This window comes from Phoenix dactylifera, chromosome 2 (assembly GCF_009389715.1).
Source record: "Phoenix dactylifera cultivar Barhee BC4 chromosome 2, palm_55x_up_171113_PBpolish2nd_filt_p, whole genome shotgun sequence".
Lineage (NCBI taxonomy): Eukaryota > Viridiplantae > Streptophyta > Magnoliopsida > Arecales > Arecaceae > Phoenix > Phoenix dactylifera.
The window spans coordinates 27794102-27866190 of NC_052393.1; the positions used below are offsets into that span (position 1 = coordinate 27794102).

The following is a 72089-nucleotide window of genomic DNA, read 5'->3' on the forward strand; positions in this document are numbered from 1 at the left end:
CTGGGATCTCACTTAAAAAGACTAGCCAGAAGATATTATTTGGATTCTTTGATTCTGTATAAGTAGCCAAAATCTGCCAATGTGTCCTTCTATACTTCCTCCGTTTAAGTCCTAGTATTCTTTTCAGACTGAGGGTCCAAATCTATTTAAATCCAAGTATAAGTACCACAAATCCAATATAGACATGTGTTGTGGTGTCCCCTAGTCTATATAAGTCATAGTCCAGATCCGCTTTGATATCATTTATTGCAACCCAAGATGTCGTCTAAAATGGCTGGCTGAATGATATTATGTGGGTTCCTTAGTCTTGTATGAGTATCCAAGATCTAACTAGTGCATAGCGAATATCGGACTAAAACATACGTCTGCATGAATCCTTACATATTAAAGTTGAAATAGTTATAAAGCATTATTGATTGTTATAATGGTTAGAAATATTGTTTGTGTATCCTAACCCATGTAATTTAAATTTGTTTTGTATTCACTAAATAAAAATTTATTTTTTGAGTGATATATATTTTGTTGAAAAATATTGGTTAATGAACTTGAACTTTGAAAAGTGCAATTTTATTTAGAGATCAATGCAAAATAATGGTAATTATCTTCTTATATATTGGTCAATGTAATGCGATAGTTATCAAATAACTATTGTTACACATTGTTAATATATTTAATATAACAAACTTCTCTAAAATTATTGTGATGGCTATAGTAAAGTCACAAAGGCCGTCGTTTTAAAATCATGGTTCTCGCTACTCACATGGCACTTGCAAATGTCCTCATTTGAAGTGTGGATCCTATCCAAATCAAGATTAAATTAGAGATATCCCATTACAAATTATCAACCTTCGACATAATGTTAAGATAGCTAGTTATTAAGTCCGAGCCACGAGCTATACAGCCTATGTTATTCCTATCCCATCCAATCATCAATTATTTTGTAATGGATAGAAGATTGGCCGATGATGACTACATCTTTCTAATTCAAACATAAACTTGAGAAGATTCAAAATACTTGATTTGACCACCACCCTTGTGATTTGCAGGTAAAAGAGTGGTGGTTTATATGATCTATACAATTTTGATTGAGAATGTTATTTTAATCTCATAAAACACCTCAAACTTTTTTTCTCTTTTAAAGGGAGGAGTAGAGGTGGCGGAGGGGGTGAGCAGCATCAAAATGGCACTCATGTGGCATGATATGGTTTGGCCATCTTCTCATGAATTGAACTAGCTATTATAAAGCAAACCTATCCAATCATCATTCTACACTGCATTAGTCAAGGAAGACTGAAGCATTGTAGTGTCACTCTTGTTGATGAACTATTAAAGAGAAATAGATATTTAAGCAATATGCAGATCATTTAGACAAGTTTAGATCCTCTCCAAATCGGGATTGAATTAGAGAGGTTTAATTTTCCTATCACAACCATCTTTACATTAATGAAGGTCTTGATTCACCCTGTTGCAACCAAATTTCGACCTGAGGTCAGTCATTGTCCGAGGTCGATTGAGGTCAGACGATACCGAAGTGAAGAGCTGGTTGGTCTAGAATTGATGCGAGACTTGGGTAGGTTGAAGGGCTATTGAGGCCACTCTGGAGGGCGAAGCCCCAGCAGAGCATGGTCAAGTTAGATTTTTTGGTGGTCCGAGTTTCTTCTACCTACAATGCAATCTTGAGTCGGCCTGGTTCAAATGGCTTCCGAGTTGTGATGTTGATCTACCATCTATTAATAAGATTCCCCACGATAAATAGGATCGGCAAAGTTCGAGGTGACCAAATGTTAGCTTGGAGATGCTACATGGCCACACTCAAAGGAAAAAAGCCTATGGAGATGCTGCTAATTGAAGGATTAGATGCAAGAGACAAACTGAAGGAACAACGAGGTGAGACGGCCGAAGAACTTATTCATATTCCACTGAAGAAAGAGAAATCTAACTAAGTAGTTCAAATCGGTTTGCAATCAGATGAGGAGAATTGAGAAAGCTCATCGACTTTCTTCTAGCTAACGCAAATGTTTTCGCCTAGTTGGCTTCTGATATGTTGGAAATAAGCCCCGAAGTGATTGCCTACAAGCTTAATGTAAATCTCACATACCAACCTCTACGGTAAAAAAGGAGAAGCTTCGCATGAGAGAGAACAAATCATAGATCAAGACAAGCTTTTGGAAGTTGGTTTGTTTGAAGGTGAATTATCGAGACTGGCTGACCAGAGTTGTCTTAGTAAAAAAAGCTAATGAAAAATGGCATGTTTGCATTTACTATACCAACCTGAATAAAGCCTGCTTGAAAGATAATTTTTCTCTCCCAAGGATCAATGAGCTCGTGCATGCGACCTCGGGACATCAATCGTTGACCTTCATGGATGCTTTCACCAGATATAACCAGAATCAAATAGCCACCGAGGACGAGGAGAAAATCAACTTTCTCATTGACAAAGTTCTTTAGTGTTATAGGGTTACACCCTTTGGATTGAAGAATGCAAGGGTAACCTACCAGCGGCTCATCAATAAAATTTTTAAAAAATAGATTAGCTAGAACATGAAGGTTGATGGGGAGAATATTAGCCATCATTACCTCGGGCTACCCCAAAGTCCCTAACCTCAGTTTTGTCCAAGGTAAGTGACAAGGTATTGGCCGAGATGATATTCTAATCAGACCAATCGCAGAATAATGCCAAGAATCATTAAAGAAACTATAGTTATGATTTTGCCGGCGGTTATGCTAGCTCAACCATGAACGCACGACCTTTGCAATTATCGCCATGTGCACCTTGTGGGGAGCCATTACCAGGCGGTTAGTGCACGATTATCCATTCCAGTATGGTTATTGCATCTTTCGATAATTAAGGTAACAGATACTAACCCAATTCTATATATAGAGAAAATAGGAGGCCCTCAGGTAAGCTCTCAGAAAAATCTACTATTGTCTTCTCATTCTCACTCTGATTCTTCCTTGTTGTACTAGAATTCCATTAAGCATTGGAGGGTCCATGGCAGAAATCTTCTAGTAAGAGGACTTCTTTTAAGGTCAGACTTGCCCTCTAGAGTGATCTCGATAGCCCTTCAACCTACCAAAGTCTCTCACTAGCTCTAGATTAACATGCTCTTCATTTTGGTATCGGCCAATCATAATTGACCTTGAACAACGACCGACCTCATCTCGAATTCTAGTTGCAATAGATTAGTTCTAGAGAAAGAGTCAGTTGACCCATACTTGGGGAAATAGAGAGAGATTGAAGTACCCTGTTACTAATCATGAAGTCTCGGAGGAGTCGAGGTGCATCCGGTGCATCACAATAGCCGGTTCAACCCAAGTTCATATACCCCACCACTACAACTGATAGTGGATGTTACTCTCGAGCAATTCAATTTGCTCATATAGCAGGTGCAGGTTTAAACAATTGTTGCCTAGGGCCTACAATAGACCATAGCTAACCAAAAGTGGCTTGAAGAGTCAAATCTTGCTCCAACTCTTGCTCAACCAAGCCATCATTCCTAGCCACTAACTCATTATTCACACCCACCAAGTTGTCATCCTTTTCTGTGAAGTCTTAGGCGATCTCAACAAAGCCGACATACTCTACCGAGGAGCGTTGGTCAAAGTGAGAGGCGTGGAACACTTAGCCCTCACTCCAATAGGGACTCGACTCTAGAGCACTCTTCTCCCTGCCGAACCGAGCATATCTCAAGGCAGGAGCATGGCATTGATCGAAAGATCGACAACAGATATCGTCGAATTTAAGCATTAAGGGGGAAGGCTTCAAGGCCAGCTAATGATCATAGATTTACTTTGGATCCCTCCTCCCAAAAAATAATGGAGGAGACACTAATTCCACCTTAATTCAAGATGCCTCAGGTAGAACCTTATGATGGCATCTCAGATCACCTGAAGAGCTTCAAAGCTTATATATATGATGCTTCATGGTGCAACCGATGTTGTGCTATGCAAAGCTTTTCCTTCCACACTTTGCAAGGCAGCTCAATTTTGCTATCAAAGACTTCAGCCGAGTTTCATTCACTCTTTTGAGCAGCTCGATTGCTTGTTCACGGCACATTTCATCAGCAGTCAAAGGCAGCTCTAAGGCTATGATGTTTTGCTTCATATCAAGCAGAGGGAAGAAGAATCTTTCCATAATTTTGTCAACTTCTTCAATGCGGCGATCTTGGAGATGTGAGACCTCGATCAGTCGGTCGCTATGTTAGCTATGAAGGGAGGATTGAGATCATTCTATTTTTTCTTCTTCTTGGAGAAACGATTCTCTATAGATTTTGTAGAAATGTCGGCCCGAGCAAAAAAATATAACAACATAGAGGAAGCTATGGAAACTTGGTGAGAGTCAGCCGAGGATAGGCCCAAAAAAGGAAATAAAAGGAGAATAGACGAAAGATACGCACCAGGATGGGACTCTCATCGAGATGAAAGAAGTTCTCACTAGATGAAGAGCCCACCTCGAAAGCTTGAAAGGTACACTCCTCTTAATACACCAAAAATTCAAGTCCTTATGAAAATAGAGGGCCAAGAATATTTGTTGGCTCCTCAGAGAATGAAGGCTCCGGCTAATAAGAGATATAAAAAAAAAAATATTGTTGATTTCACTCGGACTACAGCCACGACATTGAGGAGTGCATCCAGCTAAAGGATGAGATCGAAGCTCTCATCCAATGAGGTTGGTTGGATTAGTATGCTGATAGTCAGTGAAGTCAGGAAGAACCTACTCTGAACCGATGTCCTTCCGAAGAGCCAAATGATAACAGACCAACAATAGGGGGTTATCAGCATTATCATAGGAGGCATTGTTAGTGGAACTCTTGGCTCATTCCAAGGTTGTGACCAAGAAGGTTGGGAGGAAGATGTGTTGCCAAAGAGATAAAGGATCGAAGATGTCATCTCCTTTTCAAATGCTGCCTAGAAGGAGTTCAGACTCCTCATAATGATGCCATTATAATTTCTCTTACAATTTCTAATTATGATGTATGAAGAATCCTTGTGGATAATGAAAGTTCGACCGACGTGTTATTTTATGATGCTTTCCAAAGGATGAAATTATATGCCGAATGGTTAAGGATAGTTAACTCTCCCCTTATTGTCTTCTTGGGAGATCCTGGGCTTCTTGAGAGATCTTGTTCCCATAGAAGGTGTTATTAATCTTCCCATTGCTGCAGGTTGGGAGCCTCAGGCAAAGCACAGTCAAGTTGTATTTTCTGGTGGTTCGAGTTTCTTCTACCTACAATGCAATCTTGGGTCGGCCTGGTTTAAACACCTTTCAAGTTGTGGTGTTGATCTACCATTTGTTAATGAGATTTTCCACTAGAAATGGAATCGGCGAAATTTGAGGTGACCAAATATTAGCTCGACAATGATATATGGCCACAATCAAAGGAAAGAAGCTCATGAAAACACTGCCAATTTAAGGATTAGATGAAAGAGATAAACTGAAAGAATAGTGAGGCAAATCTACCAAAAAACTTATTTATATTCCACTGAAAGAACAAGAACCTAACCAAATAATTTAGATTGGTTCGCAATTGGACAAGAAGAATCGAGAAAAGGTCATCGACTTCCTTCGGGCTAACACAGATGTTTTTGCCCAGTCAACTTCTAACATGCCAGGAATAAGCCCCAACGTGATTGTCCACAAGCTTAATGTAAACCCCACATACCAACCTGTGTGGCAAAAAAGGAAGAGCTTCACATTAGAGAGACAACAAATCTTAGATCAAGAGGTTGACCAGCTTTTGGAAGCTGGTTTCGCAAAAATTAAGACAATATATTTTTTGAATTTTGACATAAAAATATTTTGTTCTTCTTCTACTAGGTTACTCCTAAAAGTTTTTCTACTTGTTCTTCTTCCCCAAATTTACTGCTAAAATATACGTTTAAGTAATTTTATAAAAAAAATATATACATACATACATATATACATGCATACATACATACAATATATTGTGATATATTTTTTTATTTTTATATATTATGAATACATGCATGCAAATACTCTAGATGCATATCTATAATATATATATATATATATATATATATATATATATATATATATATATATATATATATATATATATATATATATATATATATATATATATATAGGCACGGCTTATGCTGAGCTCCCCATTTGCCATTCGCCACATAGATGCTTGTATTAACAATATTGTCTTAATTCAAAGTACACTATTTATGACTCTTAATCAGATTATGCATTTATCCCTGCTAACGAGGATTATGCATTGGCACCACTAATTATTCTAGAACTTATATTATACTAGACCACTCTACAAGGTATAAATGTGGTAGTATTGGCCCACTCTCCCATACCTATAACCACTCTACAAAGTATAAATGCAATTCAATAACCCTATTATAGAGTATAGATACGACCATAGTTTTATAGTCTAATACGTCAAACATGTTTTGCGAATTGATGGAATTGGGTCAAATGAATTTTTCAAAATAGAAAAGTTGTTTGCAAAAATCTATTTTGGTTAAATGTATAATATTTCCTTATGTGCTTAATTGTTCAAATCTTCTTTAACACTTTTTTAATCTAGCAAGATGAGGTAAATTAATTTTTACTATATTCTATCGAGCCCATATTTTGTTTTTCTCATTTACAGATCTAAAGGATTGGAAATCAACAGAGAACCATTATGGAAGTATGACTAGATGCAAAATTTTCAATGTAACCTAGAACTAATATTTATATTTAAATGGTTGTTGGAACTATGTTATAGATTTTCCTTCTTTGATTATATTTTTGAACATTGGAGAGATGTTAAATTAGATTGTTGTGAATTAAGTTTTTGGATTTTTTGCATGTATACCATCCTAAATATAGGAAATTGCATGAGTATCCTCATAAAATTATTATTTACATGTGTATCTTTCTTTTTTTCTAAATATGTACCCATACCATCTGATATTGTTAAAAAAATGTCTTAAAACTAAAATGACTGAAATACCCCTATGGGTAGATTAAGAAATAATTCAAAATTTGCAATGTTTCTCTTCACTCATAAGTCCTAATTCATATGTTGCCCTTACAAAACCCTTTTTAATAAATAAAATTATAAATTATATTTTTGCTCTCAATAAATGAGAGAAATAAAAAAGGGTAAAAGTCAAAAGTAGAGTGTTATTATTAAGTTACACAAAAAGAATTATAATAATACTATAATTATTACATATTCTAAATTTATAAATTATTTATTAATATATTGAATCTAGATAATATATTAAATATTTTTTATATTCATTTAACATATAATAATATTTTAATATCTTCTAATATAATATACTATATTTATTGTAGTATAATAATATTGATAATAATAATATAATATTATGATTATATTATATTTTATTGTTAGTATATTATATTATCAAAGATATTGTTATAAAATATTGTCAAGTTATAAATTATTTTTAATCTAAATAATATAATAAATAATAATTTTTTGTAGGATAATTGCTAGGTAACAAAGGATATTTTGTTTGTCATGGAGTCTCTCTTGCAGCACATAAGGGAATGATCGTGCTAAAGAACTGGATGGCACAGGTTGGGTGGCGATGTGTGTCAGAGCTTGCCATGTGCATTATATTAACCATAAAGATATTAATCGAAGGAAGGATATAGAGGAGCATAGATCAACATACATTGATTTTTAAGAACTTTAACCACTGTCGCACCACGGTTAAAAGAACATGAATTTGGATAGCGATAGAAGTGTAGCACTAAGGTATAGTAGTAAAAATTTTAAATTACATCGATTCTAAGGACAAAAACTATTAGTAGATTAAAAATTAAGATAAGATAAAATACATTAATTTGGATTGTTGAAGCATTCTTAATTCAGATTACAATTTAAAATTTATTAGTGTTTCCTCCTAATGGGTAAGATGGGTGTCACTACTCATGTCCTCACAACTATGTATCACATAGCTCACTATTGACCTACACGATAGGCAGTTAAACCATTTGTCTCATGCATGAATAATTGTAATTGTTGGCCAACCACCGTTCTCGAACTTTGCTCTACCAAGACTTCATCCTAGGCCGAGAACTCTTACTCTTTTAAGTATATACCATATTCACTCGGTCTGCATCCTTCTTGGTTTTTTGATCTACACCTCCCTTGGAGTATCAACCTTTCTATGGCAACTGATATGTGTGGTGTAAACAATATTATAATAGCAAACTAAATAGTTCTTAATCTAATAACAATGTAAATGGTTGACTTTATTCTATATTCTTTTCTTCTTATGGTTCACCAAATACTTAGGAGTAGATCCTCCTCTTTCTCATCATCATAGTGAAACTCAAAATTTTTAATTATATAACTATGACAATAAAAAGATATCAACTTAAATAATTACGATAATAAAAATATTTTAGAGTCTCTTTGACTAACCTAAAATATAACAACATCTTGACTTATCTTAAATAAATATTTTGTCCGAAAACTCTAAATTAAAGCTTTTCTTTAATAAACATTTTCCGGCTTTCAGAGAAGGTTGGAAGTTATTTTAAATTTTTTATGAAATATCTTAAAATCTTTCATCAAAAATATCTTAAAACCATCTAAAAAAGCTTCTATCCTTGTAAGAAATAATTTTTGGCTAAATTACTTCATAACTAAAACATAGAAAGTTATATCCCATCGGTTCTTTTCCAATGAAGTCCCCCATTCTTAATTAAAATAGTTTCTGTCTTCGGAATAAACACCAACTTCATTAATATCCTCTCTTATTTTTGTGTCTAATAATGGCCAAATACTATCAGCGGTCTTTTTTTGCACCCATTGCCACGTTCTGAGCCTTAAAATCTCCAACAAGACTTGAGCCAATTTTAAATGAAATCACTGCAGGTTGCACATGCTGCATGATTCAAGCTGAAGAGTATTAATGGCCACCTTGAGATGCGTGCTGGTTTCAAAAATAAAATACAAGTACTGCGACAGAAACCACCAGTACGCATCTCGATGCAAATCATTCAGGGGGTGGCCTGCGTTGATTGGCCTTTATCATCATTCAATGCATCCATGTGGGAAAAAAAAAACAAAAAAACAAACTCCATTGGAGCGTTTGGTACTGTCCTTTTTTTTTTTGTTTTTTTAACAGGAACATAGAATTCCAGCCCACAAAACAAGTTCGATCATTTTAATTTTTTTAAAAAATAATTTTTAATTATTTCTGAAAAATAAAAATAGAAAATTTTTTACTTTTCATTTTAATATACATAGGTTTTCAACTGCCCATTTCATCCCTATTTTTTTTTTCTTTTCTGCTTCCTCAGTTACCCCTAGACCTGGCATTGAGCTCTTCATTATTCTCATCATATTAACAAGCCCCATCACCTATAATTTTTTCTTTTATATGTATACTCTTCTAAAAATTTAAATTCACATAAATATTCTTTTAAAATTTATATTTATTTATTTCCATACTCTTATAAAATATTATTTTCGCACAAATGCTTTTAATACAATGATTTTTTTAATATTGTTAATAAAAACTATATTTATTTTAATTAAAAATAAAATAAAATTTTTTAAAAAAATTTCCTTCATCATGATCACTTTATAAATGTTTTTTTTTGCACATCTACTTATTAAGAATATTTTAGTCATTTCAATTTAAAATTGATAATTTTTTAATGGTATTAAATGGTGTAGATACATATGCAAAAATATGGATAAAAAAATAAAATAGCAAAACAAGTATTTTACAAGAGTATACATGTAAATATTAATTCTAAAAAATATTTATGTAAAATTTAATATTTGGAAAGATATTTATGATTTTTTTTCTTGCTACTTCCCACTTATCTCTAGAGAAAAAAAAAGAAACACATGTTTCCGGTGGGCAATAGATGTTACCAGCACGCATCCTGATGCATATACTTAGGTGGTGGCCTGCGTTTCTTTTTTTTTAAGGCGTGTGAATAATACATGACGAATACGGATACATCCAATAAAATTAAAAAACAAAATACCTCAGAGCGTCCGAGGAAATTTTTCATCTCCAAGCCACGTAATACTAACAGAGTAACTGGTTACATAAACAGCTATCCAGTCCGAAGTCCCATTAGCTTCACAAAAAATATTTTTGGCCTGAAAAGTTTTTTCAGTCTTTACTATTGTCTAGATATCTAGGATGCGCTTATCATCGTGCATTGCATCCATGTAGGCAAGGGAAAAAAAAAAAAAAAAAACCAAACCCCAATTTGTGCGCGTGTGTGTGTGTGTGTGAAAGGCGGGCCTGCCAAGCGGAGCGGCGCGGCGCGGCGCACACAACGCAGCACGATCAGCCGACACGGACGCGGACGCAGCGGCCATTCGGCCCGCCTCTCTCTCCTTTCTTTCTCTTTCCGCTTTTTTTTCGAATCCTGCCCCTACTTCTCTCTTTCTTTACCTTATTCCCTTTCTCACCACGTAAAACCCAACAGGTGTGCGTCGACCAGAACGTACGGCATATCTTGTCACATCCTGTACATGATCATGGTGAAATCAATGATTGGACGTGGGGTGGGATTAAACCTCTGTCTGCTGTCTGCTGTCTGCTTCCACCCCGTGAATCAGTTCACATGAAAAATTTCTCCTCCATAAAATATATATTTTTAAAAATACATATTTTAAATAATTTATATTTAATTATGTATTTATTTTTTAAAAGTTCTTATCTTATTTTATTTTTAAAAAAAATATTTTAATTTTTAATAGATAATATAAAAAATATAAAATATATAAATAAATTTTATTAGCTTAAGTTTGTGAGATAAGTGGTGATTTTAATATGTATCATAGCAGAAGTCTTTTAATCTTATTATTAAAAATTTATAAAAGAAGTATAAAAAATTATAAATAGATAAATATATATATTTCATCCTACCGGTTAAAGTTTTTGAAGCAAGCGATGATTTTAACCTGGTATCCGAGCAATTTTTGAAATAAATAATAGTTTTAATAGATAAAAATTAAATTATTTATATTGTTTATTTTTTTATAGATAATGTGAAACATATTTTTTTATTTTTTTACTGACCGTTCTGCAAAGCAAACTGTGTCCTATGAAGGTGGAGCAGGTCGTCGTCATCATTAATTCTCTCCTCTGCTGATGAGGCCATCTATTTTACCTTCTTACCTTTTTGTGTAAAAAGATTTGCACTATTTTTTTATTGTGGAGATAGTTATGGCACGGCCTCCCAACTTTTAACAACGATAGGTGATTGAAATGTTGACATTAGGTTAATGATGTAAGTGTTATTTATATTATCATCTGATGCAGCCCCTCCAGCTAAGTAAGATGACAATTAACAGTGACACCCAAACCAAATTCGACCACATCCAGATCCAATTAAACGCATGATAGATGAAAGTTCCATTAATTGGAATCTAAGATCGATAAAATAGCTCAAAAATTTTAATTTAAAACTACTCATTTTATTAAATAAATTATTTATTTTATTCTACAACAAATTGAAACAAATAAAATGGAGCTTGTTTGAGATGATTAAGAACTAAAAAACATGTAGATATAAAGACCAAGCTTGATAATGAAAGTTTCTAAGCCACATGGCACCAGGCAATTGGTGTGGCTTATGTGACATGTGCCAATAGAGGTTTCTTCTAGTGGGAGGATTTTTCATTGATATAATCAGAAACCATAGCAGTTATTTTATGTTCAAATTCCCATTCCTTTGTGACCGTTACTGTTGAAGACCACCTCAAACCAGTAGTTGATTAAAGATTAGCTTGGTATTAAAATACACTCTTCACCATAAGATACACCAAAAGAGTTAATTAAGCTCAGCTTTCTCTGAAAGCAATAGCTTATATGCTCCGTTGAGATCCATCTTCCTTTGAGAGACGATGAGAGACGATGAGATGTCAACCATTGGATCACACCCGGCATAGCTCTCAAAGCACTTCTATTTTTTTTCGTCCACTTATACCGATCTCGAAGCAATCGATCTACATCTTTGCTAGATTGGCTCTAGAGACGGATTGGATTCAGAAAAATATTGACAGACACAGACATCTAGATAGGCACCTTCTCTTGCGAAACATATGTGAAGTTGTAAGAGAACTTGCAGCTTTTCTAGCTACTCATGTTTATGAGGAAGCGAATAGTACGGCTGACTGGATTGCATTCCATGCGGCGCACTACACAGGAGAATGTTGTTGGAAGATATCAGGATCTGCTTCCTAATCCTTGCGTCGACTTTTTTTTTTTTTTGTACTCTTATAAGTGTACTTATGCACCTGAACCCGTATCGGTAGTCTACATCTCCGGGCTCAAATCCCATACTCCGTCAAAAACGCCCAAATACGTAGAAATCTAGACACCTCCTGCCCCTACGGAGCTTCAATTGACTCCCAGTCTCCTCCTCCATCTCTTTCTCTCTCTACGACAGCGCCCGATCCAGCGCACCGAGCACAACTCCTCCTCCATTTAATAGTCCATAAATTCTAACACCCTTTGTCTTCCCTTTCATATCTATCGAGAAAAGAAATAAAGTCGGGTCCTGAACTGCGGGTACCGTGTCCGTGTACACAAACTGCAAACACAGCAGTAGAGCAATAGATTAGATCGCCCTTTTTCTCCTCCCGCACGCCCAGCTGCAGACTCGGAATCCATACCTTTCCTTTCTCTCTTTTTCTGCCACCACTTCTCCTTCCCCCCCCAATCTATCAATCCATCAATTATATTGTTACTGCCATTAATCTTCTCCTCCTCAACCAATAATAATACGCAGCAAATATTGGTACGATAGATAGATATAGAGGACGGTATAGAGAGCGGAGGAAGAAGAAGGAATTTATAGGGAGGGAAAGCTTGGGGTAGAGATAGGGGTAGGGATGGGGTGCTGGTGGTCGTGTCTGCGGGCGGAGACGCACCTGGAGAAGCAGAACCACCAGAACCACCAGCAGCAGCGGCAGCAGCAGAACCAGAGGCCGTCGTTCTCGCTGCACCAGGCGGCGCCGGGGGGGGCGGCGGGGGCGGCGGAGGCCGGCGGAGGTGGCGGGGGGGAGGTGCCGGCGTTCTCGGAGTTCTCGCTGGTGGAGCTCAAGGCGGCGACCAACGGGTTCGGCTCCGGGAACATCGTGTCGGAGAGCGGGGAGAAGGCGCCCAACCTCGTCTACAAGGGCCGCCTCCAGAACCGCCGATGGATCGCTGTCAAGAAGTTCACCAAGACCGCCTGGCCCGATCCTAAGCAGTTCGCCGTGAGCCATCTTCTGATTCTTTTGTTAGCTTAGGTGAATTAATTCGTTCTTTTTTTTTTTTCCCTAAGAGAAGAGATGAAATTGATTGGGTTTATTGCAGGAGGAGGCATGGGGAGTGGGGAAGCTGAGGCACAGGAGGCTGGCGAACTTGATCGGGTACTGCTGCGACGGCGATGAGAGGCTTCTTGTCGCCGAGTATATGCCCAATGACACACTTGCAAAGCATCTGTTCCACTGTATGTGCCCCCTTAGCTATCCTAATTCTTGAATTGAATCTCTGCTATTACTCTGAACATTAGATGATCGTTTGGTTGGGGCTGTAATGTTTAGAGAGAAGGGAAATGGGCGTTACTTAACTGGAAATTCCCTCCTTGAGGACTGTAGTCTGGTTAACTGAAAGGCAGGCAGCATTTTGAGATTGGGAATTCCCTTTTTATGAACAAAGCTCTTCCCTTTTCTTTTTTTCTCTATACATACATCAAGTCCACGCATGATCTGGTTGTACCTTGTATGGCATTGTTGCCTCCCTTCACTTTGTTGGATGGCTAACTTGGCACTAACCGTGCTGATGACAAACAAGCCTTAGCTAAATGAGCTGTCCTTTGCCACTGGTTAGCCTGACCTTTTAACCTTAACCATTCTTAAGTAGCCAATATGTGTATGCTGTGATAAGCTAGAACTGGACATGATGCCCAATGAGCCTGATTAAGAAATGATGTGACTGGGTGTTCCATATTAGATATTTTTAGATTCGCACAACTGAGAAACATCATCAAAATTATTCCTCAATGGATCACAGAGGCTTGCGGAATGGATGTCTGGGTGTTGGGTGAATGTTAAACATAGCAGGTTTACCATCTGTCGTCACTAATGAGCTTAGAAAAATAAAAAGGGAGTAGATACATATAATTAGCAAGTTTAACTAGGATATTTATGCAGTGCTTTTGCTATTCAGTTCAGATTTGCATGTTTAGCAAGGAAACTACAACTGGTTTGGTGGCATATAGGGAAGATGAATTAATTACATTGTTCTAATGTTTTCATGCTGAGCTTCTTATTCTCATATTTATTTATGCATATGTAAAATCAATAGTCGAGCCTTCTTGCTTGTGTCTTCAATGTGGATTGTGGAATTGGCAAAATTCTTTTAGACTAATATTCTTAGTTCTTTTCATGCAAACACTTGTTTCTTTCTTCACCATGCGCTTATGTTCTCATTTGTTAATCATCTTTTAAGCCATCTTTTTTAAGATAAGAAGAAGTAGTCCATTTAGACCTTAATTTAATTAACTTCCATGTAAATATATTATATATATCCATCCATCCATCCATACATGCATACATACCTTCATATATATATATATTGATTGTTTATATGCTTGTCACTGAACTTGGACAGGGGAAGATCAAACTATTGAATGGGCTATGCGTTTGAGGGTTGCATTTTATATTGCTGAAGCTTTGGAATATTGTAGCAATGAAGGACGGCCTTTATATCATGACCTAAATGCATATAGAGTCCTTTTTGATGAGGTTAAATATCTGACTTTCTTTTGCTTAATGAAATGTTGGTTACTTTATGCAAAATCAATGAACTCTTATTATTTATTTAATTGCAGTTTATTAGTTGACACTACACTATTTTTCCGATTGTCAATATGGACTATAATTCTGAATAGTTGCAACATTTACTTGTATATGGCTACCCTTGAAACTCATTGATAAGTTGGAAAACAGTCTCTATTTGATTGCATGTGGGATTTCTTATGAGCAATTAGTGCATTAGAAATCCTTAAAAATTATATACATGATTATGCATTTTATAATCCATCACACATGGCAGAGGGCTTTTGGTGTAGAATAAAAAAATTTGCATGGTTTCTTTCATGATTTTTTGAGACTAAATTTGTTTGCAAATTATGAAGGAAAGAGAGCTGTTTTATGATTGAGTTTGGCAAGGTCCATCTAGTAAGAAATGGTCCAGCAGTAAGTTGTTTCTGCACCACTATATTTGCTTTAAGCCTTTTTGTTTCATGCCATACGTCGTCCACATTAAAAATGAGGTGTGAATCTTAACAAATTGGAGATAAATAATTAGTGTCGCCATCATTATCTTTTATTTATGAGCTAAATGGCTAATTAAACCAAGATCTGCTGAACCAATACTAGTGCTCATACTGGTTGGCGATTAGTTCGGTATGGTATGGGTCCGTACCATATCGTGCCGAAAAATAATGAACACGGGAATAGGGAGGTCATGACATCAGGATCGGCAGTGTCCAGCGAGATAACTCATAGAGAGGGCGAAGAGGGAGGAGGAGGAAGAGGGAGGGTGGGAGGGAGGGAAAGAGAGAGAGGGAGACACAAGGGGGCTTACCTGGGTGTGACGGAGAGGTGTTCGGTTAGAAGACTTAGGAGAGGAGCGATAGCATCGGTTGGCGAGGGCGAGATAAGCAGAAGCAGAATGAGAGGTGAAGAAACAAAGCCCTCAAAGCCGAATAGAGAGGTTTGGGGGAAGGGATTTTATGAACGAGGGATTGAACCAACCCGAGCGGCTAAACCATCTCGGGCTGGCGTCGGTATGACTCGGTACGAGCCGACTGTCTGGTTTGGTCAATTCATCAATCATTGAATTAAACAACAATTTGGTTGATTTGTATTAAGATATTTTGAAGCATTATTCGTCCATTTAATAAAATTTGGGAAGCTATTCTTTTGTGGTTCAATATGTATAAGAAGTAGAACATATAGTAGGCATTAAACTTTTTAAGCTTTGACAATTCACTCTGCCAAATTTCTTCAATATCCCCACTTAAAAATTCTATGAACAGTGCATGTCCTTTTTATATGATCGTCCATATGTGGGAATCACATGTCAGAAGATGCAATGATGCCATGCTTCCACTATGGCCAAGGGGCCATACCCCTTATGTAAAGTCTGGATTATATTGTATAATCTCATTTGCAATACTCAAGCTTGTGGTGTACATAGATGATTTCATGCATGACATGACTACATATGTTGGAAATAGTCATTGACCCAAAGAATGTCCATTCTCTGTCAAAGCATGTAATGTACAGGCCTAAGGTCTATATACAATCAAAAGGCAACCAAAATTTTCATCTTGAATACATAACGTAAATAAATGTTAAAACATTCTACCTGCCAAAAACATAGTCTATCACTTATTGAGTGTTTGCCGATCTGATACTTGGAGCCTGTCATGTCGTGTATCCCCAGGAAGAATTTCAGAATATATGAATTAAAGTTAAGCAAAAAGTGGCAAGTGGAATCTTAATCTTGATACGCTTCTACTTCTTGCGGAAGCTCTTTTTGTTGATTATGTGGATATAACATTATTTTTATCATAATACGGAACAGCAGTAGTTATAATGCTACATTCAGATTGCAGATAAGGTAACAAAGACACCAGTCTAAAATGTGGTGTAAACTTTCAGATACTAATTGGCTTATTCTTTAGTTTGATCTTTTTCTGGGACGACAATCCTTCCAGCTTCTCTTTCTCACACACAATCACACACCCAAATTTTGGTATAATTTGTTAGTAAACATTTCCCAGAAGACAAGGAAGCAATGCTGATATGTTTTAGATGTTTGAAATTGACGAATACCAAGCAAGAAAAATAATAGACAAACTTTGGTGTTGACTGCTCAATGACGATCTTTTGTGCTGGAGTGTAGCATTTTATTTTAACATTAGATAAATCTGTAAAATTTTGCTCATGTTATCTGTAACTAAAGCTGCCTATATTAAGTCTCACTATTCAAATCGATATAGGAGAAAGTGACAATAGGAGAAAGAGAGAATCGAGGAGGTTCATTGGATTACAATCCACAACGATCTAACGGATGGATGCAGCGTGTAATATGAGAGGGACAGATGTTGATTGATTATTTCTAAAAAATATGTTGTTTGGCAAACCATCTAGATTTTTGGGCTACAAGAATTTATTCCATCTAATCTTTTTAATTTTTTACTAAATATTGATATGATGATCTTTTATGTTTATCTATGCTGACCAGATAATATTGAAAATGTAATTTACATTCGATCTGTTATTTATTTGAACAACATTTTTTAATTTTTCTTCTTTCTTCACAGGATGGTGATCCAAGGCTTTCCTGTTTTGGTCTTATGAAAAATAGCAGGGATGGAAAAAGTTATAGCACAAACCTAGCTTACACACCACCAGAATATTTAAGAAATGGTATTTACTTATTGTGACTAAAAAGTGATTCATCACAATTTCTCTATTTCTCTGGTATTAAATCAATGGCATCAACTACAAGGCTACCCTGGCTTTATGTTGTGGAAGATCTTACTCTATTAGTGCCTTTTGCTTGCTGTTTTATTATTGTTGCTATTACTATTATTATTATTATTATTATCATTATAAAATCAATCATGGCTAGTTTAGAGTTAGCAAATGATTATTGTGCTAGATAATCATTTATTAGCATTTGGTATAGTTAGAAATTAGGACTGTATTGGCTGGGAACTTGAACTGCTTAAATTTTGTTTTTTGTGCCCATTTTCTTTTGTTGAGCCATGCAAGTATTCAATGAAACTTATTTTACTATCTTCAAATTTCTATTCTTTAATTAAAGTCTCTCTGCCAGTGGTTCCCCAACTTTATGGGAGGAATTAAGGATATATTCTTGAGCTTGTGGGAAGCCAAGAATTCACGAGCAAAAAAACTATCTTGTTGGGTGAAATTGATTGTATAGTTAACAACCATTCGTACCCTATCTCTTCTTAACCCATCCCAAAGGTCGACTTGTGTTCCCACTCAAGGTTGTGTGATTTTCAACAATGCAAGTCCATTAAGAGGGATATAGTTCTAAAATTTATCCAATTACTCTAGACTCTTTCTTCTTCTTCTTCTTCTTCTCATTTTTTGGTGATGGAGGGACCTGTAGGCAATGAGCTACCCAACAAGGGTTACCCTCCTCCAAATGCCCCTAAGCCCCCAACCCTTGGGAAGGTGGGATCCGGACCCAAGTCACTTGGTCTAACTGCCAAGGACTTCACTAGCTTGACAAGTTGGCACCTTCACTATGAACTATTGTTTTCGTGCATTAGGTGAGCACTATGGATTTAAACGAATGTATGGACTAGCAGGTAGGTTTTAAGTATTTTCTATGACCACTACTTATTATGGCATCCTGACTAGGATGCTTATATGAACCTCAATAGCTAGACCGACTCCACTACTATACTTTGACCAAATTACACAGACAATGATGACAAAAGTTGACAATAGCTACTAAACAAAAGCTGTAGGACTTAGGGTGTGCTTGAATAAGTAGTTGGATTTCCAAAACAAAGTATAAGCTAAAGCCTGCCATAGAAAAAGGGGCAATTAACTCATTATGTCTAGCAATTGAATCTAACCCATCAAAATCATAAAACAAGACTTGAATTAAAGTTTTAATTAACTTAAACAGGGTACAAAACATGTATGAATGAAATTTCCATATACATAAGATTTCTTTTCTATTCCAAGATTAGTATTGCTTTGTCTAGACACTAACAATGGTCCAGGCTCCTGGAAATACAAATCCAAAGACCATACATGAGAATGTTGTTTTATCTGGAATACCTCTCTTTGCTCTCTCTGGGATTTTAATAAATGTTAGGGCAGTTTTGAATCATTAATTTTTAATCATCAGTTTAACTTGGAAGCAAAAATATATCCATGCCCTAGTGATATAACTGTTGAATAACCTTTTCTTTTTACCAATGTAAGGTAGCTGGAGAAGTCATGTTGCGTTTTCTTATTTACGCTTAAAGAACTTGTTTACACTTGAAAGTTTTTTCTTTTCATTTCTTTTCTTTTTTTGATGCACTTTTTTGGTCCTTCATCCTATGCAAATATAGTTCTCTAGATTTACTTTTAAAATGTGATATATATATTGCTGATCAGAGACAAACATCTAGTAAATCTTAGCAAGAATTTTGTATCATGGTAGTAAAAATTGCCCCTTACTGCCACATGATTGAACTTTTTCACCTCAGTAGGTCGGAGCTCATGGTTTTCGTGGCCAACCCCTAGACTGAGCTCCACTTGGACTTGAACTCAGACCTGCCACTAGAAAAGGACCAAATTCCTTGCAAGAATTGGAGTGAGGCTGCAGTCTTCTCTCAACTATAAAAGCAAGGCATGGTTAGTTTTGAAACTAGGGAGTGAAGTGTATATATAACGTGTAGGCATGTGTGTATGCAACAACCCAGGACCTCACTCAAAAAGACTAGCCAAAAGATATTATTTGGGTTTCTTGATCCTGTATAAGTACTCAAGATCTATCCAGCGGATAACCAATGTGGGACTAAACAAACGTCTGTACGGGTCCTCACATACTCCCCCCATTTAAGCCCTGATATCCTCGTTAGGCTAAGGGTTCAAATCTATATAAATCTAATCACAAGCACCACGATCAGCCTGTGGTCAGCCCCAATGGATCCGTGCTATAGTGTCCCTTAGTTCATATAGCTTATGGGCTAGGTCCGCTCTGATATTATTTGTAACAACCCAGGACCTCACTCAAAAAGGCTAGATGAAAGGTATTATTTGGGTTTCTTGATCCTGTATAAGTATTCAAGATCTACCTAGCGAATAACTAATGTGGGACAAAACACATGTCCGTACGGGTCCTCCCAGTGTGGGTACTGGCATGAACATGCAGGTGCATGGGCATTGGCTTGTGGTTGTGGTAGGCAAGGGCATGCAAGGTGTGATGATGAGGCATGTAAGCATGGTGGACATAGAGCTGCAATGAGAGAAGAGAATGAAGAAAGAGAGGAAGAAAGGAAGAGTAAAGAAAAGTAAAGTGGAAGATATAAATATGAGAGGAAAGTTGAGGAGAGTGTTTGATCTTGTAATCTTGGTTTAGGCTTCGGGTTTCATTCTGGTGTGTCATAGATTTCTTTTTTTTGATTTTTTTTTAAGGATTGTGTGTGCGCTTCTCTTGGATTTAATCTCTCTCTCTTCGGCAGCTCTCAGCCAATTTTTCCTTGCGTAGTTCTCTCAGACAGCATGCCAAAGGTATAGCTGAACTTTGAGAAGGATTGTTTGTCAGTAATATTAAATCTAAAGCCATGTATTATTTGATATACTGGATATCTTTCGTTCCAATGGATGTAGCCTGTTTTGGGTGAACCACACAAAATTCGGTTCCTATTATGTTTTCCTTGTTATATTTGTGCCATTTAAGTGTGCATGGAACACATGCTTATTACATGGTCTGTAAGCAGAGGGATCTTAGCTGAAAGATGAGGGCTTTCTATGTTACTGGGAACCTTCATTTAGTCTAAAGTGCTCACATTTAACACTTAAACATGGAGATCTATGTGACTTGGGCACTGTTTTGTAAGAAGAAAATCATAAATATGGTAAGGATCTGCACTTAGACATGCACCTGCACCTGATACATGCTATCAAGTCCATGTGACATAGGGGGCCTGGCTAACACTGACAAAAAGAAACAAGTACAGCATTCATAGATGAACAGATCACAGATACTGAAATATATGGTACTACTTTACTTTGGAGCGGGCATTATATTCTGATCAATTTATCATATTCTTGAGCCAGTTTTCTGTGTGAACTGCTTACTGTTATATACCTTGGAAGTAGTTGGTAAAGGCCAGATCAGCATTAGTAACTGCTGCATTATACATTGACTAGGTCATCTGTCTTACTCTGATGATGTTAAGTATTCCTTGCATGAATCTTAGTCTAATTTATCCATCTGCTGCAATGAATCTAGCAGCTTTGAAGATTACCAAAAAGTCCATGCAATATTTACATTTATAGTAACTAATTGACTCTGATTTTATTCTCTAACATGTGGGACTATATATCTTTATGAAATTCCTGCTTCTAGTTTCAAAATTGAACTGGCTTTTGCTATCACCACTGGTCTGAATTCCAACTACTTGTTGGCTGACTAGCAATATCATATGTCTTATGTTTCCAGGTGACAGAGATAAAGGCTGTCATCTAGCATGTGTGGGCTTTATAGAAAGTAATTGCTATTGGTTACCGTTTGCCTTCCCTGTCCATTTATATGAAATATTTATTTACAACTCATTTGCTTCCATAGGCAAACATTTCAAATTTTTCTAGAACATGGTCTGTATTTTGTTCATGTATCACTACATGGATGTCTTTATCACATGTACAACTTAAAACTATCATAATTTTTTGCCGCCAAAAAGAACATGATCCAATGCTGAAGAAAAAGTAACAATAATGCCTGGAATCTTCATAATGTCACTTTTGCAGGGAGGGTCACTCCTGAAAGTGTGATATTTAGTTTCGGTACTGTCCTCTTGGATCTTCTTAGTGGAAAGCACATCCCTCCAACTCATGTAAGTATATCTATCTATCATGTATGTCATAATAGAAATATTTATTTAAAATATTCCCCTTTCCTTTTGAAACAAGGAGTAGGGGCCTACTCTTTGCTTTCCGTAGCATAGTTCTTTCAAAAATTGGTATAAAAGTAGAAGCGAGAAATTACCATTTCTTCTAAGTGTTTATCTGTATGTTGTTGTGGCATCATTAAGTTGGTCATATAGATAATTCCTTCGCAATATAATATATTGTGTGTTTTTCATTTTCTTTCACTTTTAGCCTTGTTTGTCTCTGTTAAGCTGCTATTGTGCATGTATTTCAGTGTTACTATAGCCATAATATCAAGGACTTGTTCCATCAATTTGGCAAAAGGATTGTAATTCAAAGTCATTAATCATTTATTATCAAGGGTTTGTCTCTGTAAGGTTTTCACATCTTTTTGTAACTTCTTCTTGTGTTAAAGCTTAGTTCTTTCTCCTTGTTTGGACCCTTCAACACAATTTTGAGCCCCTTTCCTCAGTAGTGCCTCCTTTGATTTTCATTTGACAGGCCAATACCATTTCAATCAGTTCTCTGTCACATTACACTTAATTGAACAGTTATGCCTGTTTCTAGCTCTATGCCTCCTAGTTTACCACACATCATTGCAAACAATGTAATTTCGATCTGTATAATATTTTTTTCGTATATTCTGCATTAAAGAGATGAGTAATGAAAACATGGAATAAATTATATCAAGCTGAATGAAATGGGAGGTGATTCCAGTGTCCTGCAATATTGACTTGCTTTCAAGACTTAAAATAAATGTTTGACACAACAATAAGACTTGCTAAGCTTTATGGTTTAGAATGTCTGGTGGAAATATGTTCTAAGCACATAAATTTATGCTTAAACAAAATAAATTATGAAATGAGTACTTTGGGGCAACATAGGAGCATGACCATTTGGGCATAAATTGATGGACTGTTAGTTAAAATCATATGGTGTTTTGCAAGGAAAAATCTTTGGGCTGCTAAAAATAAAGTTATATATATCATAATACGCAAGCATAAAATTTACAGGACATACAAATGAAGGGAACTTTAAAATTCACATGCTAGAAATGAATTTCTTTCCAATAGAATCTTCATTTCAATGCATTGGAGTGGAGTTACTAAGGAGATGCTGAGAACATTTAATACTGAGGTCGAAGTTCATTTTTCGTTTGATTTTTCCATGATGTCAGTTAAGTGCATATAAAATGACATATGTAAGACAAAACTCCTGGCATTTCTTTGTTGTTGAAGTGGTTCTGTAATGACATCTTCATGGATTAGTCTTTTCTTTTTTTTTTTTAGTCTTTGAGTTTTCATGCAATGCTTTCTTTCTAGAATATGCATTTTGGTCCTAATTGAGAAGACACATTATAGTTTCCTGTTGGTGGAGATGAGAGTTGACAAGTTCAGTGAGCAATTGACTTCTAATGATGTCATTTCAACCATTGTTGGACAAAGAAACTACTGATGTAGGACTATTTGAGGAGGACCTGCGAAAGCTTGAGAGGACCTAAGAATGACAGAAATCAGAGAATAATTCAATCTCTACTTTGCTTACCTATCACTGAAAACAGGACAGAAAAGGTGCTTTCTGATAATTGAGATGAAAACTAAAGGATAAAAAGCTCTGATTTCCAGTTTCAAGAATAGGTAATGACCCAAGCAAGGATTCCTTAGTGTTTGAGGTATAACAAGAAGGTGTTACTTGACTTATAACTAAACTCAGGTCAAAGAAAAGATTTCAACAGAGAAAAAAGAATAAATTCTACAATCCTAGCAATCTGTAGTATTAGATCTAAATTACACCTTAAATTGGATGCTTGAGATTGGGATTACAAGAACAATATGGTGGACTGTGGATCTATGATCAGATTAGTCCCAAAAGATAAATAAACAACAGGAAGTAAAGAAGAAACAACAGAAAGCCTGGACAGAGAATAAAAGAACAGAGTATATAAGAGGATAAGAATAAATGGAGATAAATAGAAGGAGAGGAAGGGCAGCCAAGCCTGGCTGTATCTTAATACTTTTTCTCTACAAAATAATTCATGATCAAATCCTCTAACCAGCCAATTAACTCTAGAAGCCCCCACCCTTTCTACTTTTAAGTCCAGCTACAATAATGGAATAAAAAGAAAACACCCCTGTCGTGCTACAGTATTCGCCATAGTAATGTGCTGTGGTACATGCTACAGTAAATATATAAAAGACTTTCCATCAGGTGCCAATTGCTTTCCTAACTGAATATAGTTCGGCTAATCAAGAGACCCTCTAAACAATTAAACTACAGAAAGTCAAAGCAGTGACCATTCTTAGCCATTGAATGAAGATTTGGAAGTATTCTGCTCTGATCTTGGTTCCAAAGCCTGGATAAGGTCCTAAATCCATTCTCGATCAATTGGCCTCACAGTCAAGTTCATCCATGGTCTAACACAGCAAGCTAAAGGTACCATTGGTTGGTTCTTTCATTCCCACAAGTGACCATAATGCACCTTAAAGTATTTTCTTTGCTCCTTACCACCATTGCACCTGCCTTCAGGTTTTAAAAACCTTTCCTCCACGGAAATTGCATTGCCTTCCTTTTGCACTTGTTTGACATACAAATTTGTGGTCATTGTCCTTTTGATAAACAAGGGCATCGACATATTTACTTTCCACCAGTGGTACCTTTTAACCCACTGAAACTATAACTAGAAATATAAACGACAATACAGCAAATTGACAACTAAACTTAAATCTAAGACAATCCCAAGTCATGTGGCCCACTGATGCATCATCAGATGATCTGGGACCTCTATCATGAATCCTTTCAGCTCATCTTCCCATGTTAGCCCTATCCATTTAAATCATCCACCATCTAGTTTTTTATGTCTATTTGAGTAATGGTGTCATTGAATACAGTGGAATAGTTAAAGGGGGTCTACTATCTATTCCATTGCTTGTTCTCTAGTTGGTAGGGCCTGACTGAAAAAGGGTGATGGATGATCTAACAGAACCTGGAGGAACTACTAGATGGAGTGGATCCTAACATGGGAGCCTCATGCATCTGGGCAAAATGGAATAGTGAAGAAGTTAGATATTCCTTCCTCCCCCCAAAACACCCACAAACACACACACACCCCCCAATCATGTGCCATATAAGAAAATAAATATATAAGATTTGAGCTTTAATCCTTTCGATCATGGCCCAGATTAACTCATATCTTTTATGATTTAACTTTACAAGCAACAAATGGACATGATATATGATAATATATTATCCAAAAGAAAAATATCATAAAGCCCATAAGAAGAGAGAAAATGTTAGAAGTAATGATGTCCACTTATTAATCTTCTTCTTGTTGGATAATAATTTGCATGCCTATCAAACTCTCATCTGTGTTAGTGAAAGTGTATTCAATAGTGTAATTGCCCAAATCTCACCTTAAAATAGAATTGCCGAATTTGAATGTTTACATTTTCGTCAAATAAAGAACTTTTCTGTTTTGTTTTGATTTTCATTTCTATACAAAATAAGTTAGCATGTGTTGGACTCCAAATTTGGGTTTTTCGGGCCAACTACAGTTGTTTGGCACAAGAGTAGTGCTTGAAGTATGCACATATGCATGAGAAGGGGGACAGAAAGATGCTAACAAAGTCTTTAGTAGTGTAACACCATTCCATGTGTTTGTAAGTGGGGGTGATGTGACAAGGGCGTGCTTTATTAGGATACAATAACGGAACATGGATATACAGGATATGTAAGGCATGAAGCGGAATATTATGATCTGTTTGACAGTTCTTAATAAATGTATGGCGTGGCCTCTTCTTTATTTTTCTTAGCATTTACGTGTTAAGATGGGATTTAGTTAAAATTAGGAAACTTATATATATGTATTGAAAAAGATATTAACTATATGATACTTTTTTAAGCATTGCTTGATGCAATCTAGTGGCTGTACGAAGGTAGGATGTTCTGTAAGTTTTAGTACTAATTATCCGACATGCGGACACCACTTTTCCTATTATTTAGCCTTTAGTAATAGGGTATTCTTTAATAACCTTTAAAGAATTAAGATTGGACTTGGATGTCGCATCACAAACCTAGGCAAATGGGTGATTTGATGAGCAGAATATATCTAGGTTACCTTGATGGGAGAATGTCCTAGTTTCCCATTCACCCGCCCGCAAATGAATCACATACTTTTAGATGATGAAAGAATAGTTTTTGAGATGAATATTGTATATTTTAGCTTTTTATATTGAGTGATGAAAATTAATGAGAGATTGTGTACCATCACAGTCACTTAAATTGGTGACTTAAAAAAAGTTGGTGACTTAAAAGAGAAAAAATTCTCATTTTCTTGTAAAAATCTCTTTGTTTCACCAGATAAGGGACCCCAACCCACCTACCACCCCCTTCTTTTTCCAATCAGAACATCTAGATGGAAAAGTAAATAGTCTACAAGAAGATTAATGTAAATGGAAATGAATTTTGCAAGGTTCGCCGTATCGGTCAATACCGTACCATACCGGACTTACCATACTATACTATTACGTAACCACTATGCAGTCTCGTACTGTACCAATATTCAGTACATCTCGCCGTCTTATACCATACCATGTGTGGACGTTGTAATAAGATGTTACAGGTATAGGGTCCGGTACCAAGACGGCGGACCTTAATATTTTGTAATGAAAGAGTGAAGATTGAATATCAATTTGCTTCTATTTTCATATTATTGCTAGTTATATTCATTTAATAAATCCGTATCTCTTTTCCATTCATCATTCCAATCATTGCACATATACGTGCAATTTTGATTAATTTTTATGGATGCAGGCTCTTGATATGATAAGAGGCAAAAACATTCTGCTCTTAATGGATTCACATTTGGAGGGGAACTTCTCAATAGAAGAGGCAACAACGCTAGTGGATCTTGCTTCTGAGTGCTTGCAATATGAACCAAGGGATCGCCCTAACATGAAAAAGCTAGTTGCAACACTTGCACCATTGCAAACCAAATCAGAGGTAAGAGTTTTTTGATAATAGTTTATCAACCCATGCAGATGAGATAACTTTCTTGAGATAACTTGCCTAGTTCTACATGTAATGTTATTACCATGAAATTCTACAAGAATCATTTTATCAAACTTTCTTAGACATTCATTTAAAGGATAAAGTTGGTTCTCATTTGAAATGGTTATGTTGAAAAAAGATTATAAAAAATTGTCAACCTAGATATACCTTGATATAGAATTATTGGTCAAACTATCGGTGCTCACAGCAAGATGCATGACCTGGATACCTGTTCTCTTACCAGTATCATTATGAAGCCGGCACATATTTTTTGAGTTCAGTCCCTGTCACCACAAATGAGCTTGCACGTCAGATGCTCTATGGGCCAGATGCAACCAAGGGGCTGGTGCTCATACACCTGAGTTATATTGCATGGTTTGAGGAAATCCTAAATAGGATTATGGGTGGCTAAGGGCTAACATTCCAGTACTCATAACACGGTGCTTATTCTTAAAACACAAATGCTTATAATTTTGTGCAGCCAAATATTTAATCATATTCAATATAGAAAATTACTACATTAAGATCATTCATTTGATCATGTTCATTACTCATTATGGGCCTGAGAATAACATACATGTATTCATGCATGAACATGACTGCTAGTGCATGGGTTCTGGCAATGCCTTGTCTTACAGTTCATTTCTATTGTTGTTATTACAAATGTATATGGATTTACCCTCTGGCATTTTATATCTTCATTGGATTTAGGTAGTTCAACCTATGAGTCCTCCATTTGTTAGGTCTGTGGTAAATAATCTGCAGTCATTAAGCGTTCATTGATATGCAAATTTTTCTGTTGTTGCGAACATACAAAAAGTTACTCATCTCTTGATGTTCGTAAATGGTGTTTGGAATTGAAGATGATTGTTTGGTACTCTGGTTAGAGCCAAGCTTGTGGAATGCTAATTTATACAAAAGGTGGTTTACTGTCTAGGCACCTGGGCACCCATCTAGTCCCTTAACATTTAAAAGGGCTAGGCGTTTAATCCAATTTCATAATTATTTGTACAAATACAGAAGTTTGTAGGGGCATCCATGGAGTAATCACATCTCAGTTTATAAAAAATTAGTAGTGATTATGATACTAGTTGGACTTGCATTACTAAATATTCTTACTATTTGCAGCATGGAATAATGCTAATTTTGTGAGTTGGGTACATACTTTCCATCAAATCATCAGTAGTGACACTAACAACTCTATGGATGTTGATTTGAAGGTTGATTCTTAGAAGTTGGTGTCCTTGTAGGTGATCGGGTGTTAGACTTGCACAGAGCTAAAATATGATATTAGCACAAGTATTTAAGCACTTGAAAGAAACAATTACCTCACTCTCATTGTTGAACTGCAGAATGCTGTAAGTTTGTGGGTGCTTGACTGTCTTAAGCTTCAGCTTGTTTCATCTCTTGAGAAACAAGATTCTCACTGCTCCCACTATCAATAATCAAATTATGCAGCTTTCCACCAGCTCTGCAGCGAATTCTAAAAATATTCTTTCTCAGCCAATTTGCAGAAAGTGCTGCTTGTGGAGCCATCACTGAATGCCGTATGACTAGTGCTCCCCAGTGGTGTCCCCTTTTAAGTATTCTTCTACTCCCTATCATTTCCAGCAACTTTAGCTATAAGCTGATCCTCTTCATCATAGACATCCTCACCTTCCTCTGCCTCATCTGCCAAGTTGACTTGCCCTTCACCCTTTTTTTTTTGAGCATTCATTGGGAAGATGGCTTACTTCAAAGCGCCTGTAGGATCAGATGGTAGGCTGTCCCTGGCCAGCCTTTATTGGAGTCATATTTCCAAAATCCGCCAAACCGGTACCGAGATCTATACCGGTCGGTGCCGGGTATGGTTTGGTACCAATTCGGTACCGTATCGAACGAGTACGGGTAGAGCATGCCGGTTCACAAACTAACATGCTCGTTTTTTTTTTGGAGTTTTCAAGAATATTTAATTAGTAATCACTCTTTTTGAACTTTTTCAATGATTTTAAGTTTAATTTGATGTTTTTTTTGATGTTTTCTTAATGCTTTTTGATATTTCTATGATCCCGGTTTAATCTAGATGGTGCATCTTTTGTTTTAAAATGATACAAACTATAAAATGAACTACATAAAATATCCTCAAATCAAGTAGTAATGTAAAAATTAAAAAATGATACAATCAATTAGATATATTTAAAGTCCAACATACATACCGATATTTAATTTTGGATTGAGTGGCGATGCCTCTTGTAGATATCTGGATCATCAGCATAGTCAGGAGGCACATCAACCCACCTTCTTAACCAAAGCGGCGTTGTAGTCTTGCACGTTTATCCCATAGGGAACATGCGTCGGATTATGAGCGCCCTTGGATCTCTCGTTGAAGCTCTGGCTCTAAGAGGTGTCCTCTGGATGATTAGACGGCTATGGAAGGGCCCATCCAAATATGCCGGCAGCAAAATCCGACCTATAAAATGCTCTGGGCTGTGTAGGATAGTAGCTACCGAAAGATGCCTCAAACCGACCATATCCGTATCCGCCGGATTATAAGCACCCTCGGATCTCTCGCTGAAGGTCTGGTTTTGAGAGGTGTCCTCCGGGTAATTAGACGGCTATGGAAGGGCCCATCCAAATATGTTAACAGCAAAATCCGATTCATAAGATGCTCCGAGCTGCGTAAGGTAGTAGCTACCGAAAGATACCTCAGAGGCATCATATCCGTATCAATATGGATCATAGGTTGCCTATGGCTGTGGATAATAGGATTCAGTATACAACTCGAAAACTAATACGTTTATGGATCCTACTCTACGTACGAGGTCATCTGCAGCTGCATCGTGTCCTCTTGAATGAATATTTTTAAATATCATAAATTTAAATAAAATATGATTTCTACATCAAAAATTACTTATGAATTATGTAATATGTACTAATTTTTCATAATTTTTGATATTATTTATATATTTTTAAATATTTTTAGAGTTTAAAAATAATTTTTAAATATTAATATTTTAACAAATTAATTTGAACTCAGATCCATGTAGAACCCAATAATGGATGCTACATATATTTTTTTAGACCCTCGGACATGCATTAAAAGCTACTTATTTTTCAATTTTTTTCAAACTTAGGCCTAGGCCGCTTTGCGCATGGTCGCATCAAAACTTGAATGAATGAACACCAAATTTTTATAAAAGGTAGCTTGTATGTCCCTAAATACATTTTTGATTTTATATATTTTTTTTAAAAAATATTTATTTTTTAAAAAATTATTTTTAATCCAAAAATATATTTTTAATTTTTAAAAATTATATATAATTTAAAAATTAAAAATTAAAAAAAAATGTCAGTTCGGTTCAGAACCGTTGTTTCGAAGCCCTCTCTCCCTCGTACATTGGAATAGGGGCGGAGCCATTGTTTCGTAAGAAAATAGGGGCTTCGGTCCCTTTTTTATTGTTTTGATCCGCCCTTGTTCTGATGCATGGAGGAGAGAGGACCTCAAAAGCCTTCTCCCCCTCCCTCGGTCTTGTTCCGACGGCCGCCACTCACCGCCTTCCTCTCCCTTTCTCTCCCTCCCTCCCTTTCTCCCTCCCCTTCTCTTTTCCACTCTTTTCTTCTCCCTCTCATTGTTGGTTTCTTGATTTCATTGCTGGACCCGTTCCAGTCCGACATCGATATGGCTTGGTATATCCCTAACAAGACGGTTCAAGACGGTTTCATCTTCCTTGGTACTGACACATGGTACGTAGTGCTTGTTCCACTACACCATTTTTTTTATTTTTTCTCAATTTTTTATTGTTTTAGTTTGTTTAATGTTTTCAGTATTTAGATTAATGATTATGGATGTTTAATTTAGGATTTTAATATTGTTTTGTTGTCTTCCATGATAGATAGGTCTCAGTTCTGGATAAGCATGCTATAATCGATAAATTAATGCAATTATAACATAACTAAATGCATGATTAACATATAATTGAATATACATACAATATATCAAATGGATTTCAAGTACAAAATATGTACCGACATTTGAAATTTTTAGACTGCTATGTCCCTCGTAAATGTCAGGATCTCGGTCATAGTTAGTCCCGAGATATTACTCCAATATTCTAGATAATCTACCACCCAACCCTATGGTCCATAAGCTTTGCCTTCTGGATAGTTGTCTTGATACTAAACCTGTCTGATATTGGACTAGCCAACTGAAGTTCGAGAAAGAAGACAGGCAGTGACAGCAGGAAACTTTGTATTGCAGCTTATTCCATGGTGTAAATAATGTTTCCTATGCAAGGAAGGCTATGTTAGTTTATTCAGCTTCTCTTTGTTGGAGAATAATTATGCATAGCACATAATATATGCTTTTGATTTTATTTGTATGAGAACGTCTTCCTAATTCATAGTATTGATGTTTGTCTCGACATTTGACAGTAATATTGGGATGCAGGTACCGTCTTATGTGTTGCTAGGGATTCGAAAGCATGAACCACAGCGCCATCTCTCTCCTATGGGTGAAGCCTGTTCCAGGATGGACCTCACTGCCATCCATCAAATTCTAGTTATGGCACACTACAGAGATGATGAAGGAACCAACGAGGTATAATGGGAATACTCTCTTAGTAAATTATGCAGTGAAATCAGTACAGTTATGAAGGTATAAATGGTGAATTTTAACTAGTGAGTGCCGTATGTTCTTCTATCAGCTGTCTTTCCAGGAGTGGACACAGCAAATGAGGGATATGCTGGACGCCAGAAAGCGAGGAGATTTTGCGTTTCGAGATAAGGATTTTAAGACGGCCATTGATTGTTATTCTCAGGTACATCCTTTTTTTTTTCTTCCAAAACTTGATGAATCCAAATTCAACGCATTATAGCTAATTCCATGTAGAGGGATAAAGGTTGCTAATCAGAGATCCCCAGTGCCTACATAAATAGACACATCCTCATGCACAATTAAGTGTACACACATCTGGCTGCATTCTGCAGTGAATCCTGAGACTAGAAGTTCGAGAATAAATCTTAACCATGATCATCAAGGGTGTTCCTCACTGTATTGTGGTCAGCCTTGCAAATCCTTCACGAACCACTATTCTTGATGCGTATCTTTTATTGCAGTTCATCGATGTTGGAACAATGGTCTCGCCCACAGTATATGCAAGGCGCAGCCTGTGCCATCTTATGTGTGATCAACCTGATGCTGCCCTTAGGGATGCAATGCAAGCACAATGTATCTATCCTGAATGGTCAACAGCTTTCTATATGCAAGCAGTTGCCCTAGCCAAGCTAAAGATGCACAATGATGCCATGGACATGCTGAATGAAGCAGCAGAGCTAGAAGAGAAGGGGCAAAAGGGTGGAAAAGGTCCATGAAACAGTACAGTGAATTATAACAGCCATCTTTTCCTCATGTCTCTGTTGACAAAGAATGTTAATTTGCAGTGTGAAATCTGTGATTGGTAGGCCTCTCGGAAAAATGTATTATAGAGAAAGCCCTTGGATTACATTAATGCATTTGGTTTGCCATTTGTTTGGTATATTTTTTGGGTCCTTGTATATGAACAGACAATCAAATCACTCAGGACTCACTAAGGGAATGTGAACAGATAATCAAATCAGTCAGTTCCTAAGGGAATTTTGTTTGTTTGGTCATGCAGCTCCTGAGCAGGCTCATGAATTCCCATCTACAGTCTATTCAGTGAGAAGCTGTAGAAACTTATGATTGATTTTGACTGTGCCTCGTTCAATCTTTGTGACCTCTCTCACCTCAGCATCCATCAGTCTGTTGTAGGATTTGTTTCTGATGCAAACTGCAATAGAGATGTCTCTATCCAAATCTTATATCCTTAATGTCATTCGCCTGTAACACATTGATAGGATCGTACTTGTGAATCAGCTGGTTGCCTAAATTATCTGACTAATCCCGGCTGATGGTTTCATTAACAAGTATGATTTCATGGCTGTCAATTCTGGACTTGGCCTGTATAAATGTGACCCAACCCGACAATTGGGATTTAGCTACAGTAGTTGAGTTTTGCAGGAGTTTATATGCAGTATTTCCTTCATCAAGCTTGAAATGGTTCCAGCATGCCAGCAGCTGATTCAAACACGAGACAGATTTATTTACAATATTGTGTTTGTGTTATGGGTTTATAATACTAACATCAATTTAGAACTAGACTATGCTTGCCCGGTGCCAGGAGTGACACAAGATGTACGCAAGTTTAAACAAATTTTAAACAGGTTAAAGCGGGTCGTTTGCAGGTCGGGTTGACGGGTCCGATCATAAATTGCCACTCTTAACTTTACCCCATTTTATCTAAAATTTTAAGGGCTATTTTTTTAAAAAAAATTATTCTAATTTTCAGTTGATAAGAATTGGATTTTTTCGTATCTCATATAAATTTTTCTTTTTTATGAAATATTAAAATCTTATTTTCATAAAAAAAAATTTCTTCCATCTCTATCCTTTAAAAACTTCAATCAAATATGAGATATTTCTTCATTTTTTTTGTTGACCGTTTTTTCCCACTTTCTCTTTCTGGAACCAAACAAGTCCTAAAATATAGAGAGGCAACCCATAAAAAAGCACACCTAATAAAAAGAAAAGAAACGAACCGAACACTCTGTTATCATCATTTTTGCCTCTATTTTCTTTTCTTGGGCAACCTAAAGCTGCATCATTATGAATTTCTTGAGGATTCTACCAGGATGCCAAACTACTAATATAGATGGGGTCCGTTGTGGTTTGCAAAGAAGTTAAGCCTGAAAACTGTGGTTGTAGGGGTGTTCGGACCCTATATTATTTTTTCTAACACACAGCACAACATACTCTTAGTTTTTCTTTACCTTTAGAGATATCTAATAATGTACTCATTTATGTACGTTTCCTTAAAAATTTTAGAGAAGTTCTGAAAGTTACTTCATTTCTTTTACCATTTATAATAATCTAGAACCTCACCCAAAAAGGCTAGCCATATAGTATTTTTTGAGTTTTTTACTCTTATATAAATATTTAAGATCTTTCTGACGAATAACCAATATGGAACTAAAAACACATGTCTGTACGGATCCTTGTAGGAATGATATACCATATGTATTTGAGAAATAAATATCTATGTTATGGATATTTGCTACTAGTTTGAGTATATCTTACTTAATTTTATAGCACTACAAATACAACATGCTTGGTCTTTTTACTAAAAGAAAGAATATTTTTTGTGTTCTCTAATTATGTGATCTTACAACATTGTGAATGATGGGTTTCCACGATTGATTCCTGATCATAATGATGAAATAGCTCTTGTAAGGGCGTAAATTAGTTTATAGCATCATAATTTTTTTGTCAACAAGTGGCTTTATCATGATATAGATATCCAAGACAAAAAATCCAAAAGAACAAATCCATCCCTTTGCAGTGCTATACATTCCTCAAAGTGGTATCCGGGGTCGTCGAATGTCAAACCCCAAACCTGCTGCTCGAGCTGGCACGCGATACAACCACACATTCCATAGAATATGACCTCAGAAAATATTCAAGACCTATTGAACAAAAGCTCAACAATGCTGGATAAAAGCATATATTTATGCATAGCATGTAGGAGTGTGTATATATGAATATATATGTGCATGTATCTTTGAATATATGCATATTTATTTATGTACTTGTATATTTGTGTTTGTGTGTGTGTGTGTAATATATATATATATATATATAATATTGGACATTATAACAATATTTTAACCATTTTCAGACTTGGGGTAAATGCCTAAACTTAGTTGATGGCTATAGTTGTTTTCTATTACGAATCTTAATTTTGATTAGCTATATTTTATATTTGCTTCCCTAGTCACTTTCTAGGAAGCTTCCTTTTTTTTTTCTTTTGCTTTGATATTCAAGAGGCTCCGAGATGGTTAATAGCATCCCATATGATACAGCGAACCTTTTTTATACTATTTTTTCTTCTAAAGACAGTATGAAATAATATCAAATAAATGCATGGATGTTTAGAGGCCTAGGCATAGTCAAGGTGACATAAGGTTTAAATTTCAAAACGACAATACTCCCTTCCATGCTCGGTCTTCTTACAATACACTTGGTCCATGACAATACAGTCAACAACTGCTTTAGCTCGAGACTACATTGATGGTGCTATGGAATCACTATGCTCCTTTTGGGATAAAGTTACAACAATACTAACATTTGTTTGCTACTAATTCAATATTCCGACACAAATATAACGTATGATGTCCTATACAAACAATAGTGGAATCAATTAATTGCTAGAAGACCTAATACACATGCATGCTCTTCGTGCAGCATAGTCAATTCCATCCCCTAGTGACCATCAGTAAAAGTGGAAGTCCATCAGACCAACCTCATTCATTTTGCAACTCCTCTATAAAGTATCACCATCTTTCCTTCTGTTCATCACTATTATATTTTTCCATTAGTAGTCCTTTAGTGGTTTAGATAATAGCTACCATGGAAAACATCTTTGTTAACTTCTCTTCCTCCTCTGATCCTCTAGTCGAGAAGGACTTGATCAACTGCTTGGAGAGAGAGTTTTGGGTTGGTGGCCTAGATCTGACCCTTTCCCTCCATGCCCCTATCAAGACATGCGCCCATTGTAGGGCAACCAAGACACCTCTATGGAGGAAAGGCCCTGATGGGCCAAAGGTAATAACCAAACTGAATACATGCATTATATTTAGAGTTATTTTCTTTTCCTATTTCTTCCTATGCCTAGGCAAGTTTTATTTTGCATCTCATATGCTTAATTTGTATTTTGGATTTATTGCATGAGTAAAATTCCAACATGGGTATGCTTTGTTGGCAAGAATCCAAGTTGAGAGAAAAGGTATAGATTGATAGATTACATCAAGATCTTTATAACATTTTGCTGTCACTGGTGATAAAATTCCAAGCTATTAGATTATATCTACTTCTGCCATTGGTAGTTTGAATGTATGCAATCAGAAAGTTAGATATGATTTTGTCGTTATTAGTGTATAAAAAAAGTCTACATAAGAATTTATCTGTTATTGATGTTTTTTCTTTTGTCGTTTCGAAAGCGATGATTTGCGATTAGGGAATATTATATAATTTTGTCATTATCGATGATCACAAAAGGGTTATTTATAAGTCTAATTTACTAGTTTATACTAATGGTTTCTTTTATTAGAACAAACGTGATGATGCACATTATTGGATCAAATAGATGCTTTGTCGTTATTAATTGTAAAAAAGGAAAAATCTTATCATTAGTTCAATCTAATATTTTTTTACTAGCCAAGATAGTTGAAAGATAATCAATATCAACATCGATATCAATTTCTTTTCATTCTTTTCTTATTGAAAATAAACTACATTTTGCATCAATACTATTCTTTTGTAGATTATCATAAAATAAAAGATTGTGCATCTTGTTCAAAATGAAAAATGATTGTGAACGATTTTCCATATTTTGTAAAAGAAAATTAACTTTTATAATAACAAAAAATTTCATGGTAACCAGTAAGTTATTGACAAATACATAACTAATAATGCACCTTCTTCAACATGACCCTCTATCAATCATATTCAATTGTTTACATATATGTGATAGAAATTTTGTGGGTCTTATGTAAAGATATCTTGATTTTATTTAAGACATCATTTTAAAACCTTTTGTCTAGTATACTTGTGCAAGCTCATGATGCCAAATTGCAATATTCATTTCTCTTCGTTATCTACTTTAAAATAGACTATATTATTTCATCCTTGCCAATGAAGACTAAAAACAAACTTAAATAACACTGTAGTAAAATTTATTTCTATTGTATTGTAAACAGATAATAATTAAATCCAAAATCTTTGTTTTCTTTTTACATATCACTATGTTAAAGGCACACCTTACTAATTCACATGTGCATGTTCCTCTAAATATATTTCAAAAGTATCTTGAAGTGTTATAAGAGCAAACTCAATGACATCTAGTGCTAGTTTAACATCAATTTCTGTTCTCTTTTATTAGTACGATACATACTAACTACTGTATTTTATCTCATTGCTTTTATTGAAAACTATTAGCAGACTCTCTGTAATGCCTGTGGCTTACGCCACAGAAAAAATGAAATGCAATTGAAGACCATCCTGACATTGTCCCCACCAGATCCAGTTGCACGAGTAATTCGTCGTCGTCATTGTGGCCGTCATAATTGAATAGTGTGGATTTAGCTTCCCTAAGTTCAATATATGTGAGCATTCATGATAATGGAAGCACCTCGTCAATCTATTCGGTTGTAGATGAATATGGTTCATTTATATCCTAGTTAATCTCATCACCCTTAGTTCATGTTTTGGAAGCTTATGTATGTGTGTGTGTGTGTGTGTATATATATATATGGAAGTTTGTGGAATGGTTATTATTTTACCTTATTGGCTTATGAAGGTTAAACTAGACATCAATGAAATTGCTTTATGTTTTGTTGAGAAAATGTTGCTTTAAAATGTGTTGCGTTAACTTTCAGTAAGTTTGTCACATCTGATAGCATTGTTCTTATTACTATTTCTCAAATCAATCTATTTCATTTTGTATACATTTGCTACTTTTCAAATGATTAAGAATTACATGTTTCATAATTTATTATTATAAAATATTTATATTAATAGTTCTAGATTAATTCATTTTACAAAATAGTCTCGCTAGTTTTAGATAGGGCCAAAGCCATTATGTTGCTTCTTTCTTAAAGAAGAGAGAGCATTCATTTGCTATCCCTTGCTTCATCTGGTATGACATTGCTTTTTTCTGTATCTCTTCCTCCCATAACCATCTAGATATCCCACGTCAGCTTTGAATGCCATAATTATCAATGATGTAGTTAAGCATTAGAACTCCTTACAATCCTAATGAAACTAATTCCTTAACTTCTTCCTAACCATCTCCTAATATTCTCCAAAGAACTCCACTCTCTCTTTAATACCATTTCCTCCCATCTTAATCTAAAATTGTTGAATTAAAAAGAAAAGGCTAGCAAAAAATTGAACAATCTCTAAGCTATGGAAAGAAAGAAATAGGATCTTATTGCTATAATATGCTGGGAAAAATAATACCCCCTTCTTTTTTTTATTTAAGAAGAAAAGAGGGAAAGCATTGTTCATTGCAAAAAGAAGTAAAAGATTATATTGAAATTGAGGATCATGGACGATGAGGAAAAAGAAGATAAAAGGGAAAGAGAGCAAGGATTAGGCTATGAATTAAGAAGGAGAATATTGAGACAAGGATTCTAAGATTCCTCATAATAGAGAAAAATCATCCTATTCCTACATTATTAGGGAGAATAACCAGGTTACAATTATTGTATGACATCTCTCCAAGCTCAATGGAAGAGACAATTTCAAGAACCTTCTTAAAAAAGTTTTATTTGTTCTCATGCTTGTCACTTTGCGCTTACTCTTCAAGGACTAGTGCTTGTTTAAACTATAACAAATACAACAAATTCCATGACAGAGAGTGAAATGGGATTCTGAAACATGACAAACTTTTTTATCCTAAATCCCCTCCTATCAATTCAAGGCTCCCATGAAATATATAGGCCTTCTCATTAAAAGCAAAAGAAATATATATGAAGGCTCCTAAATGTTTTATATTAAATAGAAAATACAAAATATTGTCAATTAAGTTGTTTGTGAAATTTAGTCTGATGATAGTCTTGTGATGAGCCCTAAATATCATTGAATGGCCTATAATATTCCAGATCTCTACACGTATATTATCTAATGGAAGGCATGTAGTCAAACCAAGTGCTTTTGACCATGGCTAATTGATCATTTTCATCCATTGCCTACTTTGTCTTCCCATCTTTATAAAACCTACAGTATGTAACATATAGGAAGAGCTGCTTGTGGCTTTATCACGATATAGACACCTAAGAAAAAGACCCCAAAAGAACAAACCCAGTAGCAACACTATATGTTTCTCAAAGTGGTATTTAGAATCCTCAAGTGTCATATCCCAAACCCACTGCTTAAGTTGGCATATGACATGATCGCATTCATAGGGCATAACCTTAGAGAATATGCATGGCTTACCGCTTTGAGTATAAAACCTAAAAATAGTGGAATAAACATTCATAAGATATGCATAGCATGAAAGTGTGTATATGTATGAATATATGTGTGCATATATCTTTGCATCCATGCATGTTTTTTTCTTATGTATAAATGTATGCATATGCATATAATAAAGCTATAATTATTTGAAACCAAAATAATGGCCATTATAACATTATTTTAGCCATTTTTAAACTTGGGTAAATGCCTAAAATTGGTTGATAGCTACAGTTTTCTATTTTTAGTTGACCAATTGATAGCTTGATAAAAACAAAAATGTGGACGACAATAGTCTATATGTATTAGGACATACTTTATGATACAAATCTTAGTTATATTTAGCCATATTTTTATTTGGTATACCATATAAGGGAATTTCTTTTCTATATCACTTTCTAAGAACCTTCTATTTTTTTTCTTTTTTGTACCTTTCCGATTCCAAAGCTTTGAGATCAACAGGCTCCAAGATGCTAAATAGCATCCTATAAGATGCAACGAACCCTGTTTTTACACTTTTTTCTGAAAATAGTATGAAATAATATCAAATAAATGCATGTACGTTTAGAGAGCTAGGCATAAAATAGGTAACAAAATGGTTCAAATTTTAGTGACAATACTCCCTCACATGCTCTATTACGCATGTTCAATGAATTGGAGAAACTCTACCACAACATAATCTAGTCGCCATACACTTGGTGCATGACAACATAGCCAACAATTGCTTTAGCTTGGGACTATATCGATGATGTTATGGTATCATAAGATTCTTTTTAGGGTAAAAAAAATAACAATAAAATTTAGTTTGTATTTTTGTTGCTACTAATTCAATGATTTGACATTAAAACATAATGCACAACATATCTTGTACAAATAACCATTAAATCTATTAACTACTTTAAGACACACACACACCCATACGCTCTTCATGTAGCTGAGTTGACTCAAATCCTTACCCGAGTGACCATAAAAAAAATTGGTAGTCCATCACCACAGCCCACACCCCCTGCCCCCATGTCTATTCTATAACTCCACTAGAAGTTACCACTATCTTTCCTTCTGTTCATCACTTCTATTATTAATCCCATCTTAATCTTCTATTTTCAACTAGTAGTCCTTTAGTAATTTAGATAATAGCTACTATGAAAAACATTTTTGTTAACTCTTCTTCTAACTTTGAATCACTAGTCAGGAAGGACTTGATCAATTGCCTGGAGAGGAAGTATCAGGTGAGTAGGATAGATTTGGCCATTCTTTGCAAGCCACAATTAAGGCATGCAACCATTATAGGATAATCGAGGCAACTCTATGGAGAAAAGGCCTTGATGGGCCAAAACTAATAACAAAAACATACATTACATTTATAGTTATATACTTTTTCTATTTCCTTGCTTCTTCAAATTTAACAAGAAAGATAAGTGTAATTTGGTGTTTTATGTACATAATTTGCATATTTTTTATTTATTATATAAGTAAAATTTCCAATATGGGAATAGTTTATTGATAAGAAACCAGTTTGACAAAAAAAGGTATAGATGAGCTTGGCCTTCTGTGAATATTAGATGATAGCCTTGTGATGAGACCAAAATATTATTGTATGGCTTGTAATGTTCCTGATTTGAACACATTTGCCATTGAACAATAGGGATTTAATCAAATCAAGTATTTTTTGACCATGTCTAAATTGGTCATACCGGCCCCCAACCTTCTGATCTCTATCAAGCTTCTTATGTGGAACATATGGGAAGAGCTACCTATGGCTTTATCGTGATATAGATATCAAGAAAGATTCCAAAAAGAACAAATCCATCCAGCAGCAGCATTATGCACTCCTCAAAGTGGTATTTGGGGATCGTGGATGTCATGCCCCTAACCTAACCCACCACTCCATCTGACTTGAAACATGGCCACACATTCCATAACTAATGTCTGACTTAATTATATACATCTCTGTTTAAAATAAATATGGATATGCCTAATATTCAATTTGTATCTATATCTATATTCTTTTTTATTGAAAACATATGGATACAAATATTAGTATATCAGTATCTGATATATATTCATCCAGCTTTTAGCTCTAAAATCTACAAAAATAAGAATCTTTTGATTTAAGCGCACAATTCTTATTGATTTTAGGTATAGAAGATGCCCGAGTGTATTTACAAAGTTACCTTGACAACTTTTTATCTTTTTCTAGTCAAGCTTGTCATCTTCTTAATAGGTTTGTTGCTGCTAATTTAATAGTCTAATAGAATGTAACACATGACAACCACTAGAGATAGCAGTGGAATTCATCCCTAGCTACCGTCTACCGATGAAAAGTAACAAGTCTGGATCCTATTAATGAAATTGAGGTCCCACACCTCACCTCAATATCTCTACAAATTTAATTTATTGACAATTATTTATGTTTTCTTTGGTCAAGGTTCTTATGTTGTTTTGAACGTTTGTTACTAGTAATTTAATGGTTCAATAAAATGTAGCTCACAACATCTTTTAGAGATGGGAGTAGAATCCATCCATTTCCATAAGGAATAATACCTCTAGATCCATTCATAAAGTGAGGGCTTGTACATACCTCATTATCTCTACAATCCTTGCTATATAAAACCACCCTCTTTCTTCTTTCTCCGCCACTTCCATTGTTAATTATAATTTGCTACTCTTATTTTCCAAATGATAGTACCCTTTTAGTAGTTTAGATAATAGCTATCATGGAGTACTCTTTTAAGATGTCAGTATCCAATGTACATTCGATCTAGTTTTCAACTCTAAAATCTATAAAAATAAAGAACTTTTGATTTAGGAGCATGATTTTGAGTGATTTTAGGTTTAGAAGATGCTCGGGTGCATTTACAAAGCCACCTTGACAACCTTTTAATCTTTTTCTAGTCAACGTTGTTATCTTGTTGGTAGGTTTGTTGCTACTAATTTAATAGTCTAATAGAATGTAACACATAACAAACTCTAGAGATAGTAGCGGAATTCATCCCTAGCTACTGATGAGAAATAATATGCATGGAGCCTATTAATGGAATTGAGGTCCCACACCTCACCTTAATATCTCTGCAAATTTAATTTATTGACAATTATTTATCTTTTCTTTGGTCAAAGTTGTTATGTTGTTTTGAACGTTAGTAGGTTTGTTACTAGTAATTTAATGGCTTGACTAAATGTAACTCACATCTCCTAGAGATGGAAGTGGAATCCATCCATTCCCACGAGGAATAATACCTCTAGATCCATTAATGAAGTGAGGGCTTGGACCTCATTATCTCTACAATCCTTGTTATATAAAGCCACCCTCTTTCTTCTTTCTCCATCTCCTCCGTTGTTAATTATAATTTGCTACTCTTATTTTCCAAATGATAGTACGTCGTTTAGATAATAGCTATCATGTGGTAAAGCTTCTTTGGTGTCTCCTCCTCCCCCAAACCTTTGGTGCAAAAGGACTTGATAAGTTGATCGAATAAGAGTTGTCAGGAGTCCAAGCTTGTCCTATGCCTTCCTTTTAAATAGAAGTGCATTCTTGTGAGGAGACCAACACTTCATTATGAAGGAATGGCTCTCATTATGGAAGAATATTCCTCATGGATAGAAGGTAATGCTTGCTAAACCTGATGCATGATACAATTTTCATCCTTTCTCCCTTTTTTTTGTTTTGACGAGCAAAAAAGGAAATGTCATTTCTTAGCGATAGGGTTTCTTTTTGTTGAAGCACATTGAGTTATTGACCTTTTTGATACAGTAGTTCTAGGACATGAAAACCTTTATGACTTTCCACGGTATTTGACTTTTTTAGGTGAGAGATCTTATGTTTATCTATCAAAGAAAGGAAAAAGAAGTTTTTCTTTAATTTCTATGTTTTTCATTTAATAGATGAGTGTGAAAAAATTCTTTTCTAAGAGGATTAATGTATTTCAGTTTTAAACATAGAGTTGCACATGATTTGTAAGGTGGGGTCGATGACACCCTGATCTTCATGGATATTTAGATTACTATATCATCTCTCTTCTTTTTGATTGAAAAATTAATAGGAATTCATCTTTGTTGCTTAATTTAGCATTTTAGTCATTTAAAAATTAGGTCAAATCTGAAAAATGTTTTGTTGATTTGATGAATACTAGGATCGACATTTCAGTTTGAGTTCTAGTGAAGCTTCTGTTGGCATTTCTACAGAGCTTTTGTAGGCTTTTCTACATAAATAGTTACAAGATCGAATTATGGTCTTAACTTTTAATTGTTATGAAGAAGTATGCTTATAGATATTAAAAAGAATCGAAGCTATTACAAGAAATTGTTCATTTTGATCATTTGACAAAAAAGGTATATATATTTTAGATGCTTTGCATTGAGTTGCGAAATCATTAGTAACAAAGTAGCATACCATTAGACATGATAAAATTGTTGAGGGTTATGGTATCATATGCTAAAGCAACTCTTTCATCAAAAGAAAAAAGAACTAAGTAGCTTCACTACTGTCTATCTCCAACCCTCACAAGCCAACAACATTCAAAAGACAATTGTTTCATAGGCTTCTTCAACTATAAGCTTTCACAACATGAATTACTTGAAAATTTTGTTATTGCTCAATGTTACTTGCAGAGCCACAAAGATAAAGTGTAGAATCACATTCTCATCTTCATATAAGGAGGAAGAAGAGTACTGCAATATCAACGAACAATTTCTCCTACAACTCGATAATTATTAATGGATCGCTTCCCATTATTAAGGATGCTTACATTTATGAAGTATTGAGAAACATGCACTATATTTTCACCATTCAATTATGATGATGATGATGAATAGCCTACATAGCTTTATTCGATGGAGTTGAGATCAAGGTGGTGTTTATTTTTATTTCATTTTTTCTGTAGCGCAAGCCACAAACATTGCAGAAATTCTGATTGTGATTTCAAATGAAACAATGAGATTAATATACAATAGTCAATATGAATCTTTCTAAGATCATAAAGGACTCCACTTGCATAATTAATCTTGAACTAGAGGTCATTTAGTTTGTTTTTATGATGCATAAATTTTTTTTTGCAATATCTTGATGTGTCATAAAGATGAACTAAAAGACATCTAATTCAAGTTTAATTATATAAGTCAAGTCCTTTATGCTTTTAGCAAGATTTATATTGATTGTTGGATGTTTATCTTATCATTTCATTTGAAATCATGGTCAAACTTTCTGTAATGCTTGTGGCTTATACTATAGAAAAAATGAAATGCAACTAAACACCGCCTTGATCTTACTCCGTTCAATAGAACCATGTAGGTGATCTAAAGCTTTTGTTTGAAATCTTTAGATTCTCTGTGGCATCTATTTCTTATCTTATTGATCTGATCGAGAAGAAGAAATATTTTTTTTAACCCGCTCAACTCGAATCTCTTGAAAGATAACTAAAGGAAGATAGAATAATTACAAAAGTAGGGCTTAAGTCCTCTTTTCCTTCATTAATAATTAAAAAACTATGGTACGTAGTCTCTATTTATATTAATGAGGTCCATCCTTAGATAATTTGGGTTAGATTTCTCTTTCTAATTCTAATAGGACTCTCTTTTCTAAAATAGACATCACTAGTAAAAAAAATTTAGAAAAGACTAAAATTCTTGAGAAGGTAAATTTCGACTTCTACATCAACTTTGTCTTCCATCGCTCTATATGATTCTGTTTGGATAAAGATCTATGCCCAATCAAAGGCTTATCCAAAAAAAAAAAATTTAATTTGATAGGCTCATTTCAGGCCCTAAATGATGGAATTTGGCCTCAATCTCGAAAAAATAATTGATTTATAAAAAAATTATCTCAATCAGACATCGTATGACCAACTTATGGCCTCCGAAATGTTTGGCATGCGACTTGGCTTTTCGATGTGGTGGATCTTGTTTCTGGACTCTATCCAACTCTGCTCGTAGTGACCAAAGTGGTGCACATCGATCTAGAAATCCTCCGGAATCACTTACAAAAAAAATGAGATGCAACTTAGCACCACCTTGATCTTAACTCCACCAAATACAGCATCGCAGGCTAGTTGTCATCATCATAACTGACAGTGTAAATTTACCACATACTTCTCAAAGATTTATAAATTCAAGCATTCAAAATAATGGAAAGTGGTCCATCAATGACTACTTGTTTGTTGGGGTGAAATTTCTCACTATTATTGCGCAATGGTCACAAATAGCTCTAGAGGATTTGTAGTCTTTGGGCGATCACAAGGCAGAGGACAGTAAACAAAGCTTATTATTCCCATATGCTAGTGGAGTTCAAGCTTCAACCTTCATCCTAATATTGCCATTTTTTGAGTGGGGTAATAATGGAGGTGGGTGTAGCCTTATGGTGTGAGCTCTGTAGAGAAACAAAGCAGAAATGTTGGATCAACATTAGGCATGGGCATCAGCCTTAAAGGTTAGCTTCTGAACCAGATTAATTGATGGCAAAATAGGTTGAATAGGTTGATACCAGGATTGTTCAGATAGCAAGAGTAGTCGAACAGACTGACCGATAATGCTCTTGCTTTCTTAGACAAGGCATCCCCCCACTTTCTCTATGAACTACTACCTTCTTTGCTGCCTCTGGGCTTAGAAAAGCCACCGAGGAAAAGAGGGCAGAGAGCTAAAGACCTTGACTTGTTTCTCCTCTTTTCTTCTTTTGTTTCTTCTCTTTTCCTTTACTATTGTCCTTTGCTTGTGGGATCTTCCTCCACCTCTATTTGTAACATACCCTTTTGGTCAGATGTTGGTGCCTTACACTGTTTCTCTCAGAAAAAAAAAAAAAGAAGAAGAAAATACATGTGAATGCAGAATCAGAACAAGAAGTATGAGACAATGGACCAAAAAATCATCCATCATAATAATACAACTGTGTAAAGAACGACTGCTTCATATCATTGCTTTTTAGATGAGAAAGTCTATAGTTCTGAAAAATACTAATAGTTTGGAAAGGCATGACAGCCATGACTAAAACCTTTAAAAGAATATTATAGAGTGAGTTCTATTTGTGATATCAACCTAGCTTTCCAAGGAATGGTAATTCCTCAATAACTTGAATTCTAATATGATGGCTTTGCGTAACAAGTACAAAGAAGGAAAGAAAGAAAACATCTAGCACAAAAAGTTGGCTATGCATGAAGAGTAGAAAGAATGGCATTTAGAGGCCTTATGTGGCTTCCAAATGCTGTAATCTTTTTACTCTTGTGTTATATATGAACTTTAACCTGGACCTTCCTTCTTTTTTTTTGTTACAATAGATGACTCATATACTTCTAGTATAAATACATCCAAAACAATTAAAATACAGCAAATCTCGGAGTGCTCAGACCCCTCTTTCACCTTATCCTTAATTATGCCCATATTTAATAAGTAATCTACTGGTTCAACTCTTACTATCCTTATGAGAGATAAACAAGAGAGGCGTGCCAGCCACAAATGAGAGGGTGTTTATTATCAAGTTGCATATATTATGAAAGGGATCTTAATCTAATGGGATCACTACTATCCATTATTTCTTTATATGCTTGGCTGTGCCAACACCATTGAAGCTATTTGTATATCACATCATAAGTTTTCATCGTTAAAATTGTTAAAGTGCACATTGATATTTTAGTTTGAATTACTTTTTGTAATTGACTTAAATGAATTTACTTGTAGCCATTAAAGAAAATAATAATTACCAAAGTAAGTAATCCCCATGCCAAGCTCCAAGCGAAGATAGCATGCTATAATGTTGCATCTCCTCAATCTAAGATAGCCAAGATTGATGGATTTGCAAGTTTGGTTCATGAAAAAGTAGGCACCAAATTAGTCTATTGTGATACTTCAAAATTGATTGTTAAACCAATATCCTTTGGACAAGAAATAAATGATGCCACCATATATTGTTTGTCCATTATTGTTAAGTTGGATCACATTTCAAACTTTTCTACAGCACATTCTTTCTCTATTTTATTGTTTTTAACCATGGCAAGCAAATGTAACTCTTTGACCTAGTATCATATTTAAGATGCATTTTATTGCCATAGTTGATGAATTTGTTGTGAATCCAGTTGCAGAAATTAAACAACATATTCGCCAAGAGTTACAAATTTAAAATTGTCTTTGTACTCATTTAAAATTGTTCTTGTTGACCTAGAAATTAAAAATGCAAAGAGGACATATGTGAATACTCAAGTAATCAACTAAAAGGACATCAATTATATTGCACTTCTGTTGATTTGTGCCAAAGCTGCAGGGTTTCTTTCTTGACCTCTACAAATCTATAAAGGCTATGCGGATGTGCTAACCAGCTGTAATGTACAAAACTATATGTCTCTTTATCATGATTCAACACCTTGTATTATGAAATTTTATTCCTTTTGTATTTTAAGATTTTCTAAGATTACAATGTTAATATTGCAACCTAACATTAGAAGGGCATGTTGTCCAAACTTAAAAGAGTCACCTTTTTCTATAGTTGTCCTTATATAAGTAATATCCAAATAGTATTAATAAACAGCATCCAAAATAAATAACGGCAGATATGGAATCATTATTTTGGATAATAGAACTTATCGCAAAGAAAAAAAATAAGATCCTAGGAACTTTATTTGAGAGGCATCAAATCAACCATACTTCTATATATGAAGTAGCAAGAGGATAAAAGGAAAAAGTGTGTCATAGAAGTTGCATCCTGTTACCCAATTGATATATTCTTTAGCCAAGTTTTATCGGTTTAGCGCTTGTTTGGTTGCCTCCAATCTAATTATATGCTAGCTAGAATTCAATTTCTTATAATTGACATTACAGTTATAAAAAGCAGCCTTGTTTGGTTGTTGGTAATTAGAAACTACACACATAGTTATAACTATTTGGTTGTTTGATGTGGAAAATGATGCAGCTATCCTATATTGAGCTGGTATGGTTACTGCTGCAAAATGTTGAACTGTTCATGTAAAATATTCATCATGTTATTTTCTAATATATAATAAAAAATAATGTTGCTATTGAATTGTTATTAGATTAGTACAAGAAAAGTTGCTATAATGATTTTGTGAATATAAAATAATTTGATATTATGATAACTAGACATATTGATTATCATATATAGTGTAATAAAAAATAATTATTATATAAATTATATTATATGCCATTATAATTTGTTATTATAATATTATATATGGATTAAAATAATATAATGTTATAGTGATATAAATATAGTATAATAATATATTATAGTACTAAAGTAATGTATTGTAATATTATAAAGTAGTAATACAAATTATAATATAATAGTAAATATTATGATACTAACAATACAATATAGTATTATTATCATAATAATATGATACTAATTTAGTAATAAACTATAATGATTTGTTACTATTTTGATTACAAGGACACCATGGAGAAGAAGGGGTATGGTTGGAGTAGTGAGACGGACACTTCCTAAGGAGTCTTTCAATTACAAAATAGTTGCAACTAACTTTGGCTACAATTGTACTTACAAGTTTTGATCAGATATTTCTTCATTGAAATACAACCTACAATTGCAAATTGCAAATTGCAAGCATCCAAACACTTGTTTTGTGTGCCTACAATTCAATTACAGCCAAATGCAACTTCAACTTACCAATAACAGCAGGGTAGTTCTATATACACCCCCCCTATTGCTCAGGACACCCCCCAAAAACACAAAAAAAAAATACCCAAACTAACCTTTAGTGTAATTACCATATTGCCCTTGAAATTTTCTCATACACCCCCCCTTCCTCCTCCTCCGTTTCGTTTTGAGAAGAAAAAAAAACCCCCCTCAAACCCCCCTTAAACCCCTCGATCCATTTACATCGTTTAGGCGATCTTTGAAGGAGATTTAAGCCCCATTCGAAGCATGGACAAGCAACTAGTGATTTGGGACGAAGAATCGGCCGCAAAGGTACGTGTTCCACCTTGTTTCGAAATTTTTTTTTTCACGGTTCGTACTCCGTTCGGCACTGGATCGCCGAACAGAAGCCTTCTGTTCGGCTGAACAGTGCCGAACAGAAGCCTTCTGTTCGGCAACCCTCAACCGAACAGATCTGTTCGGCTGCACAGTGCCGAACAGAAGGCTTCTGTCCGGCACTGTTCAGCCGAACAGAAGCCTTTTGTTCGGCGATCCAGTGCCGAACGGAGCACGAACCGTGAAAAAAAAAATTTCGGGAGAAGCCGGCGAGGTGGTTCCGGGAGAAGCCGGCGAGGTGGTCGGAGATCGGGAGAATGCCGGCGACGAGAGGGAGAAGGGGGAACGGGGGGGTTTTGGGCGTTGGCGAGGTGTTTTGGAGGGGAAGAGCGGGGTGGGGGGGGGGGTTTGGGGGGTGTAGAGAGCAATTTAGGTGAGGGGGTGGGGAGGGTGGGGGGTAATTTAGGAATTTTTAATTTTTTAGGGGTGTCCTTAGCAAATGGGGGGGTGTAGAGAGTATTTAATTTTTTTTTAATTTTTGGGGGGTGTCCTGAGCAATAGGGGGGGTGTATATAGAACCACCCATAACAGCATTATAGCAACCGAACAATCCCTTAATTTAAAGGTGTGTTTCTTGGACTTAATTACCAACTCAAGGAATGTATTCTTTTAGTTGAACTCGAAAGATGTATTTCCTAGACTATGAAACTAATAAATGAAACTTGGTTCTATTACTCGATAGATGCACTTCTTAGTGATATGTTTAAAAAGAGAAACCTCTAAAAGATGTGCTCACCTGAAATAATAGAAAAATATATTTAAAGCATCAAATGATTGTATTTTGAATCATATTATTTTTATAAAATAGAAAAAAATAATCTACAATCCAATAATTTTTTTCTAGAGATAATCGAGAAAATGACATTGTAGTTATTAAAATGTATTGAATTACTAAAATGCAGCACACTAGTAGTAGGTGTAGAACTAATAGTCATTAATTTAACTATAAAACAATTAATTTGCATGCTAGATTGAATGGTCTATTATTCTTTTTTCGGTGATAAATGAAAACAGAAACAAAAAAGCTTCAGTAAAGAAGTGATTTCGTTCTAACAGACCTTTACCTAAACAGTCATTTGTTGTTATTGTTGCTGGTGGTCCAAACCGAGAACGATTGGCGCAGCGGTGTGAACGGGATTCCGTCTGAGTTGCCTTGGTTGGTGTTGATTGCGCTCCACCTTCCACCGGGAAACCTGCAAGCAAGCCTCGCACCACCACTGGGGTAGTGGGGGCCCTCCGACGATCAAGTCAGAGGAGATTGGAGGAGAAGGAGAGATAATAGTAACCAGTAAGAGAATACACCGGAAGTTCTTGCTTACCCCCCCTTCTCCCCCCAGCCGCATATATACCAGGCTGGGGGGTCCTTCTGGGGGGTTGGTCATCGTGTGGCATGATGGAGTTGCCACTGACATGGCCGTTATAGGGCGTCGTGGGGTAGCGCTGGGTACGGCCATGACAGGGCGTAGTGGAGCTCCGCTTTGTACGGCTGTTACAGGAGATCGTGGAGCAGCGCCGGATACGACCGTTGCAGGGAGTAGTGGAGCAGAGGGTCGCGGCGTGCTTCAGGGGAACAGCTTGTCGTTGTCGAGAGATTGCCGACTCGGGGTCGGATTGCTGGATCAAGGGGCAGCCGACTCGGGGTCGGGCTGCGAGGCCGAAGACATCCGACTCGAGGTCGGTTTACTGGATCAAGGGGCAGCCGACTCGGGGTCGGGCTGCGAGGCCGAAGATATCCGACTCGGGGTCGGGTTACTGGATCAAGGGGCAGCCGACTCGGGGTCGGGCTGCGAGGCCGAAGATATCCGACTCGGGGTCGGGTTACTGGATCAAGGGGCAGCTGTAGTCTTCTAGGGCGCGCGTGCCGGTCACGTGGGGCATGGTGGCTGAGTTCCCCCGTAACAGTAGCCCCCCACTTCCGAGCCTGGAACCGGAAGGGGAACGGGTGAAGGAAGTGATGCTTCGAGATTGCCGCCATCCCTCAGAGAGGCGCGCGCGCTTCGAGCTCCCCGCCTTCTTTATGGCGTATGGCGGTTGTTGCTGACCTGGCAGTCTGAGAATTTCGGCGGACATCCTTCCTTAATGGCGTCGATTCGCCTTTGGGGCGCGAGCGACCCTTCGGCAGCCAGGCGTCCTCTGGCGTCACCGAGGTGTCACCCACCTTTCCGCCTATTTAACCGAGAGTCCTCCTCCGTCCGCCTTTCTCTTTACAGACATCTTCGAGTTTCTCCTTTGCGCTGCCGTCATTGCCGTCGGACTGTTCGCTTGCTCCTCCTTTGACGCTCTCGGAGCCGTTCTTCCTTCTCTCCCGGTGAGTTGCCCCATTCTTCTACTTAGGGCTCTCCATACTTTCTCCTTTTGTACTAGTGTACTCCAGTCGTTCCGGTCTCTTGAAGTCAAACTGGGCGAATTGGAGTCGGCCTTGGAGAAGTCCCGCGCGAACGACCAAGAGCTTCGTTCGCGCCTGGAGGAGGCTGAGGCTGCTCGCATCGCTGCCGAGGCGAAGCACAAGGAGGCCCAGGCTGATCTGCTGAGGGTCTCCTCCGAGGCGGATGATCGGATTGTGGCGAAGGTCTTGGAGGCAAAAGCTCAGATTATGGAGCGAGCAGAGGCGGCGCTGGCCGAGAAGAGTGCGGAGATCGGGCGTCAGGCGGTACAGGCTTATCGTCAGTCCGCCGAGTTCACCCGTGACATGTCGGGGCGGTACAGGCCTATCGTCAGTCTGACGAGTTCGTCCGTGACATGTCGGACGCAGGGTCCGACTCCTTTGTCTTAGGCTTCGAGGAAGGCCTGGCAAGGGTGTCGGCTAAGTACCCCAAAATTGACCTGAGTGGGATCTCCCTTCTCGACTCCCCTCCGGCGCCATTGCCTGCTGATTCTCCAACCGTCTCCCTACCCCTTGCAGACGCACCGGGCGTTCCCGACCCGGGGGTTCCTCCAAGCTGACCCTCTGTACTTTTCTTTGTGTGTTGGCGTTTTGCCAAGTTGTATGAGTCTCGGCCCTGAAACAATGAAAGTTAATGCAAATAGAGTTTCTTCATTTCACTTTCGTCCTTCTTTTTAACTCTTGGTGGGCGTCTCGCTGACTCCCGACTCTTGAAATTTTTCTGGCGCTAGGCCGGGTATCTGAGGGTTAGGCCTCAGGAAATTCTTCCGGCACTAAGCCAAGCGTCCGAGGGTTAGGCCTCAGGAAATCCTTCCGGCGCTAAGCCAGGCATCCGAGGGTTAGGCCTCAGGAAATTCTTCCGGCGCTAAGCCAGGCGTCCGAGGGTTAGGCCTCAGGAAATTCTTCCGGCGCTAAGCCAGGCATCCGAGGGTAGGCCTCAGGAAATTCTTCCGGCGCTAAGCCAGGCATCGAGGGTTAGGCCTCAGGAAATTCTTCCGGCGCTAAGCCAGGCATCCGAGGGTTAGGCCTCAGGAAATTCTTCCGGCACTAAGCCAGGCATCCGAGGGTTAGGCCTCAGGAAATTCTTCCGGCACTAAGCCAGGCATCCGAGGGTTAGGCCTCAGGAAATTCTTCCGGCGCTAAGCCAGGCATCCGAGGGTTAGGCCTCAGGAAATTCTTCCGGCGCTAAGCCAGGCATCCGAGGGTTAGGCCTCAGGAAATTCTTCCGGCACTAAGCCAGGCATCCGAGGGTTAGGCCTCAGGAAATTCTTCCGGCGCTAAGCCAGGCATCCGAGGGTTAGGCCTCAGGAAATTCTTCCGGCACTAAGCCAGGCATCCGAGGGTTAGGCCTCAGGAAATTCTTCCGGCACTAAGCCAGGCATCCGAGGGTTAGGCCTCAGGAAATTCTTCCGGCACTAAGCCAGGCATCCGAGGGTTAGGCCTCAGGAAATTCTTCCGGCACTAAGCCAGGCATCGAGGGTTAGGCCTCAGGAAATTCTTCCGGCGCTAAGCCAGGCATCCGAGGGTTAGGCCTCAGGAAATTCTTCCGGCACTAAGCCAGGCATCCGAGGGTTAGGCCTCAGGAAATTCTTCCGGCACTAAGCCAGGCATCCGAGGGTTAGGCCTCAGGAAATTCTTCCGGCGCTAAGCCAGGCATCCGAGGGTTAGGCCTCAGGAAATTCTTCCGGCACTAAGCCAGGCATCCGAGGGTTAGGCCTCAGGAAATTCCGCTCGTTGGTCGGCCAAGGCTGGCGCAAGCCGAGGCGGACCGGTCGGAGCTTCAGGCTAGTCTGCTCCCGGGATGATCATCGGGTTAGCCTGGCATCCGAGGGCCGAGCCTCGGGAGATTCCGCTCGTTGGTCGGCCAAGGCTGGCGCAAGCCGAGGCGACCGGTCGGGGCTTCAGGCTAGTCTGCTCCCGGGATGATCATCGGGTTAGCCTGGCATCCGAGGGCCGAGCCTCGGGAAAATTCCGCTCGTTGGTCGGCCAAGGCTGGCGCAAGCCGAGGCGACGGTCGGGGCTTCAGGCTAGTCTGTTCCCGGGATGACCATCGGGTTAGCCTGGCATCTGAGGGTTGTCAGGCCTCAGGAAACTCCGCTCGTTGGTCGGCCAAGGCTGGCGCAAGCCGAGGCGGACCGGTCGGGGCTTCAGGCTAGTCTGCTCCCGGGATGATCATCGGGTTAGCCTGGCATCCGAGGGCCGAGCCTCGGGAAATTCCGCTCGTTGGTCGGCCAAGGCTGGCGCAAGCCGAGGCGACCGGTCGGGGCTTCAGGCTAATCTGCTCCCGGGATGGTCATCGGGTTAGCCTGCATCCGAGGGCCGAGCCTCGGGAAATTTCGCTCGTTGGTCGGCCAAGGCTGGCGCAAGCCGAGGCGACCGGTCGGGGGCTTCAGGGCTAGTCTGCTCCCGGGATGATCATCGGGTTAGCCTGGCATCCGAGGGCCGAGCCTCGGAAAATTCCGCTCGTTGGTCGGGCCAAGGCTGGCGCCAAGCCGAGGCGACCGGTCGGGGGCTTCAGGCTAGTCTGCTCCCGGGATGGATCATCGGGTTAGCCTGGCATCCGGAGGGCCGAGCCTCGGGAAATTCCGCTCGTTGGTCGGCCAAGGCTGGCGCCAAGCCGAGGCGACCGGTCGGGGCTTCAGGCTAATCTGCTCCCGGATGGTCATCGGGTTAGCCTGGCATCCGAGGGCCGAGCCTCGGAAAATTCCGCTCGTTGGTCGGCCAAGGCTGGCGCAAGCCGAGGCGACCGGTCGGGGCTTCAGGCTAGTCTGCTCCCGGGATGATCATCGGGTTTAGCCCTGGCATCCGAGGGCCGAGCCTCAGAAAATTCCGCTCGCTGGTCGTGCGCCTGTCGCTTGCCGCCCGACGGAATTTCTCCGTGGCTAGCTGCGATCGTGTTTCTCTTCCTTCTCCCAGCGTCGCCTGGGAAACACCAGAGGGCATTAAATGCTAATTGAGGGTTACCTGAGAAATCGGATCGCCTGTTGCTGCTTGCAAGGAGTGTCAGTTAAGCGGCCGCGATACGCGCGTTCTTCGAGGCGGATGCGGCCTGGGCGCGAGCGGAGATACGTGGTCCTAGGGGTACATGCCACCCGGAGTGTCCTGCACAAAGAATGCCGACTAAGGAGAATGACGCTTAGGAAATCGCGGGAAGATACGCCTCGAGAGCTGGAACAGGCTCCGGATTCGATGCCGCCCGCATTTATTGGAAGCCACCCGCATCAGAACGGACCGGGGGGCCACAGTTCGGCTACAAATATAGGTGCAGGTACGGTGGAGCCTGCCAAGCCGGAGCTGCTCAGGTTGCCATGGATCGTGGGCCTCCTCTCCGGCGCATGGTTGAGAGGCCCCTACCGAAGGAACGGGAGGCGCGCCCTTCGCGACTTCCGCCAACTAGCCGTTTTCATCTGGGATCAACAAGGAGGTTCTCCCCGGCGGAACTCCGCTCTAGGCGTTTCATCCGGGATCACGCCTCCCCTCCTTGAAGTTCGGCCTCCCGATGAGCTCCGCACCAGGCGCCTGATCCGGGACCGCCCTCCATATGCTCTTCTCCCTTGTATTCCTTCTCTCCCCTAACACTGGGGAGGACCGGAATATCCCTTGGAGGTGGCGTTCCCCTGGAGGCAGCGGGAGCTTCGTCTGCGGCGGCTCCTCGTTCTTTTCGTGAGGCGTGGATGGCGCCTCAGGTTGGAAGCAGTGTGGACTTCTCCTTCGTCCACTTCTTCTTCATCCGCGCCGGCTCTTCGTCTTTTTCGTGAGACGCCGATGGCGCCTCCGGTTGGAAGCACCCACTTCCGGCGGGATTGCAGCCGCTTCAGATGGAGTTTCGGGATCCCAGATCTCCAGCTCCTCGGAGTCTCCACCTCTTCTTTACTTTCTTTACCACCCTAATTCCCCTCTGGGAATTCCTTGTAATCACACGAGCCACGCCGTTGTAACCAGAAATTATTGAAATGAAAAGTGTTATACATTTTTGAACTGTCTTTCTGGCATTGTCGTTCTACTGGTAATACATCCGCAGGTTAGCGGAATTCCAGCTCCTTGGAATTTCTCGACCATCTAGGGCCTCCAACTGGTAGGAGCCGGGTCGGTTTACCCAGCGAAACCCTATACGGCCTTTCCCAATTTGGCGCTAGCTTCCCACCTTCCGCCAGGTTGAGATGCTTTAGCTCGCCTTAGCACCAGATCTCCGATTCTGAAAAGCTTCGGTCGGACCTTGGAGTTGTAATATCGGGCCACCCTCCGTTGATACATCGCCATCCGAACCTGCCGCCATTTCTCTCGCTTCTTCCAAGAATCCCAGGTTCCCTCGGAGTTGCTCCGGAATTGGCCTCGGGACGGTGCGCGGCCACCCGAGGTGAGGGGAGTCCGAGCTCCACGGGGACAACGGCTTCCGTGCCATAGGTCAGGCTGAAAGGCGTCCTCCCCGGTAGGGGTCCGATGCGTGGTCCGATACGCCCAAAGGACATTCTCGAGCTCTTCGACCCAAACTTGCCTCGTCCGACCGATTCGCGCTTTGATTCCTTGGAGGATTGTCCGATTCGTGACCTCGGCCTCGCCATTGGTTTGGGGGATGCGACACAGATGTTGAACCGATGCTCGATCCCGAACTCCTCGCAGAAAGTCACAGAAATGCTTGTTGTCGAACTGTCGGACCATTATCCGAGATGAGGACCCGAGGTACCCCAAATCGGACGATGATGTTCTTCTTCACGGAACTTCCGGACTTGCGCCTCCGTGATAGTGGCCAGCGGCTCTGCCTCCACCCACTTGGTGAAGTAGTCGATTGCAACCAATCAAAAATTTCCGCTGAGCTGAAGCGACGGGGAATGGTCCGAGGATATCCATTCCCCACTGGGGCGAAGGGCCAGGGTTGCAGTGATTGGTGCCAAGGGGACAGAAGGGACTCTCTGGACGTTGGCGTGGCGCTGGCAGGCGTCGCATTTCTGTACATGATCCTTTGAGTCCTCCAACAAGTTAGGCCAATAATAGCCCTTGCCTCATGATCTTGTGCGCCAAGACCTAGGCCCCCAAGTGTGATCCGCAAACGCCTCGTGGACTTCGTCCGAGGACGTTAGGCCGCTTCGAGGGGCAGAGGCATCTTAAGAGGGGGGCGGTGAACGAGGTCCGATACAGGCCTCCCTTCCATAAAGTACGTAGTGGGCGGACTTCTTGACAGTCGCCGAGCTTGATCTTCGTCTTCAGGGAGGATCCCTTCGGTGAGGTAGGCGACGAGCGGGTCCATCCAAGACGGCTCCGGATCCATCGCCATCACAGCTCCAGCCTCGCCGATGCTCGGGCATCCAGGTCTCCAGGCAGATCGCCCTCGACAAGTTGTGCGCGTCCGCGCCCACTAAGCGGGACAACCTGTCGGCCCTGGCATTTTCACTTCTTGGGGACTGCTGGATGTCGACACTGCCGAGGTCGGGAATGAGTGCTTGCACCTTCCGGAACGTAATTCTGCATAGTCGGGTTCCGGGCTTCGAACTCCCCACGGACCTGCCCGACCACCAGCTGGGAGTCGGTGAAGACCTTCAGGCGCCGGATGCGAGCTCCTTGGTGAGTTTGAGTCCCGTGACTAGGGCCTCGTACTCCGCCTCGTGTTGGTCACCGGAAATCCGAACCTCAAGCATACTCGGCTATCACTCCATCAGGACTGGTAAGGACCAGCCCGGGCCCCTCCACCTTCTGGGTTCGACGATCCATCGATGTGAAGCGTCCAGATCGGGGGTCGAGGCTGGGCATTTCCGGCGGTCTAGGTTCCACCTCCTGCACCGTGCACTCAGCGAGGAAGTCCTGCGAGCGCCTGGGCCTTGATGGCGGGTCGAGGCTGGTAGCGGATGTCGAACTCACCAAGTTCTACTGCCCACTTCACCAGCCGTCCCGCATTCTCAGGATTGCTGAGGATCTGCCGTAGCGGTTGATCGGTTAAGAGGGTGACAGAATGGGCCTGGAAATAGGGGCGAAGCCTCCTGGTCGCGGTCAGCAGCGCGAAGGCGATTTTTCAGCCTTCGTATACCGCGTCTCGGCATCCCGTAGGACCCGGCTGATGTAGTACACAGGCTTCTGGAGGCTTTGCCTCTTCCCGAACCAGTACCGCACTGACTGCGGTTGGGGAGACCGCCAGATAGAGGTAGAGGCATCTCCCCTTCTTGCGGCTTGGACAGCAAGGGAGGAGACGCCAAGTATTCCTTGAGGCTGGTCGAATGCTGCTTGACATTCGGCCGTCCAGAGGAAGTCTTTCGGGCGTTTCCAAACCTTGAAGAAAGGTGGCAGCGTTCGGCCGATTTTGCCACAAATCGTCCGAGCGCGGCGACTCTCCCAGCGAGCTCCTGAACCTCCTTCACTTTGGTCGGAGGGAACATATCTTGGATGGCCTTGATTTTGTCCGGGTTGGCTTCGATCCCCCGCTGCGTTGACAATGAAGCCGAGGAACCTCCCGGCCGAAGCGGCCAAAGGCGCACTTCGCTGGGTTCAGCTTCATGCGAAACCTCCGCAAGGTGGCGAAAGTCTCCTCCAGATCCGCGATGTGCTGGTCTGCATGGCGGCTCTTCACCAGCATATCGTCCACGTACACCTCCATGTTCCGGCCGATTTGCTCTTTGAAGATTTTGTTGACGAGGCGCTGGTAAGTGGCGCCAGCATTCTTCAGACCGAAGGGCATTACCTTGTAACAGTACAGCCCCCGGTCTGTTATAAAGGCAGTTTTCTCCTCGTCCTGTGGAGCCATCATTATCTGGTTGTAGCCGGAGAAGGCGTCCATGAAAGACAGCAGCTGATATCCGGAAGTCGCGTCGACCAGTTGGTCTATTCGCGGAAGCGGAAAGCTATCCTTGGGGCATGCCTTGTTCAGGTCGGTGTAGTCGACGCACATCCTCCACTTTCCGCTCGCCTTCCGGACAAGTACGACATTTGCCAGCCATTCGGGGTAGCTGACCTCCCTTATGAATCCTGCCTCCAAGAGCTTGTCTACCTCCTGGTCGACCACTCGGATCCGATCCGGGGCACAGTGTCTCTTCTTCTGTTTTACGGTCGGTGGGTCGGGTCGACGTTGAGGGCGTGGGAAATGACCTCCGGGTCGATCCCAGGTACATCGGCCGCCGACCAGGCAAATACATCGCGTTGGCTCGGAGGAATTCCACCAACCGGGCCCGAGCTCCCGGGTCGAGATTGGGCCGACCCGGATCGTCCGTCCGGGCGACCTTCCTCGAGGGGAACTTCGATCACACCCTCGGCCGGCTCCCCGTGCCGCAAGGCCACCTCGTCTCTGGCGTCGAGGGACTCGACGCTTAAGGCTTCTACGGGCTTCTTCCCTTTGAGAGTTGCTAGGAAACATTGCCTTGCGGTCGGTTGGTCACCTCGGACCTCTCCAATCCCGGCCGCCGTGGGGAACCGCATGAGCAAGTGGTACGTAGAGACCACCGCGCGAAGGGCGTTCAGTCCGGGTCGTCCGAGGATAGCGTTGTAGGCGAGGGAACACGGACGACCAAGAACCCGAGCCGCACCGTGGCTTCTGCGGGTGCAACGCCCGCAGTCACAGGCAGCTCAACGACACCTTCGGCCGAGATAGCGTCACCAGTGAATCCTATGAGGGGGGTGGATGTTTTGTGCAACAATTGTCTGGACAAGCTCATCTTTTGGAAGGCCTCGTAAAACAAAATATCAGCTGAGCTTCCACTATCCACAAGAACACGCCTTACATCATAGTTTGCCATAGTGAGGGAGATCACCATGGCGTCATCGTGGGGGGTCTGAACCCCCTTTACATCTTCATCACAAAAAGTGATTACATTACCGACCCTCTGCCTCTTTGCGACGGCTGCCCCTGACGCTTCAGTCGAGCCCCCTGCGTTCCTCTCGGCGGGGGCAGCCCCCAGTGATAGTGTGGATCACGCCCGCGACGGGTCGATTCTGCTCCCGAGGCTCCGGAGGGGCCGGGTCGGCCGGACGCGGTCTGCGGGGGGACGTCGGTCGTTCACATATCGACCGAGACGCCCTCGGCGGATGAGAGCCTCGATCTCGTCCCGAAGCTGGAAGCAGTCTTCGGTGTCGTGGCCGTGGTCCCGGTGGTACTCACAGTACGCCCGAGAGGGCCTCCTCCCAGGGAATCTTCTTCATCTGTCTCGGGACCGGGAGGTCCTCCCGCCCCTTGATTTCCATGAGGATCTGGGCCCGGGGAGTCAGGAGAGGAGTGTACCGGTTGAAACGTCGGGGCGGAGAACGAGGGCGTAGGGCGCCGTGGTTCCTCGCCGGCGACAGGCTTCTGCGCCGACGTGAGGCGTCGGGCTCCTCCTCTGGCGTGCCTCTTTTCGCCTTTTCTTCCCGAGCTTTGGAGGGATCTCGGCGGCCTCCTTGCTCCGGTGGGCGGCCGCTCCTCGGCGTCCGCATACTGGTTCGCCCGGGACAACAGCTCCGGGAAGCTCCGCGGCAGGCGTTTGTCCAGGGAGAAGGTGAGTCTGCCCTTTCGGAAGCCACGCTTCAGGGCTGAAAGAGCCACCTCCTGGCTCAGGTTCCGGACTTCCAGCGTAGCCTTGTTGAAGCGGGTAAGATAATCCGCAAGCTTTCTCCCTCGTTTTGCCGGACATCAAAGAGGGAGTCGGAGACCAGTCGCCGCCGGCTACTGACGGCGAAATGGGTGATGAAGAGGCGAGTAAACTGGTCGAAGGACTGGATTGAGTTAGCCTCCAAGCCGGCGAACCACGCCCTTGCCGGGCCACGGAGGGTCGCCGGGAAGGCCTTGCAGAGGAGAGGATCTGATGCTCCGTGGAGGAGCATAAGGGTCCTGAAACTCTCGACGTGATCCCGCGGGTCCGCCGCCCCGTCATAGGGCTCGATCGCCGGCATTTTTAAACCCCGGCGGATTCGGGGTCCGCAGGATCCTCGAGGCAAGCGCCGGCTGGGAGGAGATCTCCAAGTCGGCGAAGGGATCTTTGGAGTGGCCCTTCAGGACCTGGAGTTGTCGGTGGAGATCGTCCACCCGCCGGTCCAGGGAGCGCGACCGATGGGTGGGAGACAAGGAGCACCGAGAGGGGACCGACTGGAGCGCGGGTTCCTTGAGGACTGGGGGGTCTGGGAACGCGCCCGGGCCCGCCTCTCGTACCCCGCGCAGCTCCGATGGGAAGGTCCCGGCAGAATGGACCGTGCTCGAGAATCTTCCTCGCGCCGGCGCTCCTCCCCATGGGAGAGGAAGGAACGGGTTGAGGAGGACAGGTGAGCGCTCAGGGAGCAGCGGCTCCTGGGCCCGCTGCGGCGCCCGAGACATCACACCCTGCAGGTTCTGCACTGCCTCCGCGAGGGTGCGAACCTGCTGGGCTAACTGGTCGAACTGAGCCGGCTTCGACCATCTGAATGGGGGGTGGAACGGGTGGAGTGTTGCTGAGAATGTGTTGGAGACGCCAGCGGCCTCCCGCCGGAGGCGCGAGAGGCCCCGCGACCGGAGGCATTGGAAGCTCCACGACCACCTCGCCGTGCCATTACGATCGCTCTGAGATTCGGGCCCTCCTTCTAGCGCCAACTGTTGCTGGTGGTCCAAACCGAGAACGATTGGCACAGCGGTGTGAACGGGGTTCCGTTTGAGTTGCCTTGGTTGGTGTTGATTGCGCTCCACCTTCCACCGGAAACCTGCAAGCAAGCCTCGCACCACCACTGGGGTAGTGGGGCCCTCCGACGATCAAGTCAGAGGAGATTGGAGGAGAAGGAGAGATAATAGTAACCAGTAGGAGAATGCACTGGAGTTCTTGCTTACCTCCCCCCTTCTCCCCAGCCGCATATATACCAGGCTGGGGGGTCCTTCTGGGGGGTTGGTCATCGTGTGGCACGATGGAGTTGCCACTGACATGGCCGTTACAGGGCGTCGTGGGGGTAGCGCTGGGTACGGCCATGACAGGGCGTAGTGGAGCTCCGCTTTGTACGGCTGTTACAGGAGATCGTGGAGCAGCGCCGGATACGACCGTTGCAGGGAGTAGTGGAGCAGAGGGTCGCGGCGTGCTTCAGGGGAACAGCTGTCGTTGTCGAGAGATTGCCGACTCGGGGTCGGATTGCTGGATCAAGGGGCAGCCGACTCGGGGTCGGGCTGCGAAGCCGAAGATATCCGACTCGGGGTCGGTCTACTGGATCAAGGGGCAGCCGACTCGGGGTCGGGCTGCGAAGCCGAAGATATCCGACTCGGGGTCGGGGTTACTGGATTCAAGGGGCAGCCGACTCGGGGTCGGGCTGCGAAGCCGAAGATATCCGACTCGGGTCGGGTTACTGGATCAAGGGGCAGCTGTAGTCTTCTGGGCGCGCGTGCCGGTCACGTGGGGCATGGTGGCTGAGTTCCCCCGTAACAGTTATAACAGCTACTTATGATCTATCTCAGTATTTTAATTTTTGTTTTTAAGATAATCATTATCACAATGACTGTTAAAACAAGAAATGATGGCTTCAATGGAACAAAATGGTGTTATTTTTCCGTTCATGAACAAATTTAGACCGTGCAATCTCTTTTACAGGAAAAATTTGATATAAAAATTTGAATTTAAAAGACTAGTAATTTTATTGAGGTAAAGATACTAGTCAAAATAGTGGCTATTATTTGAGTTAAAATGAATTGATCTGATGCTAAATAATGCATTGTGAAATTTATATTATTCTCTATTAGTATATATAATACTTAAATGGGGGGCTGAGACTGTTATAACAACAATTATAATGGTTATAAACGCTGTTATTCTAAGCCTTGACAAATACTAGCTATTTTTACATCTTCTTGTATAAGGTCATTCTTTTCCATAAAACTCACTTTCACCAATCAAATACATAATTTCTCTATCCAAAGATTGACGAGAGGATAAGTGAATATCAACCAAACAATATTTTAGATCTCAAATATAGAAAGGTCTTAAAATAATTATAAATCTTTAAAAAAAATGGAAAGAGATTCTCTAGATTTGTCAACTAAACCGGCTAGACACCAATTCACTCATCTTACCACTAATCATGTCTAAAGGACTTTGGTGCTTAATAAAGCATAAGCATGCATGGATCCTTTACAGTGCGTAAGTGCTGTGCAAGATCCAATAGTTGTTAACTAGATTGGCTAGACATCTAGAGAGGTTAAAACAGCCGTCACCAATTCACCCATCTTACCACTAATCATATCTAAAGGACTTTGGTGCTTAATAAAGCAGAAGCATGGATCCTTGCAGTGCGTAAGTACTGTGAAAGATCCAATAGCTATTATCAGGAGATGGATGACTATCAAACAAAATGGTTTTACATGGCATATATGGTGCATTGCTGTTGATGACCGTCTATTTTTCGATGGTAGCCATCGGGTATTGCACAGCACTCTACGATACAAATTTCGCACCGCATACACATTCATAATACCAACAAAGGTGAGCCCCACATGCAGTCATTTGATGCCCACACATACTACACAGGCAGCACACTATAGACAGACCAACCTAATTAAAAAAGCTAAGTCTAGTGGGTTCCATTCCACCATATGAAGACTTCCCCCTGTTGAGAGTCGCTGCAGTTGACTCCAAGTCCAGCTCCCACCATCTCAATGGAAAACTTAAAAGGGAAGGACAGAGAATTGGCTACATGGAAAATAGAAAAGAGAGCAAAGACCCGAAGGGTCTTCTCTCAGCCTTGACTTGAAGGACTTCTTTTTGGAGAGAACACAAAAGATGAGGGTCGCACTAAAAAGACAACAATTAGTGACGACCGTGATCGGTAAATATCTAGAAATTGCAGACTCTTGACCAATGATATCCAACAGTTAGAATTACAAACCAAGGGCCATATAATGGTCTCCACCAATAATGGCAAATCATCAAAGTCTAGTGAAGGAATGATGAATAGATGTGTCATCCAACCATGGGTCATTAGAGAAGTCTATTAGCTGGTATGATGATTTATATTGTTGTCATCCATCCATCCGCTGATTGTGGTGATGAGAAGTGAGGTCAGTCAATTAGATGGACCACTGCATCGATGACGATGGACACCATCGGAGACTTAGATGGCATTCAAGTCATGATGGGAGAGTTAATTTGCATTTGTGATGCTTGCTGCTGTCATGAAGCTAATATAATGTGAGATCATGGCGCACCGTCTACATGCAAAGGTGGCTTGAAAGTTAGAAGTGAGATAAGGAATTAAACTATGGTTTAGGCTGTAGATAATGCGCCAGCCAACCTGTAGAGGTTACAAGGGCTAGCTAGCTATTCATGCATGCTATAGTAGTCATTGCATGATGAGAAAAATCAAATGTTGGAAGGATTCCATGGAACGAATGTTGAAGATGACTGATGGCTATGGCTACAGCTAAAATTCCGGTCTCCAATTCTACAAGGAATTTGGGTCAAAGCCTGAGGATCTGGGAGGGGCAGGTCCAAGCTTATCATGGACTTGGACTCGATCGCTAACTCCATTCTGAAAGTTGAACTTGGACGAAAAAAGAAGTGGTGGAATTTTTTCCAAGTTAGGTCATGGCCGTTCTACTGGTCAAAATATCTTGGCCTGCAGTATCCTTAGTTCTAATGATAATTTGTCCATGCATCAAGAATATATAGCTGTTAAGTAATGTTACCTGCCTGATGTTGTTGCTATTAGTGTGTTAAGTATTAGTAGAGAGCAAAGGTTTGTATTGAAAACATTGGGATTTGAAGAAATAAATCCACTTCATTTTCATTCTTTCCGCAAAAATTGGTTGCTGTTCTAATCCACCTCAAAGGATGCAAAAATATTTTATAGGCTAATCTGTTGGATCCCGTTTTAATTAAACCCTGATCCCGTTTAATTAGAACCCACATCTTGACAAGTGTCCCTTGAATTTCGTAAATCTTGATAATCACAAGGGCATTAGGTATTTTCACAGCAGTGAAGAGTTACCTTGATGGGGGGTGACTCTTCACGGGTGTAACCACCTGCAGCGTTTGGTCCCTGGAGAGGGCTATAAATAGCCTGTTAGACCCCTTCTCAAAACACGCATTAAGTGCTCTCTCTCCAGAAGATTACTCGCTAATCTTTGTTCAGATCATCGGTGATCGAGGCTGCGCACGCACCAAAGTTTAAAGATGGATTTAGCGAATCAAGGTATGATTTATAATTCATTAAGTTAATCAATTCCATCAATGGTATCAGAGCGGGTGGATTGGATTCCAAAATAAATCATACCCGTTTGGTTCGCTGGACGGCGTGGACCTGATGTTATTTACCCATATGAAAAATTTTTTCTGACCGATGTGGGACTAAATACTTCATCTCCTATTCCCCTCCTTTCACCTCGAACAAGAAAAATGAGGAAGGGAGAGCCGCTGCCATGGCCACCACTGCGGCGGGTCTCGGTCGCGGCCCTCCCCGTCCAACCGGTGGCCAACAGGGCCACCGTCCAGCACCGCGTCCCCGGCCGCCGCGGCCCGCCCCTCGGCGAGCCGGCATCGGCTGCAACCCGCCATGGCCACCGCGGGCAAAGAAGAAAAAAAAAAAAATCGGCCGCCATGGCCTAAGCGGCCCCGGCCACTGCCAGCGGCGCCAGCCGCGCCACCCACGGCGCCCGCAGCACGGCCTCCGGCCGACGCCCCTGCGGCCGCGACCGCGGGCTGCGGCCGCACCCTGCGGCCGAACCCCGCGGCCTCCGCGGCCGACCCCGGCCTCCGGCCCCGCCTTGTGGCCGCCCCGCTGCCTGCCGTGCCTACGGCCGGCGGTGGCGGTTGCGCCGCCGTCGTTTAGGAGAGAAGGGCCACTGGTTTTGGCCCCCTTCTCCTCTTTCGTTTGGGGAAGATGAAGAGATGTTCGGGTTTCGGGCTGGAATCCAACCCGAATCCGAATCCATTTAAAAAAAAAAGGTGAAGGGATTAACAGGTTTCGGGTTATTGGGCTTCGCCCGCAACCCGAAACCCGAATCCTTTTGGCTTAAATTGGGCCTTTTACAGTTAAACCCCTGACAATATGTTATTCTGAAAAAGGGGCTTTTGAAATTCATATATGGTCCCCAGCCGAAAGTTGAATTATCAAAAGGGTCCTAAAATATTTTTATGTGGTCCCTTTGCTAAAGTTTCATTACAGAACAGTACTTGACAATTATATATTACTCCATGTAATGAATTTATTGCATAATGATCAATTTATATGCTTTCTTATGATGATACATGATTGTTTAAATTATTCATATTTTTCATGATAAAAGGATGATATATGCATGAGACGAGCCAAAGCATCTTATGTAGGAAAAGACATATAAATGATTAAATTTTTGCATATTTGTGGTGACGAGCCAAAGCATCCCATAAATTTTAGAATGCTTTAGTTTAATTTAATCAATAAAGAGTCTTTTTATCATCATCTCATGAAATTGAATAGTTGCATCATATATAATGAACCGGCCCCAAAGGGAAATCATTATACAAAGTTAATGGTGGGATGAAATAATGTTATTAGTATGATATTTATGATGAAATCTTGTTGCCCAAAGGCCTTGAATTCTTCATTAACATTGAACAATATCTAGTAAAATTTTATCCATTGAATAACGGTGTCTAAGAAAAGCTTGTCAAAAAGGCATACGTGCCTAAGAAAGGCTGGTACTTAAGTGAGCCTAGTGCTCCACCACCGATCTGGAGCTGATCTGGCTGTTATTCTTTGGATTTTTCAACTAGATATATAAAGTTCATTAAATATCATACTTAATGCATTAGTTTTATCGTAAAGGGGTAAATCATGTAAAGTTAATTTTGATTTACTCACTAAATTGCTAATATGGGTTAGTGATTTAGATAAGGTTTTAGCGTAATTATAGCATGCATATTGATAGTAAGCATATGTTTTGCAGCTTTGTTTCCGACAGTTTTTTCACAATCTACATCATGCATCCCAATACTTAATGGTTCAAATTTCTCGGAATGGAAAGAAAGGCTGACATTTACTTTAGGGTGCATGGATATTGATCTGGCACTTCGTGAGGACATGCCACCTGTCCCCACGGAGGAAACTACGCCAGAGGAGAAAAAGTTGTATGAGAGGTGGGAGCGGTCAAACCGCTTAAGTCTTTTACTCATACAAAATCATATCTCCAGAAAGATAAGGGGCTCAATTCCAGATTGCAAAACTGCAAAGAATTCTTAACAGCAGTAGAAGAGCAATTTGTGAGTTCAAAGAAAGCCCTAGCCAGCACCTTAATATCAAGGTTTGCTTCCTTAAAGTATAATGATAATGGTGGCATACGCGAGCACATTATGGAATTACGTGACATCGCTGCCCAATTAAAATCATTGGAAGTAGACATGTCAGAAACTTTTCTTGTACACTTTGTCCTTAATTCTCTGCCTATGGAGTATGCACCATTTAAGATCTCATACAACACACATACAGAAAAATGGACTATGAATCAACTTCTAGCCATGTGTGTTGATGAGGAGCAGAGAATAAAACAAGAGAGGCAAGAGAGTGTTTATCTCACCTCTCATAAGGGAAAAGGACATAAAGAGGTCGGCAGTACCAGTCATCATATTCCTGTTAAGAAGAAGAAAATGAAAGTGTCAGCCAAAGTGACTGACAAAAGGCAAATAAAGTGCTTCTTCTGTAAGAAACAGGACATTTGAAAAAGGACTGCATCAAGTACAAGAAATGGCTCGAAAAGAAAGGTACTTTTCTTTCCTTAGTGTGTTATGAATCAAATTTTATTGATGTACCTCATAACACATGGTGGATTGACTCTGGTGCTACTATCCATATATGTAAAACTTTGCAGGGATTGTTGAACAAAAGAATTCCAACGGAAAGTGAGCGAAGCATCATAATGGGAAATAAGATGCGTTCACATGTGGAAGCTGTTGGAACGTTCAAATTGACCTTAAAGACTGGCCATATTTTGTATCTAGAAAATACCTTCTATGTACCTGGATTTTCAAGAAACTTAATATCTATTTCTAAACTTTTTCCTTTGGATATACCGTTTCATTTGGACGGTCTTTTGTAAACCTTTCTTGAATAATATTGTTGGTAATTGCTTGTTAGAGGATGGTTTATTAAATTAGACCTTGATACATCCTTTGAGCTATCCCTTTTATCCCTGCAAAATAAAGATCATTATGGATTAAAACGTAGCCTAATAAATGAAAATTCCTCTATGTTATGGCACCGAAGATTAGGCCATATCTCCATAAAAAGAATCAAGAGATTAGTAAATGATGGAATTTTACCAACTCTTGACTATGGTGATTTTGAAACTTGTTTAGACTGCATCAAGGGAAAGCAGACTAACAAGTTTAAGAAAGGTGCCATTAGAAGTACAAATTTATTGGATCTCATACATACAGATATATGTGGGCCCTTTTCGACCCCATGTTTTACTGGTCATAATATTTTATCACCTTTATTGATGATTACTCACGCTATGGGTATCTCTACTTGTTGACAAGGCTGAGGCATTAAATGCCTTTAAGCTTTTCAAAACAGAGGTAGAGTTACAACTTGATAAAAAGATTAAAGTTGTGAGATCAGATAGAGGTGGTGAATACTACGGTAGGTATACTGAAACTGGACAACATTTAGGTCCATTTGCTCGATTTCTTCAAGAGCAAGGTATAGTTGCACAATACACTATGCCTGGTACTCCTGATCAAAATGGAGTTGCGGAAAGAAGAAACCGAACATTAATGGAGATGGTAAGAAGTATGATTAGTCACTCAACTCTCCCAATTTCTCTGTGGGGTGATGCCTTAAAAACCGCTGCGTATATTCTAAACAGGGTTCCTACTAAAGCTGTCCAAAAACACCCTATGAAGTTTGGACAGGTAGGAAACCTAGTTTAAGACATCTACACATTTGGGGGTGTCAAGCTGAGGCAAGGGTGTACAACCCACAAGAGAAAAAGTTGGACTTTAGAACCATTAGTTGTTATTTTATTGGTTATCCAGAAAAGTCCAAGGGATACAGATTTTATTGTCCTAATCATACTTTGAGGATTGTGGAGACAAGAAATGCTAGATTCCTTGAAAATGACCAAATCAGTGGGAGTATAACACCTCAAGAAATTAATTTTGAGGAAAAGCAAACTCCGTATGGTGTGCAAGATTCAAATAAGCAGCCAATGATTCCTCTACCTATCATTGATAATGATTTGGAGGAGGATGAGTCTACTATTAATGTTCCACTTGAATCTGTGCCAGTTATCACTGAGAATGTTGCTCCTCCACCTATAGAACCAGTGGATCAAGAAGCAACTTTAAGAAGGTCATCAAGGGTAAGGAGATCTCCAATTCCACCAGATTATATAGTATACCTTCAAGAAAATGATTATGACATTGGCAATATAGATGATCCAATAAATTTCTCACAAGCCATAAATTCAGTAAATTCCTCCAAATGGCTAGATGCTATGAAAGATGAGATAGATTCTATGGCTAAAAACAATGTTTGGAATCTTGTTGAACTACCTCCTGGGCTACTGCAGTACGCTGCAAATGGGTTTTTAAAACCAAAAGAGACTCCAAGGGCAAGGTAGAGCGACATAAGGCCAGACTTGTTGCCAAAGGATTTACTCAAAAGGAGGGTATTGATTATCATGAAACCTTCTCTCCAGTTTCAAAGAAGGATTCTTTAAGGATAATTATGGCTTTGGTGGCTCATTTTGACTTAGAGCTGCACCAAATGGATGTGAGAACTGCATTTCTTAATGGAGATTTAGAGGAAGAAGTTTACATGAAACAACCTGAAGGTTTTGTTTCAGAAGGTCAGAGTCAAAAAGTTTGCAAGCTAAATAAGTCTATATATGGACTCAAGCAATCATCCCGACAGTGGTATCTTAAGTTCAATAACGTCATTTCTACATTTGGCTTTGTAGAAAATGTTGTTGATAGATGTATTTATCTTAAGATCAGTGGGAGTCGATTTATTTTTCTAGTCCTATATGTAGATGACATTTTGCTTGCTAGCAGTGATTTGGCATTGCTTAGGAGACTAAGCAATTTCTCTCCAGTAATTTTGATATGAAGGATATGGGTGAAGCCTCATATGTCATCGGCATTGAGGTTCATAGAGATAGATCTAAGAAAAGTTTTGTCTATCTCAAAAAGCCTACATAAGAAAATGTTGGAGAGAATTGGTATGGAAAATTCCAAACCAAGCCCAGTGCCTATTACTAAAGGTGAAAAGTTTGAGCAATCACAATCTCCGAGGAATGAAATTGAAAGGGAGCATATGAAAGCATTTCCATAGCTTCACTAGTTGGGACTTTAATGTATGCTCAAGTCTGTACCAGATCTGATATAGCAATATGTTGTGGGATTACTGGAGAGATTTCAAGCTAATCCAGGAATGGAACATTGGAGAGCTGCAAAGAAAGGTATTGAGATATCTTCAAGGAACTCAAGATCATATGCTCACATACAACAAATCCGATCATCTTGGAGATAGTTGGATACTCAGACTCAGACTTTGCGGGATGTCAGATAGTAGAAAATCAACATCAGGTTATATCTTTTACTAGCTGGTGGTGCAGTCTCGTGGAAGAGTTCGAAGCAAAAGATGACAGCTGCTTCAACAATGGAGGCTGAGTTATTAGCATGCTATGATGCAGTTACACAGGCTATTTGGTGAGGAACTTTATCGCAGGCCTACAGATCGTGGACACTATTTCAAGGCCCATAAAGTTATATTGTTGATAATTAGCAGCAGTTTCCTCAATAAAGAATAACAAGATATCCAATGGAAATAAGCACATGGAGGTAAATATCTTGTTATAAAAGAAAAATGTGATGACCATAAAGTTTTCAGTTCAATACATCAATACTGTGCTTATGTTGGCAGATCCTTTTGACCAAAGCAATAACCCCGGATTGCATAAGGAGCATGTCAGTCAAATGGGACTTTTCTGTGTAAATTAATTGATTGTATTATTGTGCACATTTTAGATGGTTGTAAATCACATATATTGTATTTTCTGCTTTAATGAATTCATATGGTTTATGCATACTAAGGTAGCAGAAATTGTGACCAAAGAATGAATTTTATGAGAAAGTTCATTATAAGGGTTGGTTATGATGGTTTAGCTAATATAGTGATCATGGAATGTTATACGGCCGATCAAATAGGGTGTTATTTCCGCCCATGGTTCGTATTATATTTCTCAACAGTAGCTCAAACATAAAGTTGCCCACAATTGATATCAGAATAGAAAGAATACGCGTATAAAGATTATAAAATTCAAGTGCTAAGGAATATTTCAACTGGTCAATATGGGTCCAAGTGGGAGATAATTGGAGCCCGTTCAAGTGTGTGGCCCACATTGGACAAATGGCGGCAATATGGTCCAAGTGGGAGAATGTTGGATCCCGTTTAATTAAACCCTGATCCCGTTTAATTAGAACCCACATTTGACAAGTGTCCCTTGAATTTCGTAAATCTGATAATCACAAGGGCATTAAGGTATTTTCACAGCAGTGAAGGTTACCTTGATGGGGGGTGACTCTTCACGGGTGTAACCACCTGCAGCGTTTGGTCCCTGGAGAGGGCTATAAATAGCCTGTTAGACCCCTTCTCTAAACACGCATTAAGGCTCTCTCTCCAGAAGATCTCTCGCTAATCTTTGTTCAGATCATCGGTGATCGAGGCTGCGCACGCATTCCAAAGTTTAATCCCGATGGATTTAGCAAATCAAGGTATGATTTATAATTATTAAGTTAAATCATTCCTTCATAATCTTCATTCAGTCTGCAATGCGAACAAGTTATCTTGTAGATGAAATGCCCTCTCGAAGAATGCATCCGCTAATTCTTCTCCTTTTCCTAACTAAAATGAGCATCCATCACAACATGGTTTTTTCAAGAACGAAAATCTTAGCTAATTAGTAATCTGTAAAACCAATTAACTCCATTTGTATAGGTTCAGTTACTTCCTATTTTGCCTAATGTTTACCTTGTTATGCTACATGTCTCGAAAGAAGTTTCTTCTTACTTTACCATTCAAAAATGAACCCTTATCTTGTTGCAAGATTGAATTAAACAATTTCAATAATCCAACAAGTATCAAGGAGTTTTAACCAAATCATTTAGAAACTACGCAGCCTTTTAGTAGTTTGTAGCACGAGATATTCTTCCCCACCTCAAATAAATCAGGTCTTAGCTGGTCTCTTTAATATAGGAATATCTAAATAGCAAAGCTAGCAGGTGCTATAATCTTTGGCGTAGTGCATGTTCAGCGAGCAACGTGTACGAAGTGCAGCCATGCAAACATGTTTTTGGTGTCTCTTTCATTTCATATACAATTCAGAGTAAAAGCATAAAATCTCTAGATGCCATTAATAGTCTCAGGAATCAATTTTTCCTATGCTTAACTGTCAAACTACCAAGAGACCGACAAGTAATAGCAAAATGATCCATATAATACTCAGAAGTTAACGGGTCGTGGACTAGTAATATAGTGTTATTATAACATTGATGGCCACTTTCATTCAAGGTAGATTTCAAAAATGGGGGTTTAATAATGTTAAAAATGTTTTGGAGTTTAACAATGGAAACATTCATTGACTTGAGTAGAATTAAAAAGCTAATTACTAGCAAATGAGCCATTTTCCCAGGTACCACAATCCCATGTTTAGTCAAGTTGAAGTTTGATGGGCGGTCAAGTGTGGAACCAACTTTTTTTCTTTACCCTTTTTGATCCTTTTCTTCTGAGAAGAAATACAAGAATATACATTAAGTTTGCTCAATATTTGTTGATACTATGATAAGTATTAAAGGTGAAATTCAAACCTTTTATTAATATTAGAAGATTTAGGTCCTCTTTGTCATTGTTATAGATAGTAGGGCTTTTGAAGAAAAAAAAAAGCTATTTGTTATTGTTGTTTTTTTTTTTGATAGTGTCACCCCCACCTCCGCGGGAAACGTGAGGCACCCAGTGCCCACATGGGGGCTACATGAGGGGGGAAACACGGAGCTCCCCTGCTAG

General features: G+C 39.8%; 1 protein-coding gene across 1 annotated transcript; it reads left to right on the forward strand.

Moving 5' to 3' along the window:
• Nucleotides 1–12382: 12382 nt before the first annotated feature.
• LOC103708708 (serine/threonine-protein kinase BSK1) lies at nt 12383–32412 on the forward strand. Its single transcript, XM_008793764.3, has 9 exons — nt 12383–13241; nt 13342–13477; nt 14641–14774; nt 17366–17471; nt 21552–21637; nt 26481–26669; nt 31144–31293; nt 31400–31513; nt 31812–32412. The coding sequence occupies exons 1-9, from the start codon at nt 12876–12878 to the stop codon at nt 32064–32066; spliced, it is 1536 nt and encodes a 511-aa protein (XP_008791986.1). The 5' UTR covers nt 12383–12875; the 3' UTR covers nt 32067–32412.
• Nucleotides 32413–72089: the final 39677 nt, after the last annotated feature.

What these genes read in the sequence shown, in the direction of transcription:
- LOC103708708 (XM_008793764.3), top strand. Translation starts at nt 12,876, where the DNA reads ATGGGGTGCTGGTGGTCGTGTCTGCGGGCGGAGACGCACCTGGAGAAG. An exon ending in CATTGCAAACCAAATCAGAG is followed by an intron (nt 26,670 to 31,143) that starts GTAAGAGTTTTT and finishes ATTGGGATGCAG; the next exon opens with GTACCGTCTTATGTGTTGCT. An exon ending in ATGATGAAGGAACCAACGAG is followed by an intron (nt 31,294 to 31,399) that starts GTATAATGGGAA and finishes TTCTTCTATCAG; the next exon opens with CTGTCTTTCCAGGAGTGGAC.